The 60,948-nt window shown below is 36.2% G+C and overlaps 2 long non-coding RNA genes across 2 annotated transcripts; both read right to left on the bottom strand.

Moving 5' to 3' along the window:
- Positions 1 to 12,560: 12,560 nt before the first annotated feature.
- On the bottom strand, positions 12,561 to 13,032 carry LOC131656885 (uncharacterized). The gene is made up of 2 exons (XR_009300356.1): positions 12,967 to 13,032; positions 12,561 to 12,833 (listed from the first exon to the last, which is right to left on the bottom strand). It is a non-coding gene; the product is annotated as an uncharacterized LOC131656885 (long non-coding RNA).
- A 28,911-nt stretch (positions 13,033 to 41,943) lies between these two features.
- LOC131656886 (uncharacterized) lies at positions 41,944 to 42,440 on the bottom strand. Its single transcript, XR_009300357.1, has 2 exons — positions 42,363 to 42,440; positions 41,944 to 42,230 (listed from the first exon to the last, which is right to left on the bottom strand). It is a non-coding gene; the product is annotated as an uncharacterized LOC131656886 (long non-coding RNA).
- Between the last annotated feature and the right edge of the window lie 18,508 nt (positions 42,441 to 60,948).

The following is a 60,948-nucleotide window of genomic DNA, read 5'->3' on the forward strand; positions in this document are numbered from 1 at the left end:
GCACTAATGATGATTATTGAAATAGATAATGTCTATCATGAGTCAAATGTTTAAACAAACAAAATAGAAGTTGCAAATGAAAGTAAGTCTAATGATCCAAGAGTCCATCCTTCTAGACGTTAATCAGTCTTGTCATGACTAGGCATGGGAGTGGTGATCACCACAGGGGTCTTAGGAGGGCTGGACTCAACTTCACCAGCATTTATCATGTCTTGGATTTTAATATTTAGTGCCCAGCAACTATTGGTGTCGTTCCAGGGACTAATGGAATGGTAGGCACACGACACATTTGGATTGTGCTTAGCGAAAGAAGTGTTAACGTGTCATGGAGAATCCTTCACAATGATCATTCTTGCCTTCAATAGATATTGCACCGCCTGATCTGATGACATGTTAATTATAGTGAATTGACGCTTAGGTGCATCTGGCTTGCATCGTTGTTGTGGAACTGCCCTAATAGATAGGTTGCGCTCATTACGACTTTTCTGGTTGTACCTATCATCTGCCATATGAGGCTTCTTAGGTAATTTTAAATCAATTATCTTGTCGTCAATTAAGTCTTGAATCATATGCTTCAATGGTCTACAATCTTCGGTATCATGACCAGGACTGTTCAAATGATAAGCACGTTTTGCATTATACTTGTGCCCAGGAGCAGGATTGACAGGAACGGAATATGGAGGCAATAGGGTTATCAAGTTTTGATTGAGCAATTGTTGCAGAACTTGAGACAATGGCATGTGCAACGGATTAAATGATCACTTAGGTTTGGATTTCCGATTATCTTGACTACCTTGATGCTTATGTTGATTCTTCTCCTTCTTGATCAGAAGTGCCTTCAATTCTTCTTGCCCTTTGGCCAAGTTAAGGATCATATCTTGGAACTGGTTGTTCTGGGCTTGAAGGTCTCTGACTGATTGCTCGAGATTCATGATGTTGAAATAAACAGCGAGAGAGAATAAGAAACCTATGATGGGAACCTGTTACGGAATGTTATGAATGCAAATGCAATGCTTTCAAGGATCTTTAGGAAAATTAGTTTGCGACTTTAGAACATGATTTGGTCGCATCTTCGTTTGAAGAAATCTGATTCTTGGATGTTCTTCTATGGGAATCAAGCTCACCATATCCAGTGGGTCATAGCCTCTGATTCGGGATACTGGTTCTTCTGAATTTTCAGGTCTATGGCTAGAGGAAAATAAATCTTCCTGCCCTTTTATAGGTACTGTGCCTCTAAGCTGGAAGACATATGGCCAGAGGAAAATAAATCCTCTTGCCCCTTGATAGGAATTCAGTCCTTGATAAGAGCACTTGAAATTGTGCGTCCTAAATCCCTAAGATCCTTGAAAGGGTTAGTTAACATGCTATGTTATGATATCATGATGTCATGCAAATGTAATGCATCGAGGAAAACATAAGGTAATTAGGACAAGCAATCCCTACAAGAAAAACCTGCAAGGAAACAAAAGGGTTAGTAGCACACAAAAGCAAGTCACACAAGTGTCCTTAGGTTTAAAGGCTTGTATGGAGTCCATAGGTAAGTACCCTCCCCACTGAAGTTTAGTTGGTTCAACTTGTCCTAGATAAAGATCGGGTTCTAGGGAATCTCATATCATAGATCTTTCTCGAAATCATTATCTCAGTCAACACTCGAGCGGTTGACTGAAAACATCTTGAAAGATTAGTCTCAATGAGTGTAGCTTCGAGTATCAACCATCTTCAGTCAGAAATCCAAAGTCGGCCATCTCGCAACTTCCTAATAGGCCAAAGTCAAGTTCAACTAGGGTTCTAAGGGCAAATTAGTGCTTAATGACACTGTATGGTAGCCTAATGTCTCCTTACTCATGTTCAAGGGCCATCAGAACCAACCAAAGCGTCGCACTAACGGTGGCCACGAGATCAACCATATCAGGAAGAGCCGTACAGTCTCCTTGTCCTATTGCCACATACCTAAGGTATCTCGAGATTCGGGTTAGAATCTTTCACACAAGAACATTCCCAAACAGTACCCTTAAAGATAAAGCAAACAAGACAAACAATTGAAAACATTTAAAGTGATTCTACACTTTAAGGTAACCCCTCTTTTTATAAGTGTCCCCAACAGAGTCGCCAATTCTGTAACACGGTGGGAGAACTGAATTTTTTGAAATGTGCGGATAGCAAGAGTCGCCACCGACTTTTATTTTATCCAATTGGAAAGGCAAAAAGAATAGGAAAGACCTTTGAAAGACTTTGATTTCGGGGGGTAAGTTATACAAAGGGAAGGTGTAAGCACCCTTTGTATCCATGGTTATCCATGGACTCTTAATTGCTTAGCTCACTTTGTTTGTTTGAAATGTTTGAAAGGAAGTGCCGTGTGTGTTTAGAAAAATATTTTTGAATAAGGACTTTAACTTGTAAATAAGTGTAGCCTTTTGGAATTTTTTTTGAAAAGGAGGTGTGAAAAGCATTTGAATTTGAATTGAATGTTCAGCAAGCAATTTATAGCCACCTACCCTAAATTTGTCTTTCTTGTTATTTAAGTCTTTCGTTTGAAAAGGATATCCATACCATAAGGAGGTTAGGTAGTCTTTTTAGTGGATGTAAAGGGTCATCGAGGTTTCATCGTTTGCCATAAGTCTATCCATACCATCAGGGAGGTAGGAAGTCCTAGGAAAGGATGGAATAGTCATTTGTAGGCAACCAGTGAAGATACCTTAGTATTCAAAGGGACGGTCATCATTTTATTCGAGGCAACATCGAGGGACAAGATCATTTTTAATCGTAGGCAACTCAAAGGGACTATGATCTTTTATCGGAAGGACTATGATGATTTAGAATTGTAGGCAGCAAGCTAAGGTATCCTACGTCCGAGGGACTTGTCTATTTTACCCTAAAGATGGCTAGGTACGACAATCATGTGATTCATTTCGAATATTCTATCTTGCATTTAGGTTAGCTAGTGTTTGATTAATTGTTTTGTCACTCCCTATTTTACTAACCACGCCGTTAATATATTTACAGGAAAATAAAGTGCGGAAAGTAAAGGTCCTACGCTATTACATGGCTTCGAGATTAGGGGGTACATAACCAAAAATGGGGGATGCAGTAAGTAAAGCCCTAATTACAATTACAATCCATGAGCAGTTATATTATTTAGAAAAATGAGAGAATAATAAAGTATATACAAATCAGAATAAATGTCCATGAGAACAACCGATGTCTCAAATATGGTACCTCGCAATCAAAACAAAATGTTAGTACGGATAAGGGAAATGATGCGAAAAAAATAAAAAAAATATTAATAAATATTAATCAATATTAACTAAGAAAAAAACCGAAAATGAACATATTAAAAATTCTAAAAGCAAAGGTAAATTTAAACAATATATATATTCTTTTTGTGTTTTTTTTTTAGTATGAGAAATAAAATTCTAGACAATAACATTTTTTTTTGGTAAATGAAACAAATATAGAGAGAAGACTAATTAAATCAAAACCTAATGGGTTAAAAACATTAAAAACAAGGTGTGTAAATAAGAAAGCTGGATGGGCTTCTATGCAGCTCAAGCCCAACACTTGAAGACAGTCAGTAAGTGAGGTACACAGAATTGATACGGGTGCAATTACAAATGGGCGATGGGTGTATAAAGATAAATCTAAATGGGTTAAGCCCAAATTTTGTACCAAATAAACAAAAGAACTCTAGAAAACAAAAGAGGGATTCCGCCCCCAGCTCAATCACTCGGTTTCCGCCTTCTGTTTCTTTCTTTAACAACAACAAGATAACCTCTCTGTTTCAATCTTATGTCTAGATCAACCACTTACATCTCTGTTTCATTCTCATGTCTCATTTCTAGAACAACAACTTCCTGAATAAACCTCTCAAATTGAACTCATAATTAAAACAACAGAAGGAATAAAAAAAATCAAATCAATATCAACTACTGTTCAAATACAAAGCGGAAGGCATATGGAAGGGAAAGATATGGAAATTTACCGTCACGATTATTATTGTTGAACTTGTGAAACGTTATTGAAGAGTGCTTTGAGAACTGCTTAGGTGCCGCTTTTACACATCGTTCATGCAGTTGCTACGAGTAACGAGTTCTATTGTTGAAGATGCCGGCGTGTGGCAGAGGTGGTGTTGTTCTGTGACGACGATGAATGAAGCGATGTTGTTCGCGAATTGGCGGTGATCTGTTGTTGTTAAAGCTGAGTTCATCAAAATTGTTGGAGATTTCTTTCGAATCTATGAAATAAAACTTGTGCGTGCTTTGTTTTGGTGTCGCGTGTTGCCCTAAGTCGCTACCGATTGTCGCCTTTTTAGAGAGGAAATTGCTTTACTAATGAAACCGATGGTTGTGTTGAGTTTATGTACGTCAATGGTTGTGGCGACGATGATTTGCTGAAGCTTGTCGGCATGATTGATTCAGAGTTGTTGAAGAAATCGATTGCTTGCTGAAGCATTGAAATTGAAAGGTGGCTACAGAGTTGGTTCTGAGGAAGCGTGATCTCTGATGCAGTCACTACAAAAAAAACATGAATTTGGCAGGTGAAACCCACCCCACAAATACAATTATCACCCTGCAACGCAGCAATTGCGAGGTGGTGTATTCGCCCTGCAAAAACGTTAGTCGCAACTTTTTGCAAGGGGAAATACACCCCGCAACTTTGCCAGGTGGTTTTCACCCCGCAACGTTGCTGGGTTATATGCACCCCGCAAACACGCTATGTTCAGTGACTTGCGGGGTGAAATTCACCTAGCAACGTTTGAATATTTAAAATTTGTAGGGTGAAATTCACCTAGCAAATATTTCAGTTCTTTTAAAAAAAATAAAAATTGTTTTAATATAATAATAATAATATTATGATTTTATAAAATACAATAATACTTTGATTTAAAAAATAATAATAATATTCTATTTTTAAATAATTATAATATTTAGTTTCTTATAAAAAAAATTGTTTTTGATATAATAATAATTTGATTTAAAAATAATAATATGCTGTTTTTACAAATAGTAATAATATTATATTTTTAAAAAATAAAAATAATATTTCATTTCTATAAAAAATAATAATATTTTGTTTTAATAATTCATTTTTGTCAAAAACTAAAAAAATATATATTAATCCTAAAGAAATTATTATTAACAAAACTAAAAACAGATTATTGTTAATGGTTCCTAAAATTTTTACCAATTCTAAAAACATACATTCTATGCAACTAACAAACAACAATATATATTCCATTATTTAAACAAATTAATACACAATACCATAAAAAATTTATCTCAAATTTTTTAATATATTATACACAAATTTAACCATCACTATTTTTATCATACAAATTTCACTAATAAAGACATAATCTAAACACTTCATACAACCCAATATCAAATAAAAAAAATTAATTTCATATGTGTACCTTATAGTAGATGGCTTTGATGAAAAAAAAAAAGAAAGAAAATCCAAATCCAACAAGATATTTGAGTATGAAATTTTTGTTTGTGTTAAAAATAGAAGATATAGTGTTTGTGGAGAAAATATTTTTCTGGAAATGAAGGAAATGTGAGAGAGATAAGATAAGATGGTATGTTAGGGAAGAAAATGAGAGAGAGATAAGATAGATTGGGATGTGAGGGAAGAAAATGAGAGAAAGATAAGATAGGTTGGGAGATGTGAGAAGTAAGGTAAAGTGTGTAATATTTATTAAACATTTGCGGGGTGCATTTTACCCCGCAAAGTATGTGTCATAAATGCTCACCTAACGTTCACCTGCACTCTGACCAAATTAGTAAAAGCAGCTTTTATTTCCCCCCCATTTTTTTCAAAAATACTTGCGGGGTGAATATCACCTGGCAAAGTTTAATGACTTTGGAACTTGCGAGGTGGAATGCACCCCGCAACCAATGTGTCATAAAAGAGCACTCAATATTCACCTGCACTCTGACCAAATCAGTAAAAGCAACTTTTATTTTCCCCCCATTTTTTCAAAAATACTTGCGGGGTGAATATCACCTGGCAAAATTATTTTCAAAATTTTTGAATTTCTCTTCCACTGTTGCGAGACAGAAAAACATATAATTTTTTTTTATAAAAAATAACTGCATTGTGAGGTGTAAAGCACACCGCAAGTGAGTTATTTAGCAAGGTGATTATCACCTGGCTATTTTGATGTTTTCTTGTAGTGAGTGTTGTATGCAGGTCGTGACATAACTGACACGTGCAAGTTAAGGATGCGTCGTTAACGAACTGCAGTTTCACTTATAAATTGCGATGACTGTGCTGGCCGCGAGACGATGATGATTGGTGGTCGTCGGTGCTCCTTCCGAGTATCTCCATTTTGAATTGATATTGGTTTGTGACTATTTACAGGTTATTCAATTGGAGGATGAGGATATTGGCTATGTTCATGAATAAATGGTTATATCTGTGAAAGCGGAATTAGTGTTGGTAGTAAAGGCTTGAAGAATTACGGTCAAGGTTAGAGTTAGAATATGATGGTGATTTGGTATATGGTTTGACTGTGTGGTTAGAAGTTTGTGTAGTTTGAGGGATGAAATTTTTATGTGTTTTGATTATGAAGGATGAAGAGCCTGGTTTCAAATTGAAGATTATGGTTGGTCAGATTATTTGGAGTGGTGTTTCTACTGTTAACGTGTGAGAGAGAGGTAATTAGGATTGTTAGTGGTGTATGTGAAAGAATGTTTGTGGAAATCCGAGTCCTCCTTTTTACAGGGTTTTGTTACTATTTATAATATACAAAATTAGGTTAAACCTAATGGACCATAATTAATTAAAGATAACCAAAAGCCCAAACAAAAGGAATTATCTTAATTCAGTTTTATGATTATACTTAACCAATTAAAAAACTAACCTAAAATGTAAAAAAAAGGTGTAGAATTTAAAATATTTTTATTTTTTATGGAAAAAGTGAAAAAATTATGAAAATTAATTGCAAATAATAAAAAACAATTTTTTTGTGATATTGTAAGTAACAAATAAAATAAAAAACTATTAGTAGTGGGACTCAAACAAGGGACCTTGTGCAATTCTACCTTTCACGCTCAAATTCTTACCAACTGTGGCAATTCATTTATTCGAAATAAAATGGAGTTTGTAAATATATGAGAACAAATTTTGGGGTATGACAGACACTTATCCCAATTCAGCACCAGGTTGCTCTCTTCAAAACTTACCAGGACTGTATCCAAGTTGTCAGTAATTCTCGAATGACTCGTCAAGAATAGAAAAGTCATCCATGAACACTTCCATGGAACTCTCAATAATGTCAGAAAAGATAGCCATCATGCACCTTTGGAAAGTGGATGAGGCGTTACAAAGTCCAAAAGGCATCCTTCTAAAGACAAAGGTGTCGTAGGGACAAGTAAATGTCGTCTTCTCTTGGTCTTTAGGAGCAATGGCTATTTGATTGTAACCCGAGTAGCCATCTAAGAAGAAATAGTACTTCTTGCCCGCCAATCTATCCAACATCTAATCAATGAAGGGTAAAGTAAAATGATCCTTTTTTGTGGCCTTGTTCAACTTCCTATAGTCCATACAAATCCTCCAACCAGATATTGTTTTTGTAGTTATAAGTTCATTCTTCTCATTGTTGACTACAGTCATACTTCCCTTCTTTGGCAGATATTGAACAGGACTAACCTAGACACTGTCAGAAATATGATAGATGATCCCAACGTCGAGCCATTTAATGATCTTCTTCTTGACCACTTGTTTCATGATGGTGTTAGAACAAGATTGAGAATCTATGTTCAGAATCTGGTTTTGATGATAACAAGCATATATTTTGTGAGTAACAATTTTATTACTAATGTTTTCATTGTGTGTGCAGATAATATAAGCCTTATACGACAGCATCAGAAAGAAATTCAGACTAGCTTCAAGCAATTAAATAGAAATATCATAGACATGAAGTCTCAAGAAGATCAAGTAAGTAGAAGGTCATAAGTTCTGAACATAAAGCAAGAATTTAAAAATCAGTGACAGAAGATCATAAGTCATCATAGAAACAAAAGCTTGACATTACAAATAATATTAAGCTTCCTCAAAAGTACTAGCAACATCGACGAATCACAACAAAAGAGGTTTTGACCGTGTATTCAGAAGCTTCGAAGAACAGCATAAATTGCTCCAATTAAATCACATCCAAGAAATCACAACACTCAATGCAAAGACAAAATTATGACATCTATTGTCATCTACATTTTAATAAAGGAAAACACGCTACCAAGAGACATTGTCTTAAAAGAAGAAAAACAAGGAAGACATGTTACCAAAGATAAGATTCGCCTTGGAAATAGGTGTGTCATCATTCAGTCTATGGAAAGCATTAAATGCTATGTCCAAATATAGTTCAAACGGTAATATTCCAATGGTAATAACAGACTTCTATAAAAAGAGAAAAATTATGATAAGAGATGAGATTGAGATAGTGTGAGCAAGCAAATAAGCATAAGATAAATTAAGCTGCTCCAACAGAGGTAACACACATAAAGTGTGTGATGAAACGATTATGTTGAAATCTACCTCATAAGCCTATGAAAAGAAAATCAAAAAGAGTGAAAAAGAAAACTCTGCATGTTTTGCAGTATGCTCCAATGGAGTCATAAGAAATCCACAAATACTTGATCGATCCATACTTTTCTCATGTTGAATGACCAAAGAAACTGAATACACTGAGTTGTTGCTCGTCAGAGTTTCATGTGACTTATAATCATCAATGTGTTATCAGCTGTAACATGCTCAATGATCAGTAATGAAGAAGAAGTAGATAAAGATCAATGAACAAGAAGCAATTCATACAAGAGCTTTTGCTCTTAATCTGCTTTCAAAAGAAGAAGAAGATCTCATTCAGAAGTTAAAGAAAAGAAGACTTCAAGAATAATTTGTATTTCTTGTAATTAAATGTAAAACACATAAAGTTTTTGCCCGTATTGTGTTTTGTCTTAGTTAACTTCTGTTAGATAGTTTAGGCACTAGAAGTGACTTCTAGTCAGTGTATCGTAAACTTATGTACTTAGGCGACGACTTTGCAAGTTAGATCCATTGTCAAGTGATGACAGGCTATTTCCGGGTCAAGACCGGGCATTTCGGCTGCGCTCCAGGATAATAGGTCGGTGTTCTCTCAGAGGCAGGCTTTGAGTTGTTTTTTGACCAGTTCAGGAATATCCGTCCCGATCTTGACTCCTCTATTTGGATCTTCCCCGAGGGTTATCAGCTCGAAATCTCCGTCCGGGATAGGGCGCGGGCTTTCTTCTCTTGGATCCTTCGCGTCTGCCTTCCCCTCAAATTCTTTGGGGAAACGGATGCTAGATCGATAGTGTCGATGTGCGGAATTGGTTTGTTGGTCTCGGGGCCTGCGTTGGTTGTTGATTTATCTTGGAGCAGAGAGGCCATTATTATTGAGTTGAGGCCTTTGGCGGATGCTTCGAAGCATCTCCTGGCCGCTTCGATGTCTCCGTGGAGTGTGGCTACTTGACCTTTCATTGTGTAATACTTGAGTTTGAAGTGGACAATTGAGGGAACAGAAATTAGTTCAGCTAGCGTAGGCCGTCCCAAGATGCATTGGTAGATAGAGGGGCAGTCGATTATCAGGAACTGGACTTTGACGGCCCTGGCCGTATCTGCTAACCCAACAGAGACAATTAGCTCGACGAATTCCCACGTCTTTTTAAGGGTGCCACTGAAGCCTTGTAAGTCGGAGCCTACGTAAGGAGTGAGGTGGAGGTCGTCCAGCTGTAACATCTTGAATAGCTGGGAGTACAAAATGTCTACCGAATTCCCTTAATCGACCAGAATTCGGCGCACATCGAAGTTGGCCATTCGAGCCCGGATGAGGAGAGAAATGGTGGCTTTAGGGGCGCCACCTGGTAGTTCTTCCCAATAGAATGGGATGGGGGAGGAGATGCCTTTTGCGAGGTCGAGAGTGGCTGTTCTGCTCGAGCTTGCCGAAATATGCTCGTCGAACTTCCTTTTCACAGACCCGGTTGTGAGTTTGCTGAATCCTCCTCCGGAGATGACATGGCGGAGGGGAAAAGCTCCCACGGGCTGTGAGAAGAGATGGGGGGGATATTTTCGCCCAGTCGGGGAGGTAAAAATCCTCTGGTCGCGTAATACTCATGGCTACTTGCATGACGGGCGTATCCTCTGCAGGTTTTTCTTCGGTGACCGGTTTGGCTTCTTGGGCAGCTTCTTGTTTCTTTGCGTATTATTTTAGGTGCCTTTCCCTAATTAGTATCTCTATTGTGTCCTTCAGGTGGATGCAGTCCTCAGTGTTATGCCCGTGGCCTTTGTGGAAGCGGTAGTATTTTGATTTGTCCACGTTTGGCCGAGCAGGCATGGATTTCGGAAAGCGGACCTTGCCTATTTGGAACTCGGCATTTGCACATTCATTCAGGAGGTGCTCCCTGGATGCGTTCAGGGGCGTGTATTCCCGGAACTTTATGACCGGGCCCTTGTAGTCTTTATGGTCTCGTCCTTTGTCATCTTTTTTCTTCTCTAATCCCCGACGAGAGTCGTCTTGACGAGCGCCTTTGAAGCTTTCTTCCTGTCTGAAGTTGCGGATCGCGTGAGCAACTTCCTTCTCTTCGTACTGTATATACGTCTGGGCTTTGAGGAAAAACGCGTCCAAGGTGGGCGGAATTTCGATTCCCATGGCTTTGGCGAAGTCTGAGCGTGGTCGGAGACTTTGCTCGAGTAAGAACTTTTTTATGTGGGTTGTGGTGGATACTTGTACGGCCTCTTTGTTGAACCTCTCTATGTAGGCCTAGAGAGATTCGTCTTTCCCCTGGATGATGGCCTCTAAGGAGGCCTCCGATTTCAAATGCCCGCGGGAGGCTGTGAAGTATCGTGAGAAAAGCTTTCCGAGCCCTTTCCATGACATGATGGACTCGTCAGGAAGGCTTTTTTACCAGTTCATGGCTCCTTTGCGCAATGTGGTTGGGAACAACCGCATTTGATCGTGTTCGGTACTCCTCTGTAGTCTAGGAGGGTGTCGATGTTCACGATATGTTCGTCGAGGTCGGTCGTCCCGTCGTATGTGCCCAGTGGGGGGGGGCTTCTCGAGATCAACCGGTAGGGGTGCTTCCAAGATGGCGTGGGACAAAGGGGCCCCGACGCTCTTCTTCCTCGTCGCTGGGGATGGGTGTAATGGACCGGCTGCGGCTTCTCGTGTGTCGCCCGCAATCGTTGTTGCGCCGTGCGAAAGGCGACTTAGACCTCCTTCTCGGTCGGGGAGACTGTGAACAGTGTCGAGAGAGATGGTCGTTGTGTCCTTTCTTGGAAGTGGAGCCCGGGTTTTCCATCGGAGAAGGGGAATGAGGGCGCTTTTTGGTGATGGTATCACGCCGGGAGCGAGGTTTGTGACCGGGGGGAGTCTTAGAACGACGTTTGTGTGCTAATGCTCTAATCCGATTTTTCTATTGTTCGATTAAGGCGTTTGTCTGCACAAGGGCGGCCAAGACGGCATCCATGGTTTGGTCTAGAGGAGTTAGACCTTAGTCAAGAAAGGGTTTTCAAGAACTTCTTCATGGTTGTCTTTACCGCTGGTTTCTTCGAGGTTATAGATAATGTTGTCGTGGATGTCTTCTGGGGAAGGAGACGTTGTGAGACCGTCACGTGGATGTGGGGCAGCGTTTCTGGGTGGGGGAACGATGAGAGAGATGTCGTTCTTGTTGATCATTGTTCCGCTCAGGGAAGAGAAGTCTCCATCATTGCCAGCCATGGATGACAGTTGAATGAGAGCTTTGGTTTCTGGGTTCTTGCAGGGGCAAGAAAGGATCAAGAATTGCAAGAAAAGAAATGGGGAAGATGATGATTCCCACAGACGGCGCCACTGATCTTTACGAGGAGAATAGGTGGCCAGCAACTGTGAGGCTTAAACTTCTAGACGGTTGAGAGAAAAAAGGTGGTTGTACCTGCAAGGCACTCTGATGCTAAAGTAAGTGTTTGGACAACAAGGTACAACGGAAAAGTGAGAGAATTTGGGTTGAAAAGTGATTACCTCGCCCTTTGGGGTCAGAGGGCTATTTATGGGGCCGTTCTGTAATGGTCAATTCCACCCTTTAGGGGTTTATGCGTGATTTGCAGCCAGGAAACACGGAAAGCTAGCCATTGCCGAGCACTTGACTTCAGTGTGCTCAGTCCTAGCTTGCTGTGTGCCCGGAATGTATCGGGAGCTTGCTGCCGCGTTTTTGGGCCAGAACGCGTTGGACGAAAGAGTGGATTGGATCAATTTGGATAATTAGGCCAGTCCGGAACAATTTCCTTTAAAATTCAATTTTAATTTACTATGGTAACCGTTTGACGAACTTTAAATAAGTACTTTTTAATAAGAAATTTTGAATGTTTATATTTTTTGTTGTATGGTGTATTGAGTGTTGCATTTTTCATATAAATCCAAAATGTGGTCATAAAATTGGGATTAATAATAACAATAATTTCCAAAACAAATTTGACATGTAGTCAATTTGAATAACTTGGAAAATGAAATAATTCAAATTATGATAATCAAGTAATTTCAATTTATTTTTCTAAGAGTTGAATACAAAAGATGAAGCAGTCACACCCTTTCTTATTATGATTTTATTTATTATTCTCATCCAAATACAACAACTAATCCATTATTCAGTTTGTAATTGAAGGTATTGGACTAGGAGTTTTATTGGTTGATGTTGGTGGAAGGTGTCTACATGCACAATGGTGGGCAACACATACGATCAGTGGGGGTGGACAGGGAAATTTTTGTCTAATACAATCTAGAGGTGTGTTACAGTTTGAGTCTAACTCCTCTGTCACTCTCATGGCCTGCGATTCCATATACATATCTACATACACAAATGATACAAGAAAATAAGAAGAATGTTGTATAAAAAAATATGAACAAGTTTATTGGCATACAAAGTGAAAAATAAAAAGACAATACATCAAAAAATTTCCAATAATAAATTAAGTTTAGACCTGATACAAGGATTAAAAATGCCAACAAAAATGCCAATTTCACAGAAGAATTTCTTGAACTCTCCATTTTTTTTCATTGAATATGTTACTTAGAAGCATGTTTATATAGACTTGGTGAACTCATCTTTAACATTAAATATCATTGATTGATGCATATGAAAGAAAGTGTAAAAAGACTAAATAAGATTTACTACACTTTAAATATTTTAATATATGCATTTTGAAATAGACTTGAATTATAAAATATTTTATTTAAAACTTTTCCTAAAAAATAATTATATCATATGTATATTAAAATTATAAAATTTCAAAATTAATTAAAATATAGTCAAACGGTGCTCTCACTTTTAATTTTAAATAATTCTTAAATATAAAAAACATCCAGCATATATGATTTTAGAAGGAAAAGCTACATAGCTTTAATTAAAATATGTTCTTTAGAGTTTTTCATGTTTTGAGATGCATGCAATAAAATAAATTTAAATTAATTATATATATTATATTTACGACATATACATTTTTGACACGTATTTATAACATATATGATGATGTTTAAGATATAGTCAAACGACGCTTTCACTTTTAATTTTAAAAAATTCTAAAGAAATATCCATCATATATAATTTTAGAAGGAAAAAATTACATTTTTTTTTATTAAAATGTGAACAATAGGATTATTCATATCAATAAGATGAGAACATGTGTGCTTATAATATATATAAAGTAAAAAAGTTTGAACTAAATAAATACTAAATATTATATTCATGACTTATACATTTTTATGCATGTATTTATGAGGAATTCTTGCATGGAAACACAACTAAATTCATATTTATAAACACATCTAATAAGAAGAGAGGAAAATTTTAATTTATTTTAATTATAATTTCTTTTTTAATTAAATGTATGGGATGGAATGGTTCTGATAATAAAGGAGAGACAATTTTGTATTTATTATTTAATTAATTTAAAACTTATGATCAATTGTGTGTAAGACTATTTTTTATAGTTGTGTCTACCTAAGAATTTTCGTGTATTTTTTTTTTGTTGGAATGAGGGCCTAGGCCCAAAAGAAAACACAACTACACAAAAGCATCAGATGGAAAAACAATTCTGCACGAAATACAGGGGTACTGAAGCTTTGTGTATTTCGTGGAATTTTCATTTTAGATCACGTTTCCACGTATCGAAAGAGAATTTGGGCGGGAGGATTTGAATTTCGAAGTATTCTGTGTAACCGAACAAGGACAGATGGCGCCCCAGGGATTCGAGACATATGCATGTGAGCAACGTGGCATTTCGTTAGTGTAGGACCGTTAGGGTCGAAATTAGTATAAATAAGGGTCTTAATATCAGGATCCAGGGTGTTCATTTTGTACAAATCACTCACAAAATTACTCAAGTATCAAGTGTTAAGAGAAAGAGTTCGCTGAGAAATGTACATATGACACCAACACCACTTTAAATACAGTTGTATTTTCCTTTATTCAAGTATCTTTCCAATTACTTTATCTTTCGTTTGATTTTTATTCGAAGCACTTTACATTCATGCATTTAACATTCTTGCACTTTACATTCTTGTATTTTACATTTCTGCAGTTTACATTTCTTTTATGTTTCTTTCGAAGTTATATTTACGTGTATAACAAGTTTACTTAGCATGATTAGTCATATGATCACATTGTAAACGAGTTTCGAAGCAAAAACCAACAAATATGAACCAAATTATATCAAAAGACAATTGTTTGACTATGTCCCAGGATCAATCTAGTCGATCCTGCAAGTAACTAAAGTATAAATTATAGTTTGGAAGACCAGCGGTTGTTTACCGAAAATCACCGTAAACACCTATATACCTAAAAACAAGATAAAAAGCGACCTTAGAGGCCGAAGTAAAATACATGGTTGTCGAAGCCAAACATGACAAAAGACAACTGACAAGTCCTGGTAAAGACTTCGATCCTGAACCACTTGATAAGGTTCAAGATGAGGTACAAGGCCAGAGGCTCGACGCCATCTATGATGACGGGCCTTTGGGTTTCAAAAAAGATTCACTGGCGAAGAACACCAAGATGCTAGCGCAGGATCCCCTCAAAGAGAGAGACATAGGCGTAGGGGCGACCAAAAGGCCAACATATATCAACGCCAACATTATCCCTTAACTCAAGATCAAAGTGATCCAATTGTTGAAAGAGTTCAAGGACTATTTCGCTTGGGATTACGATGAAATGACTGGTTTAAGCAGAGATCTCGTCAAACTGAAGCTGCCAATTAAGGAGGGCTTCAATGAATAAAAAGATATAGGAAATAGAAAATAATAATATTTGGGAGTTGACTAACCTACCAACAGGTGCAAAAATATTGGGCTGAAATGGATATTTAAAACAAAGTTGAATGAGAATGGAGAGGTTGAGAAGTATAAGGTTAGACTTGTAACCAAAGGGTACTCTAAAAAATATGGATTTGACTACACTGAAGTATTTGGACCAGTGTCTAGATGGGATATCATTTGAATGGTAATTGCTCTTGTTGCTCAAAAGAGATGGAATGTGTACCAACTAGATGTAAAAAATCACTTTTTTGCACTGAGAGTTGAATGAAGAAGTTTTTGTTGATCAACCACAAGGTTATGTGAAAAGGGTGACGATTTGAAGGTGTGCATATTAAAAAGGGCATTGTATGGTCTTAAACAAGCACCACAAGCATGGTACAGTCGCATTGAATCCTATTTCACCAAGGAAGGGTTTGAGAGATGTCCATATGAGCACACTTTGTTTGTGAAGCTTGGTGAAAAAGGTAGTATTCTCATTGTTAGTCTTTATGTTGATGATTTAATATTTACCCGTAATGATGAGAATATGTTTAAGGAGTTTAAGAAATCTATGGAAAAGGAATTTAATATGCCATGTAACACCCCAATTCTACCCAGACATATAGGTACAAATATCAGAGTATAAAATTAAATTCATAAAAACAATTAGGGTATTACACTTAAGTAACCACATCACCAAACATAACATACTCGTAAAAGATGCGTAACACAAATAATCAAAGAGGATGGATTCTCATAAACACTTGATAGCTCCAGGTTCATAGGTCCGACGTAGCGGCTCTTGGGAGCCAACCTTTTTATAGGGGGTTCTAGAAGGTCTCATGGGGTCGTTCGTAGCCTCCGAGACTTTTTGTCTCTTTGGGTTTTAGAACAACTCATTTTATCCATGAGGTTCGAATTTTTGGGGTAGGTTCTCGGAGAGATCAGCTAAGTATCCAGTCCTGCCCTCAACAAAGTCAAGCCTCGTTTTGGACATTTCCGAATACTCAACCCACTCCGAGTGGAGTTATCAATGAGACTCGTAGGCGATTCATACTCCCCTATTGATCTCAAAGTTAACTCCCACACTTAGGGTTTAACACAACATAATATGTCAGCAGTGCATATAAAAATATGATAATTAGGTAATTAAATATAAATATATTAACATAAACAATTACATATAAACATATTATAAACAATTAAATATTTTTTAGATAAAAAACAAATAAACAAATTTTTAAAAAATAAAAATAAAAATAATTACAAACCCTAAAAAAAAGAATTAGCCAAACCCTAAAAATTTGTTAAACCTAAACCCTGCCAAAACCTAAAACCTATAGGAGCATAGTATTCACCATTTAAGTTTTCCCCAGCAGAGTCGCCAGCTGTAGCAACCTGCCTAAAAATCTAAAGCTTAGAGAGTCGCCACCTATTCTACCAAGGCGAATAGGAAACCTTACGTAGTTGAGAGATCGGGGTAAGATACTATATTCGGGTCGAGGGAAGGTGTTAGGCACCCTCAACCCTTTCCTAAAGGTTAACATTGCAAAGACAAGGGTTATGGCAGAAGATAAAGAAAGATGACAGACAGCTAATAGGGTTAAAAGGCTAATTATATGAAATGATTAGAGTTTGGAAGAGGGGGACTCGCCTTGTTGCCAAGTGCCTACGTATCTCCTTAGGGAGAATCAGAGTCAACGTAGTTCGGGGGACGGGTTGTACGCCCTTAAGGTTTGAAATTTAATTTGAAGGTTTGAAGGCTTTGAATAGCCTGTCGTAGATAAAAATCTGTATTTGGAGTTTGAAGTTTGAAAAAATGTTTTGAAGTTGTTTTAGATGTTCTGGGCGTACAACCCTGATTTGGCACCATTAACCGCGATGATCAATAGGTTTGATCACCATAGTCAAAAAATTAGGGGTTTTGTACCATTACCAATTCAAATCGATTGATTCGGTTATCACTAATAATGAATTATTGTGTTTTATTTTTTTTGTGAATTTTATTTTGTATTGTTACCCCTCATAACCGATTGACACGATTACAAATAATAACAAATTGGAATTTAGGAAACAGGAAAGTTAATCATCACAACTAATAAAATAGTTGCAACCATTTAACTGAAATAGAAATCATTTGTATTTTAATTAAATAAACATTTTAATTAAAATTATTGTTGACCATAGCGATTAATCGATTTAATCGGCACGAACAACAAATTGGCATTTTAATATAAATATCACATATTAATTTTTATTTATAAAAATAATTATTAATATATAAATAATATATTAAAAGAATTAATTAAAACAAATATTTAATTAAAATTATTTTAGTTTGTTAGGATTTTGATTCAGTGTGGCTAGATTAAAGGTGCATATCATGGGGAGCCAGGCTGGGGCGCTAGATCTGAGGCTAATGGAGAATAGAGGGTTTAGATCTGAGGATGTATAGTATTCTATAGGGGACGCACCTCACAGGATCTAGAAGCAAATATTCTGAAAAAAATCATGTTGGAGGGAGGGTTCGAACCCATGACCCTCCGCTTCCAAACGCGTCCACTAACCACCTCAACCAGGTTACTCAGTTGATTGAAACACACGTTCCATTCACTATACAGTAAGATCAACAGCACGCAATGGAAAACGCGCGCAGATTCAAACATGCGAATCAAATGATGACAACTCATCATCTTCTCCAACACACCTGCACAAAACTGAAGGATAGAAAAACACTTAGAAAGGGGGGGTTTGAATAAGTGTAGCTTTAAAAACTCGACAGATAAAAATAAATTGCACAGATATTTTTATCCTGGTTCGTTGTTAACTAAACTACTCCAGTCCACCCCCGCAGAGATGATTTACCTCAACTGAGGATTTAATCCACTAATCGCACGGATTACAATGGTTCTCCACTTAGTCAGCAACTAAGTCTTCCAGAGTCTTCTGATCACACACTGATCACTCCAGGAACAACTGCTTAGATACCCTCTAAGACTTTTCTAGAGTATACTGATCCACACGATCACTCTAGTTACAACCTGCTTAGATAACCTCTAAGACTTCCTAGAGTATTCTGATCCACACGATCACTCTAGTTCCTTACAACTTAATGTAATCAATTCTAAGAGTATTACAAATGCTTCTTAAAAGCTATAATCACAAACTGTGATATTTCTCTTAACGTTTAAGCTTAATCTCACTAATATATTACAACAGCAATGTAGTGAGCTTTGATGAAGATGAAGATTCTGAGCTTTGAATTTGAACAGCGTTTCAGCAAGTTTAATATGAGTTGTTTTGGTGCAGAATCGTTAACCTTGCTTCTCATTAGAACTTCATATTTATAGGCGTTGGAGAAGATGACCGTTGAGTGCATTTAATGCTTTGCGTGTTCCGTACAGCATCGCATTTAATGTTATACGCTTTTGTCAACTACCTCGAGCCTTGTTCACGCTGTGTCTACTGACGTAGCCTTTAGTAGCTTTTAACGTTCCTTTTGTCAGTCAGCGTAGCTTGCCACTTGTACTTCCTTCTGATCTGATGTTTGTGAATACAACGTTTGAATATCATCAGAGTCAAACAGCTTGGTGCATAGCATCTTCTGATCTTCTGACCTTGAAGTGCTTCTGAGCGTGATACCATCAGAACTTCAGTGCTTCTGTTCTCTTGTTCTTCTGATGCTTCCATAGACCCATGTTCTGATTCTGCTTCGACCATCTTCTGATGTCTTGCCAGACCATGTTCTGATGTTGCATGCTGAACCCTTTGAGACAAAGCTTCTGAGCGCTGAATTATGCATACTCTTTATATATTTCCTGAAAAGGAAATTGCATTGGATTAGAGTACCATATTATCTTAAGCAAAATTCATATTATTGTTATCATCAAAACTAAGATAATTGATCAGAACAATTCTTGTTCTAACAATCTCCCCCTTTTTGATAATGACAAAAACATATATAAATGATATGAATTTGCGATCAGAAAGAACAGACGGCAAAAGACAAATTACACAGCTATAGCATAAGCATATGAATATGTCTCCCCCTGAGATTAACAATCTCCCCCTGAGATAAATAATCTCCCCCTGAAATAAATACTCGAAGAACTTTAATAAAAGACTTCCCTGATTATTTCGGTAGAGACGATCATATAAGCTTCTGTCTTCAGAGAATTCATAGCTTCTGACTTCTGCTTCCATTGGACAGCTTCAGAACTAGAATTTCTTTAGATCCCTAGAACACTCACAGCTTCTGATTCCTGCTTCCATCTAGGATAGCTTCAGAACTTGAGTTTTCTGGATCTTTAGAACATTCGCAGCTTCTGATTTCTGCTTCCCTCGGATAGCTTCAGAGCTTTGAATTTCTACCAACATCACTTCATGCTAGATTTGTATCAGAACATTGTTGAATGTACCAGAGCATCATCAGAGCATCTTCTACATCCTGAAATGTTACAGAACAAAAACTAAACGACAAAAGTCAGCATGAACGAGTTAGAACATAAAATATATATTAGAACACATTATATGTATCAGAGCAAATAGAACTTTGTCAGATCAAATAGACAAATATGGATCAAATTCTATTATCAGTGCTTCTGATTCCTTCTTCTTTCTTGCTTCTGATTTCTGAAGCTTGATAGCACTCAGCTTGCTTCGGTTTCCATGAGTTTATTCTTTTTACAGAATAACACTTCTTATGGTTTTGCTTCTGTGTTTGCTTTGAAGATTCTCTTCACTGCTTTATACCTGCAAAACACTTAAACCATATAGAACTTGCAGTTCTTGTTAGTGAATGTGTGGGAGCTTTACCCAGCAACTGATAGATTAATCAAATCATTTATCATTTATCTTCTCCCCCTTTTTGTCATAACATCAAAAAGAATATTTCAAAAGATTCAGATGAATAAAACGACAAATAAAATCACTGGAAGAGAGAGAGAAATAACTTGATGAGGAATGCAAAGTGAGAGAGATATAAGAGGGAAAAGAAACGTTTGAAGAACATAAAAAAACTGAAAGAGAGTAAATGATGAAAAAGCATTTAATGTTACGTGACGTGAGGAGAGATAATAAAGACGAATGAGGTGACTAGCACAGTTACCTATGGTCGGCGTCCCTTCAACTGCACGCGCACTTATCCATGAACAGTAACGACAGGTTTACCATCCCGAGACAAAACGTTACAGCTGTTTTGCTTTAAAAGAGGTTCTGAATCAACTTAGACAATGAAACGTTAGTAATAACCGAGTCATAATTTCTAAAAGATTTCAATCAGAACTTCTGATATAAAAAGAAATCCACATTCATTTCAGAAGATACTCATACGTAAGAACTTCTCATCTTCTCATTCTGGGCATAAATCCATACTGATGTTCTTCAGAATGAACTTAAACCTATCTTCAGCCAGGGGTTTTGTAAAGATATCAGCCCATTGATGGTCTGTATCAACAAAGTTTAAAGATATAACACCCTTCTGAACATAGTCCCTTATGAAATGATGTTTAATCTCAATATGTTTAGCTTTTGAATGAAGAATAGGATTCTTAGATAAACATATAGCAGAAGTATTATCACAGAATATAGGAATGTTACTCTCAAATATCTGATAATCTTCCAGCTGACTCTTCATCCAGAGCATCTGTGTACTGCAACCAGCAGCAGCGACATATTCTGCTTCTGTCGTTGATAGAGCAATAGTTGCTTGCTTCTTGCTATACCAGGAGATCAAATGACTTCCAAGAAATTGGCAACTTCCTGAAGTACTCTTTCTTTCAATTCTGTCTCCAGCATAGTCAGCATCGCAGAATCCTACTAAGTTGTATTCTTTAGATTTTCTGTAAACTAAGCCAACATTAGTAGTACCTTTCAGATACCTTAGAATTCTCTTAACAGCAGTTAAATGAGATTCTCTAGGATCTGATTGGAATCTAGAACACAAACAAACACTGAACAGAATGTCAGGTCTAGAAGCAGTCAGATATAGAAGAGATCCAATCATACCTCTGTATAACTTCTGATCTACCTTCTTACTTACCTCATCCTTACCTAGGATGCATGTTGGATGCATAGGAGTTTTGGCTTCTTTGCAGTCTAGAAGATTAAACTTCTTCAGAAGTTCCTTCACATACTTGGTTTGGTGAACATACGTTCCTTCTGATGTTTGATTTATTTGTATTCCAAGGAAATACTTGAGTTCTCCCATCATGCTCATTTCAAACTCAGCCTGCATAGACTCAGCAAACTCCTTTCCAAGTGTAGCATTAGATGTTCCAAAAATAATATCATCTACATATATTTGACAAATTAAAATATCCCTTTTAAAGGTTTTACAAAAGAGAGTAGTGTCCACTTTTCCTCTAGTGAAACCATTATCCAGAAGGAAAGAACTTAAGCGTTCATACCAAGCTCTGGGAGCTTGTTTCAATCCATATAACGATTTCTTTAATTTAAAAACATGATTAGGAGACATAGAGTCTTCAAAACCAGGAGGTTGATGGACATAAACTTCTTCATCTATATAACCATTTAAGAAGGCACTCTTAACATCCATTTGATAGAGAGTGATGTTATGTTGAGTGGCAAATGAAATTAATAGACGAATAGATTCTAACCTGGCCACTGGTGCAAAGGTTTCTGTATAGTCAATCCCTTCTTGCTGACTATAACCCTGAGCCACCAGTCTGGCTTTGTTCCTTACCACTTCACCTTTCTCACTGAGCTTGTTTCTGAAGACCCATTTTGTACCGATTATATTGAATCCATCTGGTCTAGGAACAAGATCCCAAACATCATTCCTTGTAAACTGATTCAGTTCTTCTTGCATAGCAATTATCCAGTCTGGATCTCCTAGAGCATGATCAACAGAAGTTGGCTCGATCAAAGATACAAGACCTAATTGACAATCTGCATTGTTCTTAAGGAATGCTCTTGTTCTGATTGGATCATCCTTCTTTCCAAGAATGACATCTTCTGAATGACCAGAGATGAGTCTGGATGATCTTCTGACAGATGTTTCTTCAGATATGCTTAGATTCTCCAGAGGAGCTGATACTTGATCTTCAGATTCTTTGCTTCTGAGAAGCTCTGCTTCTGATGCGTTGCTTCTTGGCTCAACAACTTCTGATATATCAATATCCCAATCTGCAAAATTATCAAACTGCTTTGGTTTTTCAGAACCAAGCTTATCATCAAACCTGATATTGATTGATTCTTCTACAATCAATGTTTCAGTATTGTATACTCTGTAGCCTTTTGAGCGTTCAGAATATCCAAGAAAGAAACATTTTTGTGCTTTGGAATCAAACTTACCAAGATGATCTTTAGTGTTCAGAATAAAGCATACACATCCAAAAGGATGGAAATATGAAATGTTGGGCTTTCTATTCTTCCACAATTCATAAGGAGTCTTATTTAGAATAGGTCTGATAGAGATTCTATTCTGAATATAGCATGCAGTGTTTATTGCTTCTGCCCAGAAATGCTTAGCCATATTGGTTTCATTGATCATGGTTCTGGCCATTTCTTGCAGAGTCCTATTCTTTCGTTCTACAACTCCATTTTGCTGTGGAGTTCTAGGACAAGAGAAATCATGGGCAATACCATTTTCTTTGAAGAATTCTTCAAAGGATCTGTTCTCAAATTCACCAACATGATCACTTCTGACCTTTATGATTTTACACTCTTTTTCAGATTGAATCTGAATGCAGAAATCAAAGAACACTGAATGAGACTCATCCTTGTGTTTCAAGAATTTTACCCATGTCCAGCGGCTATAATCATCTACGATGACTAATCCATATTTCTTCCCTCTGACAGATGCTGTTTTGACTGGGCCAAACAGATCAATGTGCAAGAGTTCTAATGGCCTTGAGGTAGAGACAACATTCTTGGACTTGAATGCAGGTTTGGAGAACTTGCCCTTCTGACATGCTTCACAAAGAGCATCCGATTTGAATTTCAGATTAGGGAGTCCTCTGACCAGATTCAGTTTGTTAATCTGAGAAATCTTTCTCAAACTAGCATGACCTAATCTTCTGTGCCAGACCCACTGCTCTTCAGAAACAGACATAATACAAGTCACCTTCTGACTCATAAGATCTTGCAGATCTGTCTTATAAATGTTGTTCTTCCTCTTGCCTGTAAATAGGATTGAGCCATCCTTCTGATTTACAGCCTTGCAAGAATCTTGATTAAAGATTATATCATAACCATTGTCACTCAATTGACTGATAGATAAGAGGTTATGTGTTAATCCTTCTACAAGAAGTACATTAGAAATGGAAGGAGAGTTACCAGACTTTATAGTTCCAGAGCCAATTATCTTGCCCTTCTGATCTCCTCCAAACTTGACTTCTCCTCCAGACTTAAGCACCAGGTCTTGGAACATAGACCTTCTTCCTGTCATGTGTCGTGAGCATCCAGAGTCCAGGTACCATGACATGTTGTGCTTTGTCCTTTTTGCAGTCAAGGATATCTGCAATAGGAATAATCTTATCCTTAGGTACCCACATTTTCTTGGGTCCTTTCTTGTTAGATTTTCTCAAGTTCTGATTGAACTTGGGTTTAACATTGTAAGCAATAGGAGGAACAGCATGATAATTTTTAATGTGAGTTTCATGATATTTCCTAGGTTGTGTCACATGCTTTTTGGTGTGTGTTATGTGAAAACTTTGAGCATGTGAAGTGTGCCTAATATCATGGGAGTGGCCATACTTGAACTGATCATACAATGGCTTGTATGTGAATTTCATTTCATCAACAGGTTCAAGTTTGTATGGGGTTTCACCCTCAAAACCAATGCCGACTCTTTTGTTTCCAGACACAGCATATATCATAGAAGCTAGCTGACTTCTGCCAATACTTCTAGATAAGAACTTCCTGAAACTTAAATCATATTCTTTCAGAATATGGTTTAGACTAGGAGTGGATTTTTCTGAATCAGAAGGAGATCCAACATTATTGGATAATTTTAAAAGTTTTTCTTTTAATTCAGAATTCTCCAACTCAAGCTTCTTTGTTTCAAATTCAAATAGCTTTTTCAGCTTTTTGTATTTGAGACTAATCTGAGACTTGAGTTCCAGAAGTTCGGTTAGACCGGAAACTAACTCATCTCTAGTAAGTTCAGAAAATACCTCTTCAGAATCTGATTCTGATGTAGATTCTGATCCGTCATCTTCTGTCGCCATCAGCGCACAGTTGGCCTGCTCATCTTCAGAGTCTGAATCATCTTCTGACTCATCCCAGGTTGCCATAAGACCTTTCTTCTTATGAAACTTCTTCTTGGGATTTTCCTTCTGAAGATTTGGACATTCATTCTTGAAGTGTCCAGGCTCATTGCATTCATAGCACATGACCTTCTTCTTGTCAAATCTTCTGTCATCAGAAGATTCTCCACGTTCAAATTTCTTTGAACTTCTGAAGCCTCTGAACTTCCTTTGCTTGGTCTTCCAGAGTTGATTTAGCCTTCTGGAGATCAAAGACAGTTCATCTTCTTCTTCAAATTCTGATTCTTCAGGATCTTCTTCTCTAGCCTGAAAAGCGTTAGTGCATTTCTTGATATTGGATTTTAATGCAATAGACTTACCTTTCTTTTGAGGCTCATTTGCGTCCAGCTCTATTTCATGGCTTCTCAAGGAACTGATAAGCTCTTCCAGAGAAACTTCATTCAGATTCTTTGCAATCTTGAATGCAGTCACCATAGGACCCCATCTTCTGGGTAAGCTTCTGATGATCTTCTTTACGTGATCAGCCTTGGTGTATCCCTTGTCAAGAACTCTCAATCCAGCAGTAAGAGTTTGAAATCTTGAAAACATCTTTTCAATGTCTTCATCATCCTCCATCTTGAAGGCTTCATACTTCTGGATTAAAGCTAGAGCTTTAGTCTCCTTGACTTGAGCATTTCCTTCATGAGTCATTTTCAAGGACTCATATATGTCATAGGCCGTTTCCCTGTTAGATATCTTCTCATACTCAGCATGAGAGATAGCATTCAGCAAAACAGTTCTGCATTTATGATGATTCCTGAAAAGCTTCTTCTGATCATCATTCATTTCTTCCCTTGTCAGCTTTACGCCTCTGGCATTTACTGGATGTTTGTAACCATCCATCAGAAGATCCCATAGATCACCATCTAGACCAAGAAAGTAACTTTCCAGTTTATCTTTCCAGTATTCAAAGTTTTCACCATCAAATACCGGCGGTCTAGTATAACCATTGTTACCGTTGTATTGCTCAGCAGAGCCAGATGTAGATGCAGGTGTAGACTTTTCACTTTCATCAACCATCTTTTACTGAAGCGTTTTTCTCTTCCTGAATCTTTTCTAAACACGGTTAAGTGCTTGCACCTTAGAACTGGTGCTCTGATACCAATTGAAGGATAGAAAAACACTTAGAAAGGGGGGGTTTGAATAAGTGTAGCTTTAAAAACTCGACAGATAAAAATAAATTGCACAGATATTTTTATCCTGGTTCGTTGTTAACTAAACTACTCCAGTCCACCCCCGCAGAGATGATTTACCTCAACTGAGGATTTAATCCACTAATCGCACGGATTACAATGGTTCTCCACTTAGTCAGCAACTAAGTCTTCCAGAGTCTTCTGATCACACACTGATCACTCCAGGAACAACTGCTTAGATACCCTCTAAGACTTTTCTAGAGTATACTGATCCACACGATCACTCTAGTTACAACCTGCTTAGATAACCTCTAAGACTTCCTAGAGTATTCTGATCCACACGATCACTCTAGTTCCTTACAACTTAATGTAATCAATTCTAAGAGTATTACAAATGCTTCTTAAAAGCTATAATCACAAACTGTGATATTTCTCTTAACGTTTAAGCTTAATCTCACTAATATATTACAACAGCAATGTAGTGAGCTTTGATGAAGATGAAGATTCTGAGCTTTGAATTTGAACAGCGTTTCAGCAAGTTTAATATGAGTTGTTTTGGTGCAGAATCGTTAACCTTGCTTCTCATTAGAACTTCATATTTATAGGCGTTGGAGAAGATGACCGTTGAGTGCATTTAATGCTTTGCGTGTTCCGTACAGCATCGCATTTAATGTTATACGCTTTTGTCAACTACCTCGAGCCTTGTTCATGCTGTGTCTACTGACGTAGCCTTTAGTAGCTTTTAACGTTCCTTTTGTCAGTCAGCGTAGCTTGCCACTTGTACTTCCTTCTGATCTGATGTTTGTGAATACAACGTTTGAATATCATCAGAGTCAAACAGCTTGGTGCATAGCATCTTCTGATCTTCTGACCTTGAAGTGCTTCTGAGCGTGATACCATCAGAACTTCAGTGCTTCTGTTCTCTTGTTCTTCTGATGCTTCCATAGACCCATGTTCTGATTCTGCTTCGACCATCTTCTGATGTCTTGCCAGACCATGTTCTGATGTTGCATGCTGAACCCTTTGAGACAAAGCTTCTGAGCGCTGAATTATGCATACTCTTTATATATTTCCTGAAAAGGAAATTGCATTGGATTAGAGTACCATATTATCTTAAGCAAAATTCATATTATTGTTATCATCAAAACTAAGATAATTGATCAGAACAAATCTTGTTCTAACAAAAACCTGTAGAAATAGATACGAATCTGCTGCGATTCTGTTCGTAGCGAAAGCCCCTGGAAAATAGCGAATAGCCTATGCTTCGCAAAAAATATTTCGCAACCCTTCAAAAAGCTTTGCCTAGACCACACGAATTCAAACACACATTTAATTTGACCTAATTTTATGCTTACAAGAAAACCCCAATTATGAACCCTAAAAGCTTAAATCGGTCAACAATGGCAAATCACATATAGAGCGCCCAGAAATCCAATTAATCATGCCCACACGTTCGCAACATCAAATACAATCATAATATATCATCAAAATTCTATGAGGATGCGTGCAACAGCCTAATCGATCCAGCTTTTAGAGGTACATACCTTGGCCAATCGGAGATAAATCTGGGGGTGTTGAAGTGGTGTGAGTATCCCAATCGACTCAGGGACCTCCAAGGAATCTTTTGCACTCTCCCAAACTCCTTGCAATGCCCCTTTTCCCCAAAAACAGAATTCGAGTTTATATGGAGTTTTTTGTGTTCTTGATGATGGCTCTCTCTGCAGGAATTCGTCCCCTAATCCTATGCTCTAAGTTGTGTACTTATAAGAGGGTAGAATTAGGTTAAAATTCTGTCCAAAACTTCCCTTGAATCCAATCTTGCTTCTTTGAAAAAATTGATTTTATTTCTTGAATAAAAAGTTTCTAATTTGGTCCAAATATTGTATCACTCCTTTCCATTTGATTTAGCACGAAAATAACAATATATTTTGCCATTAATACTGATTGAAATTGGCCTATATGAATATTTTACCATAATATTTGATTTTTCATACTTAATTAAATCATAAAATGAAATAAAAAAAGTATATTAAATCAATTAATATGCTAAATTTCGTGCCCTTTTGTTTTGGATAAGCTAAAGGCTTGTGGATCAAGTTTGTACCATAAAAACATAGGCCCATTTGCAAGATTTCTCAATTTGAACTCTGCTTTTTCATATTTGGTCCTCCAAAATCAACCAACTTTGATCAAGCATATCTCACTCAATTTTCAAGCTATTAGAGAGTTCTAATACTTTTTGGAAACCTCAAGAGGTCCTCTTCAAGCCACTTTGGAATATATTTTCCATTTGGAGATTTTATCTTGATCATATCCTTCTTGGGAAAAAACTGTTTCTGAAGGATGCTTGAAAATGACCTGTAATCTTTTGCACTGTATCTCTCAAATGAATCATTTCTAGCCCTGGCTTGTGAGAGACAAAGTTGTAGGGAATCCAATTTCCTTCAAAATAGGCTTTGAGTGGGTAATTTTTGATGTTCCATGTGAAAGCTATGCCCAGTCAAAGTTGGGTTGACTTTCTCCTAAGAAACCCTAATTTGAACCTTTTTGCATTTGTTCATCTCTGAGTTTCTATTAATGGAATCATGATCAATCTTTGATCAAATGATGGTTGTACTTCACATACTAGATGTTGACCAAAATTGGGAGGCTTTGACTATGCTCTGATGATGGTTGACTTTTTAGGTCAAACTAGTTGACTATGGATCATCTGGACCTTTGAGTGAGTGATCTTTGGAACTGAACCTTGAGCTTTGCATCATTGTGAGTGGAATATGGGAGGGAAAATTTTGGGGTATGACAGCTGCCCCTGTTCAATCTTCTTGAACCTGAAGAGGTGGAAGACGATTGGACACTGAAACGCCCTAAAATTTGCTTGCGTAGAGAAGGAGCTCTGTGGGAGATGGGCTTATAGATGCCACCCATTTGATTGTATCTGAAGAGATATAAAGTAATGTCTTACATAAGACTACCTGAAGAGGTTTCTGGAATGGATACGGAAATTTGTCTTGAAGAAGACTACCTGAAGAGGCTGGAAATGTTTTGCAAAGACTACCTAAAGAGGTTCTTGGAGAGGACAATGAATGTCTTAGAGAAGACCACCCAGAAAGGTTTGTAGAAGATCTTAAAGAAGACTGAAAAGGATGCCAAATTGTTTTTGAAAAAGATTACCTGAAAAGGTACTCAGAACAGGAATGTCTCGAATAAGACTACCTCCAAAGGTACTTAAAACAAGAATGTCTCGAAGAAGGCTACCTGAAAAGGTTTTTTTTTGGAATGGATGTAATACGTCTTACACAAGACTCACTTAGAAAGGCTCCTGGATAGGATACGAGATATCTTAAACAAGATTACCTAGGGAGGTTCCTATAAAGAGAACGATATGTTTTAAACAAAACTTCCTAGAAAGGTTCCTACAACGTTTTAAACAAAACTATCTAAAAAGATTCCTATAAAGGATATGAAACGTTTTAAACAAAACCATCTAAAAAGATTCCTATAAAGGATATGAAACGTTTTAAACAAAACCATCTAAAAAGATTCCTATAAAGGATGCGAAACGTTTTAAACAAAACTATCTAAAAAGATTCCTATAAAGGATGCGAAACGTTTTAAACAAAACTATCTAAAAAGATTCCTATAAAGGATATGAAACGTTTTAAACAAAACTATCTAAAAAGATTCCTATAAAGGATATGAAACGTTTTAAACAAAACTATCTAAAAAGATTCCTATAAAGGATATGAAACGTTTTAAACAAAACTATCTAAAAAGATTCCTATAGAGGATATGAAATGTTTTAAACAAAACCATCTAAAAAGATTCCTATAAAGGATGCGAGCGTTTTAAACGGAATCACCTAGAAAGGTTTGGGATATGTCTTAAACAAGACTGCTTGGGAAGGTTAGGATAGTTATCTTGGACAAGACTACCTGGAAAGGTAAGAAACTGTTTGATTGCTTCTGGTATGCCTTTGAAGAAAGACTTGGAATGAAGTATTGGAATTGTATCTGTTAAGATTGAATCGTTGATACGATCATGTTTGCGTGGTAATTTGATGATAACATCTTTTTGAAGTGAAGTGACCTGAAAAGGTAGCATTAGTTGTATGCAATGTCATGATGCATGTGTCATGTAATGAGATTCTCAAAATAAATGAGAATTATGCATGTATGCCTATCCCACACTGCGGGATGTGAATGGTACAGGCGTGAGAAGATCAAATATGCAACGATGCTTTTTGTATGATGCCAATGTGACTTCCCGAATATTGGAAATTTTGAGAGACGTGCCCCTTAATCTGAAGGAGGGACCTTTCGAGGGAACTCGAATTTCACCATGTCTTGCCTGATATGCATTGCCCCAGTGTTTGAATTCTTGAAAGATATGCCCCCCAGTCAATAAGATTCTGGATTGTATGCCCTTGTTCTAGGAAAACCCTCTGAACGTGGTTTCCCCATCTAAGGGTCTTTATCAGGAATGATCGTCTTTGATTAGACCAATTTTGAGGTCTCCTCGATGCTAAGTGTTGATTTAAATGTGAAGCAGATGCTTTTCAGAATGAGTCATGCGTTTCGGTCGCGCTTGACGGATAGTGATTTGCTGAGTACTCATGAATGAGATGATGTCTGCTATAAGATTACCTGAAGAGGTCCTTGGAAAGAATGAGAAATTGTCTTAAACAAGACTGCGCTTTAAACAAAGCTCAAAGGAATATGTTTGTGAGGAGTGTCAAAAACATTCCTATAGAGGACAAGGACTGTTTTTGTGGTGTTTTAAACAAAACTTAGGAAAAGACATCTTGGAGAAGATTACCCCTAGAAAGGACGGTGAACTGTCTTAGAGAAGACTCGGTACTTTAAACAAAGTTTGACAAGGTTCTCGAAAGCATAAGAGAAGCCTGAATATGTCTTAAAAGACTAACTGAAAAAAAGTTAGGAGATGTCTTACAGAAGGCTACCTAGAAAAGGTTCTTGGAAAGGAATATGTCTTAGAGAAGACTGTTTGAAAGGGTTTGAAAATAGAAAGGATAAGAAGGTGGGTCTTTAAAAGACTGTCTAAAAGAGGCTCCTAGAAAAGGTAAGGAGTGTTTGAACATGTCTTAAAGAAGATTGCACGGATAGAATGAGAAATATCCTATAAAGGTTCCTTGAAAGGATGTGGGAGTGGTATTGACACCATCTGATACTGAGTGACCTTTGCAACATGCCCCCAGGTAATGGACTTGCCCCATGGGATATTCAGCGTCCTTGAGAGATTCCATGGATCTTGATTTGATTGCCCCATGTAAATGGGATAATGACGAGTTATGCTCCGTGTGCACCTCAGCTATCTCAGTCATGTGTGAGAGATGCTTCTTCGTTCGACAAGCTTTTAAAAGCTACTTCGTCAGTCGGTAGGATTTTTAGACATTAACCATGCCCCATGCAACTTCTCCCTGATGTTAACATTTAAATCTATATAGACAAGTGTACTTTATACTGAAATGCAAATGCATACGTCTGTCTTGAAAGTTTGAAAACATTTTTTGAGTAAAACAAAGTTTTTTTTTTTTTTTAGAAAGTGATATCAACTCAAGAGTTATAGTAGACCTTAAGGAGTCGGGATACCTTTGGTAACGATATGCTTTCGAACTAACCATGCTTCAGTTAGGACTTTTAAAGGTTGTAACGTGGCCTCGTTCACGGTTTAAAGAAACAAAAGATGGAGGCTCAAAGTTTATTTGTACCCATCCCAATCTTCGTGATGCTCTCCAGTCCTATGCTCAGTTAGCTATGCATTTAGTCTCCAAAAGAATTTGGGAATTGTGACATTGACATTTGTGATGGTTCAAAAACCAAAGGTTTATCTACAAAGGCAGTCATTCTCCTTTTTTGTAGTATTTTCCTTTTGTCGAAGGTACATAGTAACCTTTTTTCGACTTTGTTATCCCTAACTTTTTCTGAACTGTTTGTTTTAAAACTACAGTCAGCGGGATGCCCCAATTTTGCCTAAGTCTCCTTAATAGGTTTTGACTTAGCAGGCCCTTTTGCATTGCTTTCGTGGATATTGACTGCCGGATTTAATGATGATGGGGAACCATCGGTGATTATGTTCAAAAGAACAATTTGGAATGATTAAGTTAACTGAGCAGCTACCCTACCCCAGGTTATGTATCGAGGGTTTTATTTTATATGAAGGAAAACTCCTACTTCTTTAGGCTCAAAGGGGTTGACAAGGGATTAACATCCTTATATCTCCACTGTTTGGGAATTGAAACAATGCCTGTACATCGTCAACATGGTCTTGTTAGAAAGCATGGTGTATGACATTGTGGTATCGTTTTCGTCATTCTCCCTCAAAAGGTGTAAAACTTTCCACTAGAGTTGAATATCACAGATAAGAAAACCGAGTAGAAACACAGTTTTAAATATAGTGAGAACACCAGAAGTAAATCAAGACAAACGTAAGCAATGCATTAATGATTTTTGAAAAGTACATAGCATATGTCATAAGACTAATGTTTAAACAAACAGAAGGAAATTGCAAATGGAAACAAAACTAATGATCTAAGAATTCCTCATTCTAGCCACCTATGGTATTAGACTTGTGAGGATCTTCGAACTCAACGAGTCCTTCTTCGATCAAATCTTGGATCTTGTGCTTTAACGGCCCACAATCCTCAGTATCGTGACCAGGACTATCTGAATGATAAGCGCATCTAGCATGATGCTTGTACCCAGGAGCGGGGTTAGCTGGAGCTGAGTATGGAGGTAGCAGAGTTATCAGATTCTGACTGAGCAGACGTTGCAAGGCTTGAGCCAATGGCATGTGCAACGGAGTGAATGATCGTTTTGGCTTGGACCTCCAGGTGCGCTGGCCAGCCTGTTGCTTTTGCTGATCCCTTTGTTGTGATACTGGAGTCTGATTACCCATGACTGCCCCCACCATGTTGGATTCCTTCTTTGCGTCATGTGACTTCTTTGGATGGTAGGAACCTGAGGGTGCCCCTTGTATCTTCCCATTCTTGATTCCATTTTCAATTCTCTCACCAATGACTACCAAGTCCGAGAACCCTGAAGATATGCTTCCGACCATCTTGTCGTAGTATGGTCCTTGCAAGGTGCTCATAAATATGTCCACCAGTTCTTTTTCCATTAGGGGAGGTTGGACTCGAGAAGCCATTTCCCTCCACCTTTGGGCATACTCCTTGAATGATTCATCCTTCTTCTGTGACATGTTTTGTAATTGCATCCGATTGGGTGCCATGTCGAGGTTGTACTTGTATTGCTTCAGAAATGTGTTAGCTAGGTCACTCCAGCTTCTGATATAAGATTTCTCCAATTGCATATACCAGTCCATAGATGATCCGCTTAAACTTTCTTGAAAGAAGTGTATCATCAGTTTTTGATCGTGGGCGTAGGCAGCCATTTTTCGCACATACATGCGCAAGTGATTCCTCGGACATGTGAGTCCTTTGTATTTCTCGAAATCGGGAATCTTGAATTTGCGAGGGATAGTCAAGTCTGAGGCCAAACTCATTTCGAAGGCATCCACATCGAAGACATCGTATCCTTCTATCACTTTTAGTCTCTCCTCCAGCGCCTTGATTTGTTCACTGTCCTTGGAGTCTTCCTCAGAGTTAGGAATAGACTGTTGTGTCTAAGGTGCTTGGTCTGTGTTGTCCACCTCTTGCACTCCGTATTGTAGCTCCAGGTAATCATCATCCTTAGGGACATTGTTAGCAGGAATGCAAACTGTGCGGGTTGCCCCTTTGGTTTGTGGAGGAGGGAGAAATCCTTCTTGAGAGGTCTCTCCTTTCTCTTGGAATTGGATAGCTCTCCTCACAGAACGGACTTGAGGTCTGTCCTTAGCAGGGCCGAAGCCTGGAACAAATCCTAGCAGCGGGTTTTCGTCATTGGGGATCTCATCCTGAACCAGGGTATCCCTAGACTGAACCTCTTTTGCTTTTTCTTTTTCGTCCCTGAGGGCTTTCATGAATTCTATCTGAGCCATACCTCCTTTAACCTCTTCCATGCTAACCTTTAGTTGATCCACATCTTCACGAAGGGCAGTTTGATTCTGCTCTAGCTGCTCCATCGATTTCTTTTGTTGAAATCTGGTCTGATAAGACGGTCGGGATGTTAGGTTATCCTTCCCAATGGTCCCTTGCTCTGGAGATAGAAGAGGAATCTTCTTTCAATGCCATGAAAATGATATGCATGCCAGGCATGATATGCATGATATCTTTTTTGTTTTTTTTTTTGTTTTTGACTAAAGTATGATGCAAGAATGCACATGATGTAGGATGCATGAAAACACAAAGATGTAGCAACAAACAAATCATATAAGGCACAAATGCAAATCATATTTCAAGAAATCCAGGTTCATAGGTCCGACGTAGCGGCTCTTGGGAGCCAACCTTTTTATAGGGGGTTCTAGAAGGTCTCATGGGGTCGTTCGTAGCCTCCGAGACTTTTTGTCTCTTTGGGTTTTAGAACAACTCATTTTATCCATGAGGTTCGAATTTTTGGGGTAGGTTCTCGGAGAGATCAGCTAAGTATCCAGTCCTGCCCTCAACAAAGTCAAGCCTCGTTTTGGACATTTCCGAATACTCAACCCACTCCGAGTGGAGTTATCAATGAGACTCGTAGGCGATTCATACTCCCCTATTGATCTCAAAGTTAACTCCCACACTTAGGGTTTAACACAACATAATATGTCAGCAGTGCATATAAAAATATGATAATTAGGTAATTAAATATAAATATATTAACATAAACAATTACATATAAACATATTATAAAAAATTAAATATTTTTTAGATAAAAAACAAATAAACAAATTTTTAAAAAATAAAAATAAAAATAATTACAAACCCTAAAAAAAAGGCGAATTAGCCAAACCCTAAAAAGTTGTCAAACCTAAACCCTGCCAAAACCTAAAACCTATAGGAGCATAGTATTCACCATTTAAGTTTTCCCTAGCAGAGTCGCCAGCTGTAGCAACCTGCCTAAAAATTTAAAGCTTAGAGAGTCGCCACCTATTCTACCAAGGCGAATAGGAAACCTTACGTAGTTGAGAGATCGGGGTAAGATACTATATTCGGGTCGAGGGAAGGTGTTAGGCACCCTCAACCCTTTCCTAAAGGTTAACATTGCAAAGACAAGGGTTATGGCAGAAGATAAAGAAAGATGACAGACAGCTAATAGGGTTAAAAGGCTAATTATATGAAATGATTAGAGTTTGGAAGAGGGGGACTCGCCTTGTTGCCAAGTGCCTACGTATCTCCTTAGGGAGAATCTGAGTCAACGTAGTTCGGGGGACGGGTTGTACGCCCTTAAGGTTTGAAATTTGATTTGAAGGTTTGAAGGCTTTGAATAGCCTGTCGTAGATAAAAATCTGTATTTGGAGTTTGAAGTTTGAAAAAATGTTTTGAAGTTGTTTTAGATGTTCTGGGCGTACAACCCTGATTTGGCACCATTAACCGCGATGATCAATAGGTTTGATCACCATAGTCAAAAAATTAGGGGTTTTGTACCATTACCAATTCAAATCGATTGATTCGGTTATCACTAATAATGAATTATTGTGTTTTATTATTTTTTGTGAATTTTATTTTGTATTGTTACCCCTCATAACCGATTGACACGATTACAAATAATAACAAATTGGAATTTAGGAAACAGGAAAGTTAATCATCACAACTAATAAAATAGTTGCAACCATTTAACTGAAATAGAAATCATTTGTATTTTAATTAAATAAACATTTTAATTAAAATTATTGTTGACCATAGCGATTAATCGATTTAATCGGCACGAACAACAAATTGGCATTTTAATATAAATATCACATATTAATTTTTATTTATAAAAATAATTATTAATATATAAATAATATATTAAAAGAATTAATTAAAACAAATATTTAATTAAAATTATTTTAGTTTGTTAGGATTTTGATTCAGTGTGGCTAGATTAAAGGTGCATATCATGGGGAGCCAGGCTGGGGCGCTAGATCTGAGGCTAATGGAGAATAGAGGGTTTAGATCTGAGGATGTATAGTATTCTATAGGGGACGCACCTCACAGGATCTAGAAGCAAATATTCTGAAAAAAATCATGTTGGAGGGAGGGTTCGAACCCATGACCCTCCGCTTCCAAACGCGTCCACTAACCACCTCAACCAGGTTACTCGGTTGATTGAAACACACGTTCCATTCACTATACAGTAAGATCAACAACACGCAATGGAAAACGCGCGCAGATTCAAACCTGCGAATCAAATGATGACAACTCATCATCTTCTCCAACACACCTGCACAAAACCTGTAGAAATAGCTACGAATCTGCTGCGATTCTGTTCGTAGCGAAAGCCCCTGGAATACTGATTGAAATTGGCCTATATGAATATTTTACCATAATATTTGATTTTTCATACTTAATTAAATCATAAAATGAAATAAAAAAAGTATATTAAATCAATTAATATGCTAAATTTCGTGCCCTTTTGTTTTGGATAAGCTAAAGGCTTGTGGATCAAGTTTGTACCATAAAAACATAGGCCCATTTGCAAGATTTCTCAATTTGAACCCTGCTTTTTCATATTTGGTCCTCCAAAATCAACCAACTTTGATCAAGCATATCTCACTCAATTTTCAAGCTATTAGAGAGTTCTAATACTTTTTGGAAACCTCAAGAGGTCCTCTACAAGCCACTTTGGAATATATTTTCCATTTGGAGATTTTATCTTGATCATATCCTTCTTGGGAAAAAACTGTTTCTGAAGGATGCCTGAAAATGACCTGTAATCTTTTGCACTGTATCTCTCAAATGAATCATTTCTAGCCCTGGCTTGTGAGAGACAAAGTTGTAGGGAATCCAATTTCCTTCAAAATAGGCTTTGAGTGGGTAATTTTTGATGTTCCATGTGAAAGCTATGCCCAGTCAAAGTTGGGTTGACTTTCTCCTAAGAAACCCTAATTTGAACCTTTTTGCATTTGTTCATCTCTGAGTTTCTATTAATGGAATCATGATCAATCTTTTATCAAATGATGGTTGTACTTCACATACTAGATGTTGACCAAAATTGGGAGGCTTTGACTATGCTCTGATGATGGTTGACTTTTTAGGTCAAACTAGTTGACTATGGATCATCTGGACCTTTGAGTGAGTGATCTTTGGAACTGAACCTTGAGCTTTGCATCATTGTGAATGGAATATGGGAGGGCAAATTTTGGGGTATGACATATATATGTGCATCGGTAAACAGAATATCCACAACATTCCTCCAAAATACAACGTATGATAAGGTATTCAAAATGCATAATATGAATACATCCAAAGGATCAAATATACATCAAAAGGATCCTATAAGCATCATCTACAAAATAAGTGTTCGATCCCCCCTAGGTGTTACGTATCACGAGCGGACGACACCAAAATGGACGACTACTAAAAGAGCACCTACACTTGCGGATCACCTGCACATTACCCACGAGTAGGTAACATTAAGGCAGAAGGGTGAGAATATAATTCATAATGAAAAGCATGATAAATATAGTAATGCCAACAAGTATCATCAAGAATCATACAACAAAGTAATCCACTAAGTCAACCACAATCAATATATAAGTAATGCAACACATGAATGATAACATAAATTATAAAGACAGACGATGATGCATGAGACTCGACTATGCATATGCATGTGGTACCAAATCCGGAGTAAAACTCCTCCTTGTCATTATGACAAATACACCTTGCCGAGCATTATGCTGGGACTTTATTCCACTCAGGAAGCCCGCAGGCTGTCGTCATCGAGCATTTAGCTCCCACTGATGACCTCTTGCCACTCAGGCTAATATACCGTTACCGAGCATTAAGCTCCTACTAGTAACCAATGCCCGCAGGCCATCTGTTAACAGCATTCCGCCATTAACGTATTGAAATGTTATGCTGTGCATACAAACGACTCGATAACACAACAACAATAATATAACTCGGTCACATATCCACATCACACCGGTTATATTAATCTACACGGATACATCACCAAAATTGCCACTCAGGCGTTCAAATTCACACAGCACACATATACCGTCAAAACATACTCGATTAGCAAATATCATTTCACAAAATACATTTATGAAAAATCATTCAACCACCAATACACTCCTCTTTATCATAAAGCATGCTCAATAAGCTTCATAACGCTTCGAACGGCACGTAGAAACGACCTCCGGTTCAAAAGATAGAGCAAAACGAAGTTTGGAAAAACAAGTTTCAGCACTGGCCGCTTAGCGGGTCGCAACAGGTCGCTTAGCGAACATTCCAGTAGCAAAATGAAAAAAAATGCAAGAAGCTCCGCTTAGCGGCGCACTAGCGGTTTCTGCGAAATTTCCATAAATATCTTCTTCCGCTTAGCGGACCCAGGGCCGCTTAGCGAACCTGCGAAAACTCAGAAAAACCAGTTCTGCAACAGACCTGCTAAACCCAAATCAACCATCTCAAAACCTCATGTAAACTTCCCTACACCTCCTACACAATCCATACATGCCATATATTCATGCTAACAACCAATGATTCATGGTTCATTCACTAAATGTAAATAACCTAATAATTCCTTCATCAATAATAAAACATGGAGAAATGTAAAGCAACCATGATCAATGAAGATATCTATCATCATACAACCCATACACACCACAAAATCATATTCATAACTTCAAAACTCACAAAACTCATAACCTAACATTTTTGGCCAAAGCATAGAAAATGTACAAGAACAAGAACAACTATAAGGATCATACAATCAAGATAAACTAGATTCACCCCCTTACCTTGTTTAATCTTGATTCTAGCTTGGTTTGGATTTCTACAATTCTCTTCTTCTCTTTGTTTTTCTCTTCTTTCTCTTCTCTTCACAAGTTTTCTTTCTTTTTCTCTAAAATATCTTTTTTTCTCTCTATAACTCTTTCTATTTCTCTACATATCATCTTCACCCACTTAACTCTCATTAATTCCAATTTTGGCCCAAATGTTACTAAACATTAATTCTAACCAATTAACACCCAAAACATAATAATTACACAAATGGAAAGTAATAATTAAAATATTAGCATAATTAATATTTACCAACTGACTCGACTCAAAAACGGTAAAATTTAGGAAATATAGCAAACATCACAATTAATCAGAAAAACACATTTACGGGCGTTACATGCCAGACCTTGGTAAAATGCATTATTTTCTCGGAGTTGAAGTAATTCCAAATGAGGAAGGAATTTTTATTTGTCAAAGAAAATATGTTCTGGAATTGTTAGAAAGGTTTGGCATGGAGAAGAGTAATTTGTCAAGAAACCATATTGCTCCTGGATGCAAGCTAACTAAAGATGAAAATTGTGTGAAGGTGGATGCTACAAAATATAAGCAGATTGTTGGTTTTCTAATGTATTTAGCAGCCATAAGACCTGATCTAATGTATGTGTTAAGCCTAATAAGCAGGTTCATGAACTGTCCTACTGAGTTACATATGCAGGCTATAAAAAGAATTCTCAGATATATCAATGGTACAATAAATTTGGGAATTATGTATAAGAGGTATGGAATTGAAAAGCTTGAGGCCTACACAGATAGTGATTATGCAGGTGATTTGGATGATTGAAAGAGTACTTCTGGATATGTTTTCTTGCTTAGTTCAGGTGTTGTCTCATGGTCTTCTAAAAAACAACCAGTGGTGACTTTATCTACCACTGAAGCATAATTTATTGCAGCAACCTCTTGTGCTTGTAAAGGTGGTTGGATGCGAAGAATTCTTGAGAAACTTGGTCATGCTCAACATGGAAGCACCATTGTGTACTGTGATAACAACTCAACAATAAAGCTTTCAAAGAGCCCGGTGTTGCACGGTCGAAGTAAACATATTGACGTTTTCCACTTCCTTCGTGATCTTATAAAAGATGGAACATTAGAGCTAGTTCATTGCAATTCTCAGCATCAAATAGCAGATATCATGACAAGGCCATTAAAATTGAGAGCTGCTAGGACTACTGGGAATGTGTTTTATGCCTGATGTAAATTGATAGCAATTAGTGCTATTAGTTTAAGGGAGGGAATGTTGAAAGTGCTTAGCTTAGGTGTCATATTTTAGTAGTATTTATTTTTGTTAATAATTCCTACTAATTATGAGTACTGATAGGATTGAATTGGTCTTCCCATGACTCACATGTGTATGTTAGTGGGGTGAGTTAGGTTAATTTCTTTTTATTTGTACGGCTTTATAAGCCCCCGATTGCACTTTAATAATAAGAAACATTTTTACTCTAATAGGATTAAGAAATTTTTTGCCTATTAGTTAGGCAATTCAATCCAATGTGGATTTGGCTTTGGTCGAATCCAAAAGACATGATTTTCTTTTGTCAATACATTTTTTTTAGTATTCTTTACCCGGTGGATATTGTGACTAACTTTCTATTTAAAAATTTAGATTTGCACCTTTTTCTTTTTTACTATTCCCTTCGCTCACAATCGATGTCATCTTTGTGATTTTCACACATTTAAAAAAATATTAATTATGTTGATTTTAATGATAAAACGAATATCATTTACTAAAATAGCCTTATTTATAATTGATAGTAGAGTTGTTATATGAATTAAAATACAATAAATAAGAGTAAGTTAGTGGAAATAAATAATAAATATCACATTGATATTCTAAAAGGAAAAACAATTTAAAACATATAAAAATTGGAAAGAAAATACCTATGGTAAGACGGAGAGAGTAAGTTTTACTTTCTTTGGACTTTCTGATAAGATTTTTAATGAGGAAAATATTGTTAATGGTTTGTTCCCATGGATTTTGGTCTAAAGTTTATTTATCCTTATTGTATAAAAATAATTAGTAAAGCACCGGAAATGATAGGTGATAGTCGTGGAATGCTAACGAAGTTGAGATATCATATCATCGTATAATGATTCTACACTCTGACTTAGTTATTTCAAAATTTGTTTATCTAGTTATTTGATTTATTCATTTTTGATGATGTAACATCAAATATTTTGGATTTTACCTTCATTTAAAATTTTCCATGCTTCGTTTTAGTTTCCCTTAAAATTCAACTTTAATTTACTATGGTGGCCGTTTGACGAACTTTAAATAAGTAATTTTTAATAATAAATTTTGAACATTTACGGTCCATTTGTTTTGGGTTTTTTTAAAAATAATTTTTATAGTGTTACATAGGACTTATTTGTTTTGGTTTTTTTTTAAAATAATTTTTATAGTGTTATGTAATTTTGTGAAATTTTTTTTTGCAAAGAAACTTTTCATAAAAGTTTCAAATGAAAATTTTGTTTAAATAATTATTCTTAATATGTGGTTTTAGGTATTTCATCTAGTTATGAAAAAAATTTGGATATCAAAATTTTAAAAAATCACTTAATTTTGAAGATATTTCAAATAGAATTTTATAAAAATTATTTTTAAAATACAACTTTTTTTAAAAATTGTAATTTTGACTAAGTTTTGATCTTCAATAATGTGTGATTATGTTATTGGATGTCAAAATTAGTGTTTCATTTTAAAAAAAAACGAGTATAATTTTTTTTTAATATTTTGAAAAACAATATTGGAAAATCTATTTTCAAAAACATAAAAAAAATCTATTTTTTTAAAGCTGAAACAAACAAATTCATAATTTTATGAAACTTTTTTTTACAAAGAAACTTTTTATAAACGTTTCAAATGAAAGTTTTGTTTGAATAGTTATTTTTATAATGTGATTTTGGATATCTCATCTATTTATGGGAAAAAAATTAGGATATCGAAATTTCAAAAAATTACTTAATTTTGAAGTTATTTCAAATAGATTTTCATAAAAATCATTTTTAAAATACAATTTTTTAATAAATTACGATTTTGACTAAGTTTTGGTCTTGAATAATGTATGTTTATGTTATAAGATGTCAAAATCATTTTAGAAAAAATGAATATAAAAAAACTTGTAATATTTTAAAAAAACGGTTTTGAAAAATCTATTTTCAAAATTATAAAGAAAATATCCATTTTAAAACTGAAACAAACAGGCACTATAATTTTTTGTTGTTGTATGGTGTATTGAGTGTTGCATTTTTCATATAAACCCAAAATGTGGTCATAAAATTGGGATTAATAATAACAATAATTTCCAAAACAAATTTGACATGTAGTCAATTTGAATAACTTGGAAAATGAAATAATTCAAATTATGATAATCAAGTTATTTCATCTTATTTTTCTAAGAGTTGAATACAAAAGATGAAGCAGTCACACCCTTTCTTATTATGATTTTATGTATTATTCTCATCCAAATACAGCAACTAATCCATTATTCAGTTTGTAATTGAAGGTATTGGACTAGGAGTTTTATTGGTTGATGTTGGTGGAAGGTGTCTACATGCACAATGGTGGGCAACACATACGATCAGTGGGGGTGGACAGGGAAATCTTTGTCTAATACAATCTAGAGGTGTGTTACAGTTTGAGTCTAACTCCTCTTTCACTCTCATGGCCTGCGATTCCATATACATATCTACATACACAAATGATACAAGAAAATAAGAACAATGTTGTATAAAAAAATATGAACAAGTTTATTGGCATACGAAGTGAAAAATAAAAGACAATACATCAAAAAATTTCCAATAATAAATTAAGTTTAGACCTGATACAAGGATTAAAAATGCCAACAAAAATGCCAATTTCACAGAAGAATTTCTTGAAGTCTCCATTTTTTTTCATTGAATATGTTACTTAGAAGCATGTTTATATAGACTTGGTGAACTCATCTTTAACATTAAATATCATTGATTGATGCATATGAAAGAAAGTGTAAAAAGACTAAATAAGATTTACTACACTTTAAATATTTTAATATATGCATGTTGAAATAGACTTGAATTATAAAATATTATATTTAAAACTTTTCCTAAAAAATAATTATATCATATGTATATAAAAATTATAAAATTTCAAAATTAATTAAAATATAGTCAAACGGTGCTCTCACTTTTAATTTTAAATAATTCTTAAATATAAAAAACATCCAGCATATATGATTTTAGAAGGAAAAGCTACATAGCTTTAATTAAAATATGTTCTTTAGAGTTTTTCATGTTTTGAGATGCATGCAATAAAATAAATTTAAATAAATTATATATATTATATTTACGACATATACATTTTTGACACGTATTTATAACATATATGATGATGTTTAAGATATAGTCAAACGGCGCTTTCACTTTTAATTTTAAAAAATTCTAAAGAAATATCCATCATATATAATTTTAGAAGGAAAAAATTACATTTTTTTTATTAAAATGTGAACAATAGGATTATTCATATCAATAAGATGAGAACATGTGTGCTTATAATATATATAAAGTAAAAAAGTTTGAATTAAATAAATACTAAATATTATATTCATGACTTATACATTTTTATGCATGTATTTATGAGGAATTCTTGCATGGAAACACAACTAAATTCATATTTATAAACACATCTAATAAGAAGAGAGGAAAATTTTAATTTATTTTAATTATAATTTCTTTTTTAATTAAATGTATGGGATGGAATGGTTCTGATAATAAAGGAGAGACAATTTTGTATTTATTATTTAATTAATTTAAAACTTATGATCAATTGTGTGTAAGACTATTTTTTATAGTTGTGTCTACCTAAGAATTTTCGTGTATTTTTTTTTGTTGGAATGAGGGCCTAGGCCCAAAAGAAAACACAACTACACAAAAGCATCAGATGGAAAAACAATTATGCACGAAATACAGGGGTACTGAAGCTTTGTGTATTTCGTGGAATTTTCATTTTAGATCACGTTTCCACGTATCGAAAGAGAACTTGGGCGGGAGGATTTGAATTTCGAAGTATTCTGTGTAACCGAACAAGGACAGATGGCGCCCCAGGGATTCGAGACATATGCATGTGAGAAACGTGGCATTTCGTTAGTGTAGGACCGTTAGGGTCGAAATTAGTATAAATAAGGGTCTTAATATCAGGATCCAGGGTGTTCATTTTGTACAAATCACTCACAAAATTACTCAAGTATCAAGTGTTAAGAGAAAGAGTTCGCTGAGAAATGTACGTATGACACCAACACCACTTTAAATACAGTTGTATTTTCCTTTATTCAAGTATCTTTCCAATTACTTTATCTTTCGTTTGATTTTTATTCGAAGCACTTTACATTCCTGCATTTAACATTCTTGCACTTTACATTCTTGTATTTTACATTTCTGCAGTTTACATTTCTTTTATGTTTCTTTCGAAGTTATATTTACGTGTATAACAAGTTTACTTAGCATGATTAGTCATATGATCACATTGTAAACGAGTTTCGAAGCAAAAACCAACAAATATGAACCAAATTATATCAAAAGACAATTGTTTGACTATGTCCCAGGATCAATCTAGTCGATCCTGCAAGTAACTAAAGTATAAATTATAGTTTGGAAGACCAGCGGTTGTTTACCGAAAATCACCGTAAACACCTATATACCTAAAAACAAGATAAAAAGCGACCTTAGAGGCCGAAGTAAAATACATGGTTGTCGAAGCCAAACATGACAAAAGACAACTGACAAGTCCTGGTAAAGACTTCGATCCTGAACCACTTGATAAGGTTCAAGATGAGGTACAAGGCCAGAGGCTCGACGCCATCTATGATGACGGGCCTTTGGGTTTCAAAAAAGATTCACTGGCGAAGAACACCAAGATGCTAGCGCAGGATCCCCTCAAAGAGAGAGACATAGGCGTAGGGGCGACCAAAAGGCCAACATATATCAGCGCCAACATTATCCCTTAACTCAAGATCAAAGTGATCCAATTGTTGAAAGAGTTCAAGGACTATTTCGCTTGGGATTACGATGAAATGACTGGTTTAAGCAGAGATCTCGTCAAACTGAAGCTGCTAATTAAGGAGGGCTGCAATGAATAAAAAGATACAAGCAATAGAAAATAATAATATTTGGGAGTTGACTAACCTACCAACAGGTGCAAAAATATTGGGCTGAAATGGATATTTAAAACAAAGTTGAATGAGAATGGAGAGGTTGAGAAGTATAAGGTTAGACTTGTAACCAAAGGGTACTCTAAAAATATGGATTTGACTACACTGAAGTATTTGGACCAGTGTCTAGATGGGATATCATTTGAATGGTAATTTCTCTTGTTGCCCAAAAGAGATGGAATGTGTACCAACTAGATGTAAAAAATCACTTTTTTGCACTGAGAGTTGAATGAAGAAGGTTTTGTTGATCAACCACAAGGTTATGTGAAAAGGGTGACGATTTGAAGGTGTGCATATTAAAAAGGGCATTGTATGGTCTTAAACAAGCACCACAAGCATGGTACAGTCGCATTGAATCCTATTTCACCAAGGAAGGGTTCGAGAGATGTCCATATGAGCACACTTTGTTTGTGAAGCTTGGTGAAAAAGGTAGTATTCTCATTGTTTGTCTTTATGTTGATGATTTGATATTTACCCGTAATGATGAGAATATGTTTAAGGAGTTTAAGAAATCTATGGAAAAGGAATTTAATATGCCATGTAACACCCCAATTCTACCCAGACATATAGGTACAAATATCAGAGTATAAAATTAAATTCATAGAAACAATTAGGGTATTACACTTAAGTAACCACATCTCCAAACATAACATACTCGTAAAAGATGCGTAACACAAATAATCAAAGAGGATGGATTCTCATAAACACTTGATAGTATTCATACTTATATATGTGCATCGGTAAACAGAATATCCACAACATTCCTCCAAAATACAACGTATGATAAGGTATTCAAAATGCATAATATGAATAAATCCAAAGGATCAAATATACATCAAAAGGATCCTATAAGCATCATCTACAAAATAAGTGTTCGATCCCCCTAGGTGTTACGTATCACGAGCGGACGACACCAAAACGGACGACTACTAAAAGAGCACCTACACTTGCGGATCACCTGCACATTACCCACGAGTAGGTAACATTAAGGCAGAAGGGTGAGAATATAATTCATAATGAAAAGCATGATAAATATAGTAATGCCAACAAGTATCATCAAGAATCATACAACAAAGTAATCCACTAAGTCAACCACAATCAATATATAAGTAATGCAACACATGAATGATAACATAAATTATAAAGACAGACGATGATGCATGAGACTCGACTATGCATATGCATGTGGTACCAAATCCGGAGTAAAACTCCTCCTTGTCATTATGACAAATACACCTTGCCGAGCATTATGCTGGGACTTTATTCCACTCAGGAAGCCCGCAGGCTGTCGTCATCGAGCATTTAGCTCCCACTGATGACCTCTTGCCACTCAGGCTAATATACCGTTACCGAGCATTAAGCTCCTACTAGTAACCAATGCCCGCAGGCCATCTGTTAACAGCATTCCGCCATTAACGTATTGAAATGTTATGCTGTGCATACAAACGACTCGATTACACAACAACAACAATAATATAACTCGGTCACATATCCACATCACACCGGTTATATTAATCTACACGGATACATCACCAAAATTGCCACTCAGGCGTTCAAATTCACACAGCACACATATACCGTAAAACATACTCGATTAGCAAATATCATTTCACAAAATACATTTATGAAAAATCATTCAACCACCAATACACTCCTCTTTATCATAAAGCATGCTCAATAAGCTTCATAACGCTTCGAACAACACGTAGAAATGACCTCCGGTTCAAAAGATAGAGCAAAACGAAGTTTGGAAAAACAAGTTTCAGCACTGGCCGCTTAGCGGGTCGCTTAGCGAACATTCTAGTAGCAAAATGAAAAAAAAATGCAAGAAGCTCCGCTTAGCGGCGCACTAGCGGTTTCTGCGAAATTTCCATAAATATCTTCTTCCGCTTAGCGGACCCAGGGCCGCTTAGCGAACCTGCGAAAACTCAGAAAAACCAGTTCTGCAACAGACCTGCTAAACCCAAATCAACCATCTCAAAACCTCATGTAAACTTCCCTACACCTCCTACACAATCCATACATGCCATATATTCATGCTAACAACCAATGATTCATGGTTCATTCACTAAATGTAAATAACCTAATAATTCCTTCATCAATAATAAAACATGGAGAAATGTAAAGCAACCATGATCAATGAAGATATCTATCTTCATACAACACATACACACCACAAAATCATATTCATAACTTCAAAACTCACAAAACTCATAACCTAACATTTTTGGCCAAAGCATAGAAAATGTACAAGAACAAGAACAAACTATAAGGATCATACAATCAAGATAAACTAGATTCACCCCCTTACCTTGGTTAATCTTGATTCTAGCTTGGTTTGGATTTCTACAATTCTCTTCTTCTCTTTGTTTTTCTCTTCTTTCTCTTCTCTTCACAAGTTTTCTTTCTTTTTCTCTAAAGTATCTCTTTTTCTCTCTATAACTCTTTCTATTTCTCTACTTATCATTTTCACCCACTTAACTCTCATTAATTCCAATTTTGGCCCAAATGTTACTAAACATTAATTCTAACCAATTAACACCCAAAACATAATAATTACACAAATGGAAAGTAATAATTAAAATATTAGCATAATTAATATTTACCAACTGACTCGACTCAAAAACGGTAAAATTTAGGAAATATAGCAAACATCACAATTAATCAGAAAAACACATTTACGGGCGTTACATGCCAGACCTTGGTAAAATGCATTATTTTCTCGGAGTTGAAGTAATTCCAAATGAGGAAGGAATTTTTATTTGTCAAAGAAAATATGTTCTGGAATTGTTAGAAAGGTTTGGCATGGAGAAGAGTAATTTGTCAAGAAACCATATTGCTCCTGGATGCAAGCTAACTAAAGATGAAAATTGTGTGAAGGTGGATGCTACAAAATATAAGCAGATTGTTGGTTTTCTAATGTATTTAGCAGCCATAAGACCTGATCTAATGTATGTGTTAAGCCTAATAAGCAGGTTCATGAACTGTCCTACTGAGTTACATATGCAGGCTATAAAAAGAATTCTCAGATATATCAATGGTACAATAAATTTGGGAATTATGTATAAGAGGTATGGAATTGAAAAGCTTGAGGCCTACACAGATAGTGATTATGTAGGTGATTTGGATGATTGAAAGAGTACTTCTGGATATGTTTTCTTGCTTAGTTCAGGTGTTGTCTCATGGTCTTCTAAAAAACAACCAGTGGTGACTTTATCTACCACTGAAGCATAATTTATTGCAGCAACTTCTTGTGCTTGTAAAGGTGGTTGGATGCGAAGAATTCTTGAGAAACTTGGTCATGCTCAACATGGAAGCACCATTGTGTACTGTGATAACAACTCAACAATAAAGCTTTCAAAGAGCCCGGTGTTGCACGGTCGAAGTAAACATATTGACGTTTTCCACTTCCTTCGTGATCTTATAAAAGATGGAACATTAGAGCTAGTTCATTGCAATTCTCAGCATCAAATAGCAGATATCATGACAAGGCCATTAAAATTAAGAGCTGCTAGGACTACTGGGAATGTGTTTTATGCCTGATGTAAATTGATAGCAATAAGTGCTATTAGTTTAAGGGAGGGAATGTTGAAAGTGCTTAGCTTAGGTGTCATATTTTAGTAGTATTTATTTTTGTTAATAATTCCTACTAATTAGGAGTACTGATAGGATTGAATTGGTCTTCCCATGACTCACATGTGTATGTTAGTGGGGTGAGTTAGGTTAATTTCTTTTTATTTGTACGGCTTTATAAGCCCCCGATTGCACTTTAATAATAAGAAACATTTTTACTCTAATAGGATTAAGAAATTTTTTGCTTATTAGTTAGGCAATTCAATCCAATGTGGATTTGGCTTTGGTCGAATCCAAAAGACATGATTTTCTTTTGTTAATACATTTTTTTTTAGTATTCTTTACCCGGTGGATATTGTGACTAACTTTCTATTTAACAATTTAGATTTGCACCTTTTTCTTTTTTACTATTCCCTTCGCTCACAATCGATGTCATCTTTGTAATTTTCACACATTTAAAAAAATATTAATTATGTTGATTTTAATGATAAAACGAATATCATTTACTAAAATAACCTTATTTATAATTGATAGTGGAGTTGTTATATGAATTAAAATACAATAAATAAGAGTAAGTTAGTGGAAATAAATAATAAATATCACATTGATATTTTAAAAGGAAAAATAATTAAAAACATATAAAAATTGGAAAGAAAATACCTATGGTAAGACGGAGAGAGTAAGTTTTACTTTCTTTGGACTTTCTGATACGATTTTTAATGAGGAAAATATTGTTAATGGTTTGTTCCCATGGATTTTGGTCTAAAGTTTATTTATCCTTATTGTATAAAAATAATTAGTAAAGCACCGGAAATGATAGGTGATAGTCGTGGAATGCTAACGAAGCTGAGATATCATATCATCGTATAATGATTCTACACTCTGACTTAGTTATTTCAAAATTTGTTTATCTAGTTATTTGATTTATTCATTTTTAATGATGTAACATCAAATATTTTGGATTTTACCTTCATTTAAAATTTTCCATACTTCGTTTTAGTTTCCCTTAAAATTCAACTTTAATTTACTATGGTGGCCGTTTGACGAACTTTAAATAAGTACTTTTTAATAATAAATTTTGAACATTTATGGTCCATTTGTTTTGGGTTTTTTAAAAATAATTTTTATAGTGTTACATAGGACTTATTTGTTTTGGTTTGTTTTTTTTTTTAAAATAATTTTTATAGTGTTATGTAATTTTGTGAAATTTTTTTTTGCAAAGAAACTTTTCATAAAAGTTTCAAATGAAAATTTTGTTTAAATAATTATTCTTAATATGTGGTTTTAGGTATTTCATCTAGTTATGAAAAAAATTTGGATATCAAAATTTTAAAAAATCACTTAATTTTGAAGATATTTCAAATAGAATTTTATAAAAATTATTTTTAAAATACAACTTTTTTTAAAAATTGTAATTTTGACTAAGTTTTGATCTTCAATAATGTGTGATTATGTTATTGGATGTCAAAATTAGTGTTTCATTTTAAAAAAAACGAGTATAATTTTTTTTTAATATTTTGAAAAACAATTTTGGAAAATCTATTTTCAAAAACATAAAAAAAATCTATTTTTTTAAAGCTGAAACAAACAAATTCATAATTTTATGAAACTTTTTTTTACAAAGAAACTTTTTATAAACGTTTCAAATGAAATTTTTGTTTGAATAGTTATTTTTATAATGTGATTTTGGATATCTCATCTATTTATGGGAAAAAAATTAGGATATCGAAATTTCAAAAAATTACTTAATTTTGAAGTTATTTCAAATAGATTTTCATAAAAATCATTTTTAAAATACAATTTTTTAATAAATTACGATTTTGACTAAGTTTTGGTCTTGAATAATGTATGTTTATGTTATAAGATGTCAAAATCATTTTAGAAAAAATGAATATAAAAAAACTTGTAATATTTTAAAAAAACGGTTTTGAAAAATCTATTATCAAAATTATAAAGAAAATATCCATTTTAAAACTGAAACAAACAGGCACTATAATTTTTTGTTGTTGTATGGTGTATTGAGTGTTGTATTTTTCATATAAACCCAAAATGTGGTCATAAAATTGGGATTAATAATAACAATAATTTCCAAAACAAATTTGACATGTAGTCAATTTGAATAACTTGGAAAATGAAATAATTCAAATTATGATAATCAAGTAATTTCATCTTATTTTTCTAAGAGTTGAATGAAAAAGATGAAGCAGTTACACCCTTTCTTGTTATGATTTTATGTATTATTCTCATCCAAATACAGCAACTAATCCATTATTCAGTTTGTAATTGAAGGTATTGGACTAGGAGTTTTATTGGTTGATGTTGGTGGAAGGTGTCTACATGCACAATGGTGGGCAACACATACGATCAGTGGGGGTGGACAGGGAAATCTTTGTCTAATACAATCTAGAGGTGTGTTACAGTTTGAGTCTAACTCCTCTTTCACTCTCATGGCCTGCGATTCCATATACATATCTTCATACACAAATGATACAAGAAAATAAGAACAATGTTTTATAAAAAAATATGAACAAGTTTATTGGCATACGAAGTGAAAAATAAAAGACAATACATTAAAAAATTTCCAATAATAAATTAAGTTTAGACCTGATACAAGGATTAAAAATGCCAACAAAAATGCCAATTTCACAGAAGAATTTCTTGAAGTCTCCATTTTTTTTCATTGAATATGTTACTTAGAAGCATGTTTATATAGACTTGGTGAACTCATCTTTAACATTAAATATCATTGATTGATGCATATGAAAGAAAGTGTAAAAAGACTAAATAAGATTTACTACACTTTAAATATTTTAATATATGCATGTTGAAATAGACTTGAATTACAAAATATTATATTTAAAACTTTTCCTAAAAAATAATTATATCATATGTATATAAAAATTATAAAATTTCAAAATTAATTAAAATATAGTCAAACGGTGCTCTCACTTTTAATTTTAAATAATTCTTAAATATAAAAAACATCCAGCATATATGATTTTAGAAGGAAAAGCTACATAGCTTTAATTAAAATATGTTCTTTAGAGTTTTTCATGTTTTGAGATGCATGCAATAAAATAAATTTAAATTAATTATATATATTATATTTACGACATATACATTTTTGACACGTATTTATAACATATATGATGATGTTTAAGATATAGTCAAACGGCGCTTTCACTTTTAATTTTAAAAAACTCTAAAGAAATATCCATCATATATAATTTTAGAAGGAAAAAATTACATTTTTTTTATTAAGATGTGAACAATAGGATTATTCATATCAATAAGATGAGAACATGTGTGCTTATAATATATATAAAGTAAAAAAGTTTGAATTAAATAAATACTAAATATTATATTCATGACTTATACATTTTTATGCATGTATTTATGAGGAATTCTTGCATGGAAACACAACTAAATTCATATTTATAAACACATCTAATAAGAAGAGAGGAAAATTTTAATTTATTTTAATTATAATTTCTTTTTTAATTAAATGTATGGGATGGAATGGTTCTGATAATAAAGGAGAGACAATTTTGTATTTATTATTTAATTAATTTAAAACTTATGATCAATTGTGTGTAAGACTATTTTTTATAGTTGTGACTACCTAAGAATTTTAGTGTATTTTTTTTTTTGTTGGAATGAGGGCCTAGGCCCAAAAGAAAACACAACTACACAAAAGCATCAGATGGAAAAACACTTCTTTATTCGAAGCACTTTACATTCCTGCATATAACATTCTTGCACTTTACATTCTTGTATTTTACATTTCTGCAGTTTACATTTCTTTTATGTTTCTTTCGAAGTTATATTTACGTGTATAACAAGTTTACTTAGCATGATTAGTCATATGATCACATTGTAAACGAGTTTCGAAGCAAAAACCCACAAATATGAACCAAATTATATCAAAAGACAATTGTTTGACTATGTCCCAGGATTAATCTAGTCGATCCTGCAAGTAACTAAAGTATAAATTATAGTTTGGAAGACCAGCGGTTGTTTACCGAAAATCACCGTAAACACCTATATACCTAAAAACAAGATAAAAAGCGACCTTAGAGGCCGAAGTAAAATACATGGTTGTCGAAGCCAAACATGACAAAAGACAACTGACAAGTCCTGGTAAAGACTTCGATCCTGAACCACTTGATAAGGTTCAAGATGAGGTACAAGGCCAGAGGCTCGACGCCATCTATGATGACGGGCCTTTGGGTTTCAAAAAAGATTCACTGGCGAAGAACACCAAGATGCTAGCGCAGGATCCCCTCAAAGAGAGAGACATAGGCGTAGGGGCGACCAAAAGGCCAACATATATCAGCGCCAACATTATCCCTTAACTCAAGATCAAAGTGATCCAATTGTTGAAAGAGTTCAAGGACTATTTCGCTTGGGATTACGATGAAATGACTGGTTTAAGCAGAGATCTCGTCAAACTGAAGCTGCCAATTAAGGAGGGCTGCAATGAATAAAAAGATACAGGCAATAGAAAATAATAATATTTGGGAGTTGACTAACCTACCAATAGGTGCAAAAATATTGGGCTGAAATGGATATTTAAAACAAAGTTGAATGAGAATGGAGAGGTTGAGAAGTATAAGGTTAGACTTGTAACCAAAGGGTACTCTAAAAAATATGGATTTGACTACACTGAAGTATTTGGACCAGTGTCTAGATGGGATATCATTTGAATGGTAATTGCTCTTGTTGCCGAAAAGAGATGGAATGTGTACCAACTAGATGTAAAAAATCACTTTTTTGCACTGAGAGTTGAATGAAGAAGTTTTTGTTGATCAACCACAAGGTTATGTGAAAAGGGTGACGATTTGAAGGTGTGCATATTAAAAAGGGCATTGTATGGTCTTAAACAAGCACCACAAGCATGGTACAGTCGCATTGAATCCTATTTCACCAAGGAAGGGTTCGAGAGATGTCCATATGAGCACACTTTGTTTGTGAAGCTTGGTGAAAAAGGTAGTATTCTCATTGTTAGTCTTTATGTTGATGATTTAATATTTACCCGTAATGATGAGAATATGTTTAAGGAGTTTAAGAAATCTATGGAAATGGAATATAATATGCCATGTAACACCCCAATTCTACCCAGACATATAGGTACAAATATCAGAGTATAAAATTAAATTCATAAAAACAATTAGGGTATTACACTTAAGTAACCACATCACCAAACATAACATACTCGTAAAAGATGCGTAACACAAATAATCAAAGAGGAAGGATTCTCATAAACACTTGATAGTATTCATACTTATATATGTGCATCGGTAAACAGAATATCCACAACATTCCTCCAAAATACAACGTATGATAAGGTATTCAAAATGCATAATATGAATACATCCAAAGGATCAAATATACATCAAAAGGATCCTATAAGCATCATCTACAAAATAAGTGTTCGATCCCCCCTAGGTGTTACGTATCACGAGCGGACGACACCAAAACGGACGACTACTAAAAGAGCACATACACTTGCGGATCACCTGCACATTACCCACGAGTAGGTAACATTAAGGCAGAAGGGTGAGAATATAATTCATAATGAAAAGCATGATAAGTATAGTAATGCCAACAAGTATCATCAAGAATCATACAACAAAGTAATCCACTAAGTCAACCACAATCAATATATAAGTAATGCAACACATGAATGATAACATAAATTATAAAGACAGACGATGATGCATGAGACTCGACTATGCATATGCATGTGGTACCAAATCCGGAGTAAAACTCCTCCTTGTCATTATGACAAATACACCTTGCCGAGCATTATGCTGGGACTTTATTCCACTCAGGAAGCCCGCAGGCTGTCGTCATCGAGCATTTAGCTCCCACTGATGACCTCTTGCCACTCAGGCTAATATACCGTTACCGAGCATTAAGCTCCTACTAGTAACCAATGCCCGCAGGCCATCTGTTAACAGCATTCCGCCATTAACGTATTGAAATGTTATGCTGTGCATACAAACGACTCGATTACACAACAACAATAATATAACTCGGTCACATATCCACATCACACCGGTTATATTAATCTACACGGATACATCACCAAAATTGCCACTCAGGCGTTCAAATTCACACAGCACACATATACCGTTAAAACATACTCGATTAGCAAATATCATTTCACAAAATATGTAACACCCCACACATATTTGTCTAGAATAATATGCATAAAGTATTATAAATGGTTCATAAGACAACAAATACATAATGTTTTGCAGCGGAAAGTAGAAGTGTACGAATACAAAAGCCGAATGTATCATGGCCAAAATACAAGTACATCATAATAGTACATGTCCAAAATACATAAACTAGCAAGCACGATAAGAACTAAAAGAAACATCCAAGCATCGCCAAGAGATCTAATCCATCTTTCCCTTACCGTGATCTTGTCTCGAACCACCTGGAAAAAAATATAATTGGAATGGGATGAGATTACTAAATCTCAGTGAGTCCGCCTATCCTACTAGTCCACTCGGATCTAAAGGGAACATATTATAAATGAACGAATCCACCATTGATTCGGGGTTATTCTTACTTCCGGTACAAATACGGAGCAAATAATCAATTCATCCGCCATTGGATGAATAATGCAAATGTACAATTATATAAGAAACCAAGTATGCAAAACCCGCATCAATATACGGGGAATCCAGAAACGCGTTAATGCCTCGACTAGGTTATAAAAACACACCCTCGATGAATCACGCCCATGCCTATTGTCAAGAGACTTGTACAAGCACACCGTAAGATGATTAGACGGGTTCGCACAAGCCTAAACGGCCGCGAGATGACCTTAGCCTAATTGGCGTCATTGTCCCATTAACCATCTTCACGCACATGTGTTAACACTGAGTACAATACGCCGTATTGACACATGGGTCCATCGGGCGGAAGCCTAGTGATGTAGCCTACATGGCACCACTAGAGATGGTTTACCTGTCATGCGTAGGCCTACTTGGCTGCATAACGCCACCATACCGAGCATGCAAGTGTGTTAATGCCAAGTGGGAAATGCCTCAAGACCCTCACAAGCACACTGCAACGGTAGCTCAGGTGTGAGCCCAAGATCACGCGATCGGGGCTGTCCCATTGGTCACAAAGCCCGGGATGTAACGCAACCTAGCCCCCGGCCCGTTTCGATTCAAGCATACGAAAATATGACATAAAGTCAAGGTCACAGACAAAGCAATCAATCACATCGTTTAACCAAGACGATGGTGTCATCATATTTTCATGCATAGCATATAATGATATAACTCAGCAGTTGTAAATAATGAAGTGCATTCAGTCTAACATACATAAACCACATGTTATCAGTGTCGCACTTAACCAAGGGTGTGTCAGATATACCGAAAAATAATATTCAAGCACCGAGGCTAATTTTCCTAGATAATATACTTAAATAGCTTTCTAACGGTATATAGTACGCGTCGAACGGACGTACGAAACAGAAGATGTGAATTTTTCCTTCTACTGAATTTTTTCCTTTTGCGCCCAGTGTAACCGGTTACACCAGGAACCATAACCGGTTACGGTCACGCAAAATGCCCAGATTCTCAGTTTTTTAACAGCGTAACCGGTTACACCAAAACCCGTAACCGGTTACACTGAACCAGAACCATTTTTCTGCGTATTTAAGGGGTTCTATATCAGTCCCAAGCTTTAAGATGAATCCCTACATTTCCAACTCAGTTCTAACGAAATCAGAGTATACAAACACAATCAGAGACAATAGCAGGCAAGGATTACTTCAGATTAATCATGATTAGCAGTATTAATTCATATATTACTCACATCCCCTAAATCCCCATTTGAACCCTCACATGCAAACCCCAAGGTTACTAACTATGAACTCACCTTAGGAGTGAAGAAGATGATGATGACAGAGCTGAAACAAGATGGAGATGATGATGGGAACAAGTATGGGACAGAATTCTGGTACATGCAGAGTTGAAGCTTGGACCAAGATGGGACTCCTCCTCCTCTTCCTCTCTTTCCACGCTTCTCTCCCTTTTCTTCTCTAACCAAAAATTCTGGTTTTTTAGAAAGAAAGAAGATGAGCAACCAAACATGCCCCATTTCTATTTAAGGGTTAAATTACTAATATGCCCCTCTTATTGCTACTAATAGGTTAAGCTAGTCCCATAAACCAATTAGTAGAAATATATATACCATATTTATCCACCTTATTTCATACTAATCATATTAGCAAATATAAAGATTGAATAAATATAATATCGGGTATTACATTCTCCCCCCCTTAAATAGAATTCGTCCTCGAATTCAAAGGAAACTTACCAAAACAAGTGAGGATAGGATTCCCGCATCACTTTCACGATAGGTATCTCCTTACTCCGGAGGGACTTGCTAGCACGCTCCAAGATACAACAAGGTTGAGGATCATAGGAAAGATCTGGTTCTACCTCAACAGAATCCGGAAGGATAGGATGGAAAGTGTCGGGCACGAACTTCCGGAGCAGAGATACGTGGAATACGTCATACAGCCCGGATAGTGAAGGTGGTAATGCCAACTGATAAGCCACCTCACCTACCCGACTCATAATCTGATACGGTCCCATATATCTCGGACTGAGTTTACGCGTCTTGAACAGTCCTCCCAACCTCAATCTTGGAGTAACCTTCAAAAACACATGATCACCAACTTCAAATTCTAACGGTCTCCTCCCCTTGTCCGCATAATTCTTCTGTCGGTCTTGGGCTTTCTTAAGATTATCTTGGATCATCTTAACTTTCTCGGTAGTTTCTTGTATAATCTCCGGTCTAAGAATACTTTTCTCCCCTACTTCGGCCCAACATAGTGGTGATCGACATTTTCTCCCATATAGAGCTTCATAGGGAGCCATACCCAAACTAGCATGGTAACTGTTGTTGTAAGCGAACTCTACCAACGGCAAATGATCTTTCCAACTCCCACCTTCTTCTAAAATGCAAGCTCTCAACGTATCTTCAATTGTCTGGATTGTCCTCTCCGTCTGCCCATCAGACTGAGGATGGTTAGACGTGCTCATATCTAATCTAGTCCCTAATTCCTTATGAAACATCTTCCAAAATCTCGAAGTGAATTTTGGATCACGATCAGACACTATACTGGACGGCACTCCATGCAACCGTACAATCTCTGCTATGAAAAGCCTTGCGAGATGAATCACTTTGTGAGTGGTCTTTACAGGTAAAAAGTGAGCAGACTTAGTTAACCTGTCCACTATTACCCATATAGAATCATGTCCGCCTCGGGCACGAGGTAGACCCACAATGAAATCCATAGAGATAGAATCCCATTTCCACGTTGGTACCTCCAGTGGTTGCAACATTCCTCCTGGATTTTGGTGTTCAATCTTAACCTGTTGACAAATGGGACATTGTGCTACATATTCCGCAATCTCCTTCTTCATACCTGGCCACCAAAAGTCCTTCTTCAAATCTTGATACATCTTGGTCGATCCAGGATGAATAGAAAATTTACTCTTGTGTGCTTCATCAAGAATCAAACGCCTCAACTCAGAATCATTCGGTATGCACATTCTCTGCTTAAACAAGATTACTCCATCAGATGCTCTCACAAAATCAGGCATGCCTTCGCTCGCTTGCAATCGCTCATCATACCTTTGGGATATCCGAATTCTTTCTCGTAGCTCATTCTGGATGCTCAAGTTACTAATCAACACACCATTGGGCGTCCATTCAAACCGAAGGTTAAGATTTCGAAACCTTTCCAACAATCCATGTTCTAACATCATCAACTCAGCAACTCGAAATTCCTTCCTACTTAATGCATCTGCCACTTTGTTAGCCTTTCCTGGATGATACTTCAATTCAAAGTCATAATCCTTGAGGTACCCCATCCATCTTCTTTGTCGCATATTCAACTCCTTCTGGTCAAAGAGATATCTCAAGCTTTTGTGGTCACTAAACATTTCAAAGTGAACGCCATATAGGTAATGTCGCCACACTTTAAGTGCAAAAACTATTGCAGCAAGCTCAAGATCATGGGTCGGGTAATTCTCTTCATGAGATCTCAACTGCCGAGAGGCATAGGCTACCACCTGACCATCTTGCATCAATACTCCACCTAAACCTTTCTTAGAAGCGTCACAGAACACCTCATAGGATCGGTTTGGATCCGGAATCACTAACACGGGTGCAGTAGTCAACTTCTTCTTAAGTTTCTGGAAACTTTGTTCACACTCGGAATCCCATTTAAAAGCAACCTCCTTTCGCGTAAGCTTTGTCAATGGTAAGGCTAACTTAGCAAACCCCATGATAAATCTCCGGTAATAACCTGCCAAACCTAAGAAGCTTCTGACTTCAGTCACACTCTTTGGCCTATCCCAATTCACCACTGCTTGTACTTTAGAAGGATCCACTACTACGCCTCCTCCTGAGATGACGTGACCAAGAAAACTTACTTCGGATAGCCAAAACTCACACTTACTGAATTTGGCATACAACTGTTTCTCTCGAAGAGTAGATAACATAATCTGCAAGTGTTCTTCATGATCTTCAAGAGTACGAGAATACACAAGAATATCATCAATGAAGATCACTACAAACTGGTCCAGATATGGTTGAAAGATCTGATTCATGTAATCCATGAAAACTGCTGGAGCAGTAGTTACACCAAAAGGCATAACTAAAAACTCGTAGTGACCATATCGAGTCCTGAATGCAGTCTTAGGTACATCTGAACTCTTCACTCGGATCTGATGGTATCCTGACCTAAGATCAATCTTCGAGAACACACTGGCTCCTTTCAACTGATCTAGGAGGTCATTAATCCGTGGTAGAGGATATTTGTTCTTTATGGTAACTTTGTTCAGCTGACGGTAATCAATGCACAGGCGCATACTTCCGTCCTTCTTCTTTACCAAAAGAACAGGAGCTCCCCATGGAGAAACACTGGGTTGGATAAAATTCTTAGCAAGAAGCTCTTCCAATTGGCGCTTCAGTTCTCTGAGTTCAATAGGAGACATCCTATATGGAGTGATGGAAACTGGGGCTGTTCCAGGAACAAGATCGATTGAGAATTCCGCTTCCCTTTCTGGAGGAAGAGAAGTGATATCCTCAGGAAACACATCAGGAAATTCACATACCACCGGAATCTCCGACAATTCAACTCTCACAGAAGGTTCTTTGGAAAGAACCAAAAGAAAGGATCTTTCTTGAGAAAAGAGATAATTAACCGTGCTGATTGTACCTTCTATCAATTTAGTAATTGCATCATTGGAAGGAGTCTCTTCAGCAGGAATGAATATGGCCTTCTCCTTGCAACTAATGTACATCGAGTTAAGAGACAACCAATCCATCCCTAGAATCACATCAAGCTTCTTGAGGGGTAAACAAATTAAATCAATTGGGTAATCGCGACCATTAAAAGACACCGAGCAATCTTTACAAATCAGTCGAGCTTCCACAGTATCATCCGTTGCCGAAGAAATAATCATGGGTTCAGGTAACGGAATAACCTCCAAACCAAGTCGGTAGACGCACTCGGTGGAGATAAAAGAATGAGTGGCTCCACAATCAACTAAAACACATAAAGGTTGATTGTTAACATAACACGTACCCGCAATGAGATTATGGTTTCCCTTAGCCTTCCTCGAATCCAAAGTGTAAACTCGACCGGTAGTCTTCCCAGAAGCTCTCCTCTTGGGGCAGAATCTGGATATGTGACCTGGCTCGCCACACTCGTAACAAGTCACTGAAGAGTTGGGGCACTCCCCAGTGTGCTTCCTATTACACTTGCGACAATAAGGCGGTTGAGCTGATTGGTCACCATAAACCTGCTTCTTCTTTGATGGAGGGTTACGGGGCCTCAAGTGTTGAGTAGATCTCCCTTGCTCCCTAAAATTAGCCTTGTTCTGGTTCCTCTCTTCTTGAACCCTCTTCAAGCTGTTTTCTGCAACATAGCATTGCCTCAAACATTCAGCATAAGTGGTGAACTCTCTTTGGGAAACACTATGAGCAATGTCGGCCCTCAAACCCATCATGAATTGATCAATCTTCCATAGTTCATCTGGAGCATAAACAGCCTGTCTGGAGTAGTCTGCCAAGTCCTCGAACTTCTCCGCATATTCTGAAACAGACATGTCACCTTGCTTGAAGTTCTGGAATTCTCTTTCCTTCTGAGTCCTCACACTATTAGGGAAATACTTCTCCAAGAATGCCACTTTGAAGTGTTGCCAATCCTTAGGAATCTCTTGAGTGGTGAAATAAGTGGATGCAGTGTTCCACCACCTAAGAGCTGGTCCCTTCATCTTCTGAGTAGCAAAGATCACCTTCTCTTCTTCAGTACACTGAATAGCTTGAAACACCCTCTCCATACCAGCTAACCAATCATGAGCCAAGAGTGAATCAAGTCCGCCAACAAACTCTGGGGGATCCATCCTGAAGAAGGCACGAAAATCAGGTCCAGCTGCAGCTTGAGGAACGGGAGCTTGAGTAGGAGGTTGTTGTCCCTGCATACCTTGCATCATTTGAGCCATCATCTGGTTCTGCTGCATCATCTGCTGCATCATCTGTTGCCAAGGCACGCCTGCACCTCCGGCCGGTTGCTCGGGCTCCACATTCCTAGTTCTGGGCC

This window comes from Vicia villosa, linkage group LG3 (assembly GCF_029867415.1).
Source record: "Vicia villosa cultivar HV-30 ecotype Madison, WI linkage group LG3, Vvil1.0, whole genome shotgun sequence".
NCBI classification, from domain to species: domain Eukaryota; kingdom Viridiplantae; phylum Streptophyta; class Magnoliopsida; order Fabales; family Fabaceae; genus Vicia; species Vicia villosa.